Source organism: Leptidea sinapis, chromosome 3 (assembly GCF_905404315.1).
Source record: "Leptidea sinapis chromosome 3, ilLepSina1.1, whole genome shotgun sequence".
Classification (NCBI taxonomy): Eukaryota; Metazoa; Arthropoda; class Insecta; order Lepidoptera; family Pieridae; genus Leptidea; species Leptidea sinapis.
In genome coordinates, this window is record NC_066267.1 from 18328034 (window position 1) to 18388981 (window position 60948).

Genomic DNA, 60948 nt, shown 5'->3' on the forward strand with positions numbered 1-60948 from the left:
GCGCCGAGTTTTGCTGGAAGGACCATTCTTGGTAATTGAACATGGTGTTGTTAAGGGGGTTCACTACCTTCTTAAGAACGATATCTTGTGGCCATGTTTTGATACCCCAGCAAACCATCACTGAAGTCGGATAGTGACCGCGTTGCGCTCTGTCGACTGATTGGGATGCTTTCTTAAAGCTTTGAGAATGCTCGTATTAATGAATACGGTCATTTTGTTTGTTAAAATGTTGCTCTATTGTAAAAAAATCTCATCCGTAAAGAAAATTTTTTTGTGACCTGCCTTTGCGCTTCAGTAGTTGTTTCGATTATACCACCCTATTCTTTTTTATATTATCAGTTAAGAAATAACCAGTACGTCTCGTATAGGCTGCAAGTCCTGAGTAATCTATCAAAATACGCGACATGGTTCTAGATGCTATCTTCATCTCCCAAGATAAAATCTTTTGCTTTCGGACAGGATTTCTTCTGCCTTACTGCTTTGACCACCTTTATCGTACCAACACTACGTGGACGGCCAGATCTTTTTCTGTCACAAACAGAGGAGGTCTTTAAGGCATTTGGCTCCATACCCTCTTTGTGTAATGCAATCACGACGTTTCGATTCTCTGTATCACCCCACTCCACTTTAATGTCGTAAAATATTGTATTGGCGCCAAAATGAGAAAACTCAATGAACAATCATATAAAAGTGACAGATTAGAAGTGAGAGAGTCACGCTGCCGTCTTTTGACGTCGGCACAATTGGGCCAGACTCGTCCGGGCTAATTACCACACTCGCACAGAATACCGGCGTGAAGTAGCGGCCAAGTGCCGCTATGTTTCGCATAGGTAAGTTTCGTGGACCGGAAGCCATTCCCCCCCCCTCCACTCGAATATGACAGCGGAACTGAAAATGATTTTTTTACCCCAGGAGGGTACCGGCTCTACCAGAGTCGGAGAATCTCTCCCCGAGCAGTCTTGCTCGGGCTGCCCGTCGTATTCTGGGGAGGGCACAGAACCGCGCATAACCGAGGACAAACGAGGCAGAAACACCACGGCACCCCGCTCCACGTGGACTTTTGCAATATCAGGGGAATTCATTCCAATTTAAACGCCGTCCACCACCACCTTGAGAAGGCGCAGCCGGCCTTGTGTTTCCTTACGGAGACGCAGATATCTCGACCTAGCGATACGTCATATTTAATGTACCCCGGATACAAAATTAAGCATAATTTTTGGCCTCATGCTGGGGTATGTGTATATGTTAGGGAGGATATCTGCTGTCGCCGTCTCGGCAATTTTGAGGGTAGGGACCTGTCCACTCTCTGGCTCCGCGTAGATTTAGAGGACCTCATCCGCATCTATGCGTGTGTCTACAGGTCCCATAGTGGTAACGCAGAAACCGATTATCTCATGGGCTGCGTTCAAGCGGCAATTGACGACGTGCTTGCACGGATCCCCTCCGCTGAAATCGTAGTCTTGGGTGATTTCAACGGGCACAATGCCGAATGGCTTGGATCACGTACCACAGACTAATACCACAGGTAATACAATAAAAATTATTAATTCATTTCTAATGCACATTTGATAGTAAGTGTAAGCACTTTTATCGCATCTGGTATTTAAAGTAGATGATTTTTGTCTTTTACACTACATTATTTAGACAAATATTTAAAAAGTTATGACGATGATGATAATATTATGTTGTAGTCTATGTCTGTGTTGTAATGGCACGGGCACGTAGGCACTCGGACGACAGCGTTGAAGGTTGTATGTGTGCGAATTTTCAAAGCACTAGCGATTTGGTGTTAGCGCACTGTTCGTATGTATTGTATAGTTTTAAAAGGGTATTTTTTTTACTTTATTTTTATAAGGTTACATCGGTAGGTTACTTTACTTTACACTTAACAGTTACTTCCAAAAATTCCGCGACATCTTAAATGTTTGTGGTTGTTAAATAAGGAGTTATGATTTTTATTTTAATTACTTAGGTTGGCATTTGATTTTTAGTGATAATATAATAAGACCACAAAAGCGAAATTTGTTTGTGCTGAATAGTTAATTATAAGGGATTATATCGTTATTGTTTTAATGACAAAGTTTAGTAGTTGTTTTTTTTATATTTATATAAAAAATTACATAGTATTTGGTTTTCTTTTTGATATTTATATAATAAACTTCTTTGTGGTGAATAGTTAAATAAGAATGCGAAAGTTTGTGAGTGTGTGTATATGTTTGTTACGTCTTAACATACTACTGAATGGATTTTAATGAAACCTTATAATAATATAGCTTAATAATTGTACTCTAAAATCCTACTAATATAATTAATAGGAATGTTTGTGAGTGTGTGTGTGAGCTTATTACTTCTTCACGATTAATTAAATCTTATTAATTGATGCTTGCCGTGTAAAGCCCGTAGGAGTTACAAAAATACATATTATAATGTATATCGGCGCAAATACTACAACACCTCGATTATAAAAACGAGAATAATAATATTAATAATTTTACGATAAAATTAAATCATAAATCATCAATTGATTACATTGTGATGTAAAATTATTTTTAAAAAGAATTAATCGAATACACGTGCATGTGCGCCGAGCCCTATAAATACATCATGATACTCGAGGCATTCGTGCTCGGGCTGTCGTACGGTACGGGCCTCTTTGGGTCTTCATAACTTTGCCTGTAGAATATAAGATGGTGGTCTATTCTATTCTTCCTACTGTGGCTTCTGTTACGAAGGTGGTCAAATACTCTTGCAGTTTTCTTTAGATGATCCAATTATGAGTGATCACCAACAAGTTCACAATTGTGACGTCACACCATTAAAAAACAATACGGAGGCAGGAGGGAGGATCTACTGAAACGATTTTAAAAAATTTCTTACCAATAGAAAACCACATTTTTTGTGAGTGTCTTATGGTATACTTTATTAACTAAATAATTAAATTAACTAATAATAATATACTTTATCTATTATACTACTAATATATTATATTAACCCGTGATATTAACTAATTAAAAGACTTTTTCGTGGTCGTGGTTGTCATCTTTAAAAGTAAGTCTGAGGAAAAACTTACAAACACTAAAAATAATTTATATGGCAAAAAACGTTTGCCGGATCAGCTAGTAGTAAATATAATAATATTATTATATTATTATTAATAATAATTTAATTCAGAAAAAATAAATCATTAATAATTGTAAGTAAAATGTCCTAAATTATGTTAGTATAATTATAACTAAACAGGCACATAAATGCCTTAATAATTGGCTCATCATAATGACTAGCAGTGGTTTGCAGAATGATGTTAGGGCTACCCCGCAAACTCTTCAGCAATGACGCGGTTCTTTTGCGTTGGATGGCATGGAAGCCGTCCACCCTCGCATCCGCAAACATTGCCGAAGCACTCCAAAAGCGGGGCAGCCCCATCATCAACCTGAAACTATTGTTATACTGAAAGCGAAAGGCACTAAGCGTTCTTTGAGTATATCTGACCCACAGGCTGCTCGTATAGAAGGTTTGACAATATGCTTTGAAAGGCAAAAAATGACAAAAATCTTTACCTCACTGCTACATCGAGAAAACCTGCGAGCCAGCATATTACTCCTCACCGCCAGTGCCCTGCGTTCCCTCTCAATACCTATTTGGTCTTGGAGGTCTTCGGTGACGTAGTCTCCAAGGTACTTAAAATGGTGAACTTTCTTAAGCTCAACACCGTTCTGCTTTATTGGTGGAATATTACATACCTTTTTACCAGGGAATCTGATGACCCAATAGTTGCTTTTTGGCAATTATATTTGAGCCCATGTTGCATCGCATACCTTTCACAGATAGCTAACTGCCTTCTAATAGAGCCCTCACTTGGACCCAGCAGCACCATGTCATCCGCGTAGCTAATGTTGTTTATACAAACACCATCAACCGAGCAGCCGACATGCTCGCTGTTGAGCCCAACTATGAGCTCGTTGACATACAGATTGAAGAGCATGGGTGAGCTCAACCCCGCCTGCCTCGCCCCGCACTCCAGCCTGTACGCATCGGAGAGGCTGCCAGCCCATCTTACATTGTTGGTCTGGTTAGCGTACCAGTACGGAAAAAGACGCTGCACCTGTGTATGCACGCCAGTTTTTTTGAGTTTTGTCAAATATAAAACTCAGTTTCAGTTCAGAATCAGTCTTTGTGAAAGAAAAACATTTTATGTATCATTAATAATTACTTTTATGAAATTGGCTTATTGTATACCTATACCTTCCCCCAAATTAATAATAAAGCTTTTATCTGCATTTTAATTTATCATCTCTAATTTTTCTGATCATGAGATATACCTTCTACTACTTCCCGATACTGTAAATTTCTGTGTGTGACATAATTTTTCAAATCGATTATATAGTTTTTGAGTAGCAATATATAGAAACATGTAAAAAATCAAATCTGTTCTCTTTATAATATTTATAAGGACCTAAATTATCTTAACATAACTTTAAATACCCTACTATTACACCTACGATATAATTATTACGATCCAAGTAAGCGATTCTAAAATTTAACATCAATTTTCAAAGCCACCTGTAGCATTATATAGGGTGTTTTTGTGGGGCCAGTAAACAATACTTACAAATATAAATTTTATTATTATAAAATCTAGTTTAAAATAAAATTTATTTGATGATATTTATTTATTATAGAAATCGACCTGTTAGCGTAGTGGTTAGTGATGCTGATTTTCGGATCCATATCCATCAAAATGTCCGTTAATTATTTTCCAAGATCATGAGTATCTATTTATTTGTGTTAAATAAATAGTTCTCTGGCAGCTTTTATACCTCAGAAGTGTGAGGTAATTTTGTAGCACTAACAGAAGTGCAATGCTTATTTGGGTCAATAGTACACTCTCTGTTACAAAATATTGTGTGACTATGTATGTTCGGGGTAAGCTCCGCAACTATTTTGATAAAATATTTGTACTGAGGGTGCAGTTTGATCCAATTTGAGAGATAAGATTGTTTTTATTATTTCACAATTAATTTTGTATGAATATTTCTATGCGACAGTATGAGGCATAATTTCATTCCAGGGAAAGGGACGACGCAATATAGTTCCTGATGTGATGATTGAACTTTCTACATAAATATTATTTATATTCTTTTTAAAATTTATATTAAGATCTGTTTAAGTCCGGTAACTGAATTTTGTATTATTGGAAATTTACGTATACCTAAATATTTTTTTTTCATCTGTCAGTATGAAACTTGTCAAATATTTAATAAGTTTGTGGCCTATACCTACACGAACACAACACATAACTTATTTATATTTAATATAATATAATTATAATATAACAATTAGTAATAGTAAGTAGACTACTTATTATTACTAATTATTATTACATTTTATTACACATTAATAACAACAATATTAATATTCACACTTAATTATATATCCAAATCTACTTTACTATATTAATTACTACAGACATACAAACTTACAGTATAATATTTACAATTATGCAACAGAAAATATTAGGTGTTGTGCAGTGGAATTCCACCACCGGCAACGCTGAATATTACACATGCGCAGAACTAATATCGTTCAATGACCCGCGCCCGCACCGGATCAGTAATCTTTAATTGCTGGGTTTTCTTCTTATTTATATATTCATAAGGTTTAACTTCATATTTGTATCAGTGTACTTAATGTGTGTGTGAGTTGATAAATTAGATTAAACTGTTGTTGTGGTAGACTTGAATTAATTAATTTATTCAATCACTACTTCTACCACACACTATACCTCAACTGATTGCCATCCACGACAATATGTCAGTACTTATTTATTTTATTTTTATTACAACCAAACTACAAATCAGAAATATCCCTTACCTCTGACATCAATTAACCTGAAACCAAATTAATGCACATCTTACATCTTACAGCCTACGGGCTTGGGGTTTTAATCGCAAGTTTGCCGTAATAATTTTATAAAATAATAAGGGAACGACCCTATTGTGTCTTTATTATTTATTTTATTCCTATGTTTTTTATTATGAACAAAAGAGGCTTTTAAGCTTTGTGTTATTTTGTTGAGGTTACAGCCTCAGTCAATAAAATATCACAGTATTTATATTATATTTTATTATATTACAAAATACGTAAGAAAACGGTTTAGAATCTTATTTAACAGCTTAATATAACATTACAAATACAGAATCATATTTAAAACATCGTCAGTTTCGTGGCCACACGAATATCCAGCGCGAATTACTGTCGTTCGGATGTCGTGTCCGTCGATCACCATTTAACAGTTTATGAGCGACTATTAAACTTTCGAGTTGACTTTCCACTCTCATAAAATATAACCATAAACTTTTATAGGGGCTGATCAATCAATGTTTTATTGGTACTTTTTTAAAATAGCTGTTCATCTGTTCCATAGTATATTTCATAATATATAAAAAAGTTATGTAATTTCTCGTAATTTTTTTAAATTTTATATCTAGCGCTATATACATGTGAATATTTTAAAATAAATAATTTTACTGGCGTGTCATACAGTAGGAGGCTCCTTTGCACAACATGCCGGCTAGATTATGGGTTCCACAACGGCGCCAATTTCTGCAGTGAAGCAGTAATTTGTAAGCATTGTTGCACAAGGGCGCTGTAGCTAGTGAAATTACTGGGCAAACGAGACTTAACATCTTATGTCTCAAGGAGACGAGCGAAAATGTAGTGCCACTCAGAATTTTATGGTTTTTCAAGAATCCTAAGTGGTACTGCCTTGTAATGGGCAGGGCGTAATCATCAGCTGAACGTGCTGCTCATCTCATTCTTTATTGTCTTAAAAAAATACAATACCGAATCCTATTATGTATAAAAACTAGATATTGTATGGTATCATAAACTAAGAAACAAAACTCACATTCGCATTTGAACAAAACTTTGTTTCCAGAAACTACTGTTAGCTTAAAAGCATATACATCGCCCACTAAGAGACTTACTAACTCGACTCAACCAAGTAGTAGGCATTACAAGTATAAGTTTGTTCCTCGTTTTAACATTATGATTGTCGCAGTTTCTAGCAAATTCCTAAATGTGTTTATGACTATATTGAATATGAATGAAGGTATTGAGATGCAACAGTCAAAATGTTAATTTATTTAAATTTTTCTCTTAAGGCGAGGTTTTCCCAACACTTTAGGCAAAAATCACTCGAACGTATTTATCTATAGCGTTCGACGCGGGCATGACTGAGACACTAGCCGGGCGATGAGGGTCAGCGACCCACCCCGGAAGGACCGCGTAATATTTTATAAAAACGGTTGCACAAGAGTACGAAATGGTGTGACATTTTTGAAATCCAAGATGGCCGCCGCGCAAAATTACGATAACAACATTATGGGTATCGTATCCGAGGTTCTCGAGGGTGCAGAGAACGAATTTGGGATCAGTTTTGAAATCCAAGATGGCCGACGCAAAAAAATTTCAAAATGATCCCAAAATCATTGTCTGCACCCTCGAGAACCTCGGACACGATATCCATGTTGCTGAAAACATAATTTTGAGCGGCGGCCATCTTGGATTTAAAAAATAATCCCAAAATCGTTTTCTGTACCCTCGGGAACCTCGGACACGATATCCATATTGTTGAAATCATAATTTTGCGCGGCGGCCATCTTGGATTTCTAACTTTCCTAAAAAACATACTTACAAAAATCCCGCGTGGCATAATATTCAAAATAATATTACGTAAATTTTATTTTAGTACTTTCCGACTTATATTTACCTATATATATTAACAAATACGCTGTCGCATCATCATTCTTTTTTTAACTATGATTCCCGCTTTGTAGGTACTTGTTTGCTAAAAGCTTACGTGAGCCCGAGAGACATGAACACAGTACCTTCCTTGACAGTGGTTTATAGCTATCATAGTTCTATGATAAAATAAAACAATTCAAATAAAATAGACTATTTTTCAAAAAATAAATCTATCCAGATTTTTTTTCGTAATCGTGTTTTCGAAACTGCGCTAATTTAGATAAAGAAATGAAGATAAACTTGTTAAAAAATTGGAACTGTAGTATTTGTAAAAGTATTTTAAGTAGATTTTCAAAAATGTTACTTTTTAGGACTATAGCGCCTTAATGATTCTTTAGGACCTAGGTTATAAAGAGCGCGCATAGCCCTCTTCTGCAGCATAAAGATGGTATCTATAAGTATAGGTTGCACTGCCCCACACAACAAAATTCTATAAGGGTTCCGCTATTTCCTTTGAGGATCTTTTCTATTTGAGGTACGAATCCTAGAAATGATATATAACAGAATTTGAAATATGGAATTAAACTCTGATTGGAATTTCAAATAATACTTTATTCCAAATGATATTACAGGTAACATAATTATACAATATCTTTACAAAATATTTTAAACACAGGATATACACGGACTAGTAAAAAAAGAAGTACTCCGCGCCGTGATATTAGCAAGTGAAGCACGTTTATGCTTGTGTGTGTGAGGTTACATTATACTTACATTATTATACATTCTTAGATAATAATATATCCACAAATACATTTATATTACTGTTTTACACTTTTTCACAACGCACAACGGCATTTTTTAAATATTTTATTGCGACGCAGACTGATCTGTCACAGACGATGGCAAATCTCATAATGGCGGCCGATCGGCTTGTATTAGTGCAAGTGTATGCGTGGAACTATGTATTTACACGTTTACCGGCTTATTATGGTGCCTCGCTATTATGTAAGGTGACACGGAGTCCTTATTTTTTTACTCTTCCGTGAGGATATATAAACAAAAAATTTATTGAATTAGGCGTTACTTTGCGGAAATCCATAATTATATAAATGATTTAAGTTTTCTTTAGTGTTAATTCCGTCAATATTTGTTTTTAAAACAATTCGACACGAGTTTCGCCTCTACACGAGGCATCCTCAGGACGTGTTGTCTCGCCAAAATCTGGCACGAGACTGATATATAAACAATTTTATGATCATAAAAGTGTAAATGTATTATGTAAAGTGTTACATTTAACATAATACTATATAATTGTTAACATAAAATTAAATACTTTAAATATGTTTTTTATAATTTTTCAGTTCTATGATAACAGAAATTACACAAAACTTAAAGTTGGATTTTTTTTAAATAAACCTTTATACATTTGTACACATACACCAACTTTATATTATGGTAGTGTGTATTGGCTATTTGTTAAGATGCTTGTGTGCGTGGCATCTTGACACTCAATGGCATCTTTAAAATTTTGTAGCATACGCTTCGTGTAATTTTACATTGAAATTAATAAAATACAATATAATTACTGAAAATATGTGGTCCAGGTCTTTCTTATTTCTTGTAGTATTATTACAAAGATTTACTACACAACCCTGTTAATTAACAATGATTTATATAATATTGTATTTTAATGGCAACACTGCGTTGGTTGTAAACACTGTGTCGGTTATGAAGGAAGGTTCATTATGATGTTATACGTTCTCCATGTTGTTGTCTTGTCATTAATAAAAAGCACGTTTTAATGTTCGAAGTTTGTATCTTTAATTATCCCCGTAATCCTTAACAGGGTTATGGGCCCAGTACGGCCATCGGTTTTATAGTGGATTAATAAGTGTTAAAGGACAGAAAATGTCAAAAGAAAAATATCAAATTGTCCCTTTCGCGGGGGAAAATTACAACGCATGGGAGTTTCGATTGAAAAGTATCCTGCGGGATAGTGGAGCAATAGGGGCTCGAAAAAGAGGCTGTCAGTAAATCTAGGATCAAAAGCAATTGCAACTGGAAGCTAAAGCCCAGGCTATTATAATAGCGGCAACCGCCGACAGTCACCTCGAATACTTAAAGGACAGATCTGCTTACCAAATGATTAAAAGCATGGAAGACAGCTTTAAGAAGAAAGGTACACGATCTAAATTATTTATAAGAAGAGAGTTGTCCGATATGAAATTCGACGAACGGAAACCTTTAATGGAACATTTTATTAACATGGAAAAGCTATTTGCTCAACTCGGGGATGCTGGCAGTGAGCTCTCGGAGGAAGAAAAGGTTAACTATTTACTCCTATTCATGCCGAAATTTTATGAAGGCATTATCACGGCTTTGGAAACTGTGGAGGAATTGAAAATGGACTTCTTGAAAAACAGACTGCTTGGGGAAGAGGAAAAACGGAACAGAGGAGCGATCAAATCCCTTCACTCTTCAATCTTCTTGTGTTATGGATGTGGACGCCCCGGACACAAAAAAATCCAGTGTAGGAGCACTCAGCAGGCACGACACAGGACTGGCGACTGGAGACTTCACGGCCGTGAACGTGGCGACTGGAAGTACAACGGAGGCCGAGACGACAGTAAGGCAACTCGTCATCAGACCCAGGGGAGAGGTAGAGGAAAGTCATTTCTTACAGGCACTGAAAATACTGAAGGTAACAACTTTGTAAGTTTTATGTCCTTTAGCCCTGACACCGAACAGCAGAATAAGAATAGTTTTAAATGGGTTGTTGACTCAGGTAGTTCATTCCATCTTGTAAATGACATTAATTTATTCTTTTATTATTTTAAACTGGATAAGCCAATTAAAATTTCAGCTGCCAAAAATGCCGTTGATTTAGAAGCTGTTCTTCGTGTAGTGACAACAAAATGTTATTTAAGTGATTTTAAAGTTGATATTATATTAAATGATGTGTATTATATACCACAATTAAGAAAAATATTACTATCTGTTTCTAAAATGGAAAAGCATGGTTTAAAGATCATCTTCAATAAAGGGGAAGTTAAAGTTTTCTCACAAACCAATGAATTGTTTATGGTTGGGCATAGACTAGGGTCCCTTTATTTTGTAGAATTTAAAGTAATATTTAATGATTGTTATTATGGTACAAAATCAGAAACACCAATGATAATTCAGTAGAAATTTGGCACAAACGATTTTCTCACTTAAGCTATAGTAGTTTGAAAACTTTAGTAAATAAAAATATGTTTGATGGTTTAACTGATTTGAAAGAAAAAAATTTAGTAAATAAGCATTGTGAACCATGCATACTTGCTAAGATTACACGCCTTCCTTTTAATGGGAAAATGTATAAGGCTAGGAAACCCTTAGAACTAGTACATACCGATGTTTGTTCTGTTAGCCCTTCTACGTGGGGCGGGTATACACATTTTGTTACTTTCATAGACGATTTTACCCACTTCACCGCAGTTTACTTATTAAGAGACAAGTCGGAAGTTTTTGAATATTTCAAGACTTATTATAATTATGCTAGTAATCCTTTTGGTCATGGTATATTGAAGTTAAAGTGAGATAATGGTGGTGAGTAAATTTCTAGAAATTTTAAATCCTTTTGTGATGAAAAGGGCATAGTATTGCAGTATACTGCTGCATATAATCCCGAAATGAACGGAGTAGCTGAAAGAATGAATCGTACTATGACTGAAAAGGCGCGTGCATTATTGTTAGATTCACAGCTTCCTAAAGAGATTTGGGGCGAGGCCCTGAGATATGCAGTATATGTCACTAATCGTAGTCCCACTTGCTTCCCTTAATGTTACACCATTTGAAATGTAGGAAGGAAGACGTCCTAATGTGTCTAATTTTAGAATATTTGGGTCATCTGCATATGCCCATATTCCCCAAAAACTCCGAATGAAGTTAGACCGTCGTGGTGTGAAATTGAAAATGGTTGGATATGCTCCGGGGGGATACAGATTATGGGATGCTAATGAAAGGAGGATATGCATAGAACGAAACGTATTGTTTAGGGATGAAACATGTTCAGAGTCCCCTGAAACGATTAATATTGATGTGGAGTCTATCTCGGATAGGAAGGAGTAGGATCGTGGTAGTAATCCTGAGAAAACCAAAACCCCTTTTAATTTCTGATAAAACCCAAACCCATGGTATTGAGAAAATTTTAACTTCTGATAATAATTTAGAATCATTACAACCTGAGGGAAGGGATACAGATAATGTTAATTCTAGGGAGAAAAGAAAGAAAACTAAACCAAAATATTTACAAGATTTTGTCACTGATGATTCAGATTTAGGCACTAATGGCATCATTTTTATCTTGTTCTAATGGTAATGTCCCACAAAAGTATAATGATATAGATTCTTATGACGATAAAGATAGGTGGTATGAAGCGGTAAACGAAGAAATTAAATCTTTAGAGGATAACAAGACTTGGGAAGTTGTAGAAAAATCAAACGATGCTAAGTTAATTGATTGTAGATGGATTTTTACAAAAAAGGCGGGTGATGTATATAAAGCTAGATTAGTCGCAAGGGGGTTTCAACAGGAAGGTAGCTTACTGAAATTTATTCTCCCGTTTTGAAATTACAAACTCTCCGAGTTCTTTTATCATTAGCTGTTCAAAGGAACTATTTAATTCATCGAATGGATGTTAAAGGTGCTTTCCTTCATGGTAGAATTGATGATGTTGTATACTTAAAGCCCCCACCTGGTGTAAATATAAATAAAAATTATGTCTAGAAATTGAAAAATCACTTTACGGTCTTAAAAAATCTTCAAAAACTTGGTACAATAAATTTTATGATTTTATGAAAAGTAAAGGGTTTCAAAGAGCAGAAAGTGATTATTGTTTATATTTTAAAAATGGTATTTACATTTTGTTGTATGTGGATGTTTTATTAATTTTGGGTGAGGACAATCAAGGATAAATAATAATAATAATCTAGGATCTAAAAATTTAAAATATCTGGGTATTAATATTATTCAAGATAGTGACTGTTTATATATTAACCAGAAAGAGTATTTAGAATCTATATTGACAAAATTTTGTATGTCTGAAGCAAATGCTAGTGAATCAGCCATGGAAGTTAATGTTAATTTTGATGATTGTACGGTTGATTACTCTTTAGAGCATAAATGCAGAGCTTGTATAGGCTCTTTAATGCATGCTGTAGTAGGCTCAAGACCTGATTTGTGTGCTTCTGTTTCATATTTAGCAAGACATCAATCTAGGCCATCAGAAATTTTATGGCAATGCTTGAAAAGGGTTTTAAGATATGTTAAGGGTACCATTAATTATAATTTAAAATATAATAAGAATTGTAATTCCGAACCACTAGTTGGATATGCTGATGCAAGTTTTGCTGTAGATAAAGATAGGAAATCTATAACTGGTTATATATTTAAAGTATTTGATAACAGTGTTATTTGGTGTTGCAAAAAGCAGAGCACTGTAGCTTTAAGCACTACTGAGGCAGAGTTATACTCCCTCAATGAAGCCGCTCTGGAGGCTTGTTGGATTAGGAAATTATTAAATGAGTTAGATGTTAGTTGTAATACCAATACTACCATATATGAAGACAATAAAAGTACAATGTTTTCTGTATGTAATCCTGATCAAAAAAGAATGAAACATGTGGACGTAAAATACAACTTTACTAAACATTAAATAGAATGTAAGGAAATTTGTGTTATGTATATACCTACAAAGCAACAAATAGCTGATATTTTTACGAAACCATTAAATAAAACCTCCCATAATTATTTTGTACATAAATTAGGATTGTAATAGAGTTTAGTTTGCATTGTGTATTTTTAGTTTGTTAGTTTTGTTAATACATAAGTAAGAACTAACAATACAATAATTGTATTGTTAGTTCTTACTTATTCATTGTAATGTTTTTGAAATTATTGTATGTTAGTTCTGTTAATATAAATCATTTGGGGGAGGTGTTAATTAACAATGATTTATATAATATTGTATTTTAATGGCAACACTGCGTTGGTTGTAAACACTGTGTCGGTTATGAAGGAAGGTTCATTATGATGTTAAACGTTCTCCATGTTGTTGTTTTGTCATTAATAAAAAGCACGTTTTAATGTTCAAAGTTTGTATCTTTAATTATCCCCGTAATCCTTACCAAACCCGGCATTTAAGTTTCAATTATTCGCAAATTTTAACAGAACATGTGACACGTCCCGTCGGCTCGAGTGCGCCCTCTCGGGCATAGTATTAGTTGCCACACTTTGCGACTACGCCTGCGGTATCTATTTGGAGCGCAGCGGAGACCAATCCTTCTTGATCTAAGGTGGCCATAACTGTTCCAGATTAATCCTTAGATAGTCAACAGGTGCGGCGAAGATAAAATTCTAAATGAAATCAATCAGGATTTAACGAATTTCGCAATAAATTATGGATTCGAATAAATTCAATTCAACACAGACGCCGAAATGGATTCATTCTATATAAATGCAAATCTAAACAATAGCACACTTACTGCAAACTGATGAAACAATAAAAACTTAACACACACTGAGTTTCATTGAACTTTTATTATTTCACGTAAATTTGAAAGGTTTTTTAGGACGTTGAACGGGCGTTCATGATGGGTAAGTCAATACCGCCACCCATACACTACTCCAACAACTAGATTTCTGGACGTTTGGGTGGGTGTACGTGCATTTTAGAACCCAAAATATATGTTATAATGGGTTATGATGTAATGCCAAAGTCATCACATAGCCCAGATGGTTTCGAAACTGAAGTGGCAGTGGGCAGGGCGCAAATCAGACGGACAGATGGCAGTTGGGGCAGTAAAGTCCTCGAATGGTGTACCACATTCCGGAAGACGTAGTGTCTATAGGACCCCCCATAAAATAGACCGACCATCTGGTTGGCTGAAATGGATGATGTATTAAGGTTTTATATCATTTTCTGTATACTTCTTTTGTTGTTGTTTTATGTTTAGTAAGTAGTATATTATGTATTAATTTGCAGAAGTTAGGTTTCCAAATAAATAAATATATATTGTAATTGTTTTAATTACAATCTAGAAGAATATTCATTCAATTTAGATGTGCCCCGGGTTTCTATCTACCATATTATCTGTATTATGATGCCGTATAAATATGATAATATGATTAAAATAGTATTAATTATATAAGTAGTATATAAAATATAATACTATTTGTATAGTAGATTAAAAAAATTAAAAAAAAACGACCTTTTTATTTTTTCCGTTTTCTCTCTCAGACCGCAATTTGTTTACAAAGCGATGTTGCGATTTTATTAACATCAAAATAGATTCTCACGAATTCAACCTTGAAAAATAAATTACCATTCTGATATTATAAGGCGGAGACTCTCTAACATTTGCTATGTTTTCAGGATTGTTCTTGCTCATCCTCATCAGCAGGCTGTATATTGAATCTGGACGAGGCTTGTGCCTTGATTTCCATCGGCTCTTCTACGGATGGGAGACGGTACCCCATGAGTGCACAACCATAGTTACCCAGGCCGGTATCCCAGAATACAATCTAAAATAAAGTCTTGGAATGAATATAATAACAGTAATAAAGAGATGTAAGAGAAAAGAATTAAGAAAAGTATAATTTAAAAGGAATCAAAAAAATCAATTTTTATACTAACATTGGGGCTTATAAGATATGAGGGAAGATCCTTATACATAAGAGGCAATTTCCAATTCCATATTTTTAAATAATCGGTCGACACAGTTCAATAACTGTTGACAGATTTTAGAATCCTGTTCAATAACAGTACAATATATCTGTGATCGTCCGTTAGATGACGTAATTCTTTGGCATTAAAGTCTGTGGTAGAACAACTTTATACATAAGAGGCAATTTCCAATTCCATATTTTTTTTTACTATCGGTTAATGAAGAGGAATCCAAAATCGGTCAACCTCCGTTAGATGACGTAATTCTTTGGCATTGAAGTCTGTGGTAGAACAACTTAATTGTCTATTAAGTTGTTCTACCACAGACTTATTTTATTTATCGTTATTAACTTAACATCGTTATTTTAACAGCATATATTGCTAAAATTCTTCCCTTCGCTGTTATATAAGTTGTTCTCTTCCCCTAGTTTCTGGAACGAAACTCGGCAAGTCATCAGGGACCATCTCCTGAGGATTCCTCGTGTAGAGGAGAAACACGTGTCGAATTGGTTAAAGCATTGTGTCGAATTGAGAAATAACATTCAAAAAAACTAATTGGATAATGGAGTGTCCCATTATCAAAACCAGTGGGAGACTCCTTTGCACAGGATACCGGCTAAGCCAGTGAAGCAGTAATGTGTAAGCATTATTGTGTTTCGGTCTGAAGGGTGCCGTAGCTAGTGAAATTACTGGGCAAATGAGACTTAACATCTTATGTCTCGAGGTGACGAGCGCTATTGTTTTGCCGCTCAGAATGTTTGTGTTTTTCAAAAATCCTGAGCGGCACTGCATTGTAAAGGGCAGGGCGTATCAAATACCGTCAATTGAACTTCCTGCTCTTCTTGTCCCTTAATTTAATAAAAAAATGAATTTCCGCATAAAATAACGCGTAATTCACTCAATTTTCTTTCATCATTAATAGAACATACAATTTCATTAAATGTATAAATGTTAGTACATACCTCATCATCTATCAAGTAACGCACATAATATATCTCATGGAACTTCTGAAAGCCCAATTCTTCGGCTATCTGTTGTCCTCTAGCCGTGAAAAATAGGCCCGTGATCGCTGGCACACTCGCACTTTCGCACAATGCTATCGCCGCTTTTAGCAACTCTTTGGCTAAACCTGAAATTATTAAATATTTTATTTGTGCTGTTTCAATTAAAGACTCAATACTATCGCCGCTTTTAGCAACCCTTTGTCTAAATCTGCGGGCCTAGCATGAACTCTTATTGCGATTCAATTGACAACCTTAAATGAACTGCTTTGCTATTTCGTACCACGACGTGATTAGAGCTATCTAATTTAGGCTGTCATCAACTAGGCGTCAAATCAACTGATTAAATCGCAATAAATGTCAATTGAATGTCAAAAATGATGTCAATTGAATCGCAAACTGATTTAGTTCGTTCAAATATTCGTACCATGAGGTAATATTTCATTTCATACATATACTGGACAGCTTATGTGTCAAAGTGAGTGATTCGAAAAAAGTTGCTACTTCCTTAGAGGAAGGAGAATCGTATTGTTAATAGCTTTTAAAAAATAGTGAAAAAATACAGACAAGGAAAATTTTATTGATAAAAGATGAGATGAGAATACTTTATTGGAATTTTTTGTAAAGCAAAATAGGTACTGAAAATAAATACCAAAATGAAAATACTAAAGACGAGGCAGTAAGGGCCGGGACTATAGCCTGTTTGCAAGAACGATTTAAAAAAATGTACTCTGTGCTCCTGTCATATCAGACATCAATGGAGGTGCGTTCATAACTCGTTATTTTTACGAAAACACCTAAGCAAACATTCACTTTGTAATTCCAAGAACTATATTTAGTTATAATACTATTATTTAATAAGTACAAAAAAGGGCTTAATGGTATATAATATGACGCTATAAAGCGCAATTAAAAAGGTAATTTTTAGTATTTTCTAAGCAAAAAACCGCTAAAATCATATCATTTTAGGTATCGAAACGCAACGCATATGGTTCGACTAAGAGAGACAAAGTTATGCAACGACTGTTTCAAATTTATTTCGTTCATTCTTCATAAGCGGACCAAACGCCATTCAGTAAAAGGCACTTCATGGTACGAATTTTAGTGATTCAGTTTAGGTACCTAGACTGAACTGCATCGGAATCGCATCGCTTGTTAAAAGTTGATGGTAGGCCCGCTGAACTTATTAAATATTTTTTGTACTGTTCAACTAATGGCACAAATGCTATAGGCGCTTTTAGCAACTCTTTGGATACAACTGAAATTATTAAATAATTGGTTTATACTCTTCTGTGTTAACTAAAGTAATCTTGCATAGATTTTTCTCGTGCGTTGTATTTGGGGAATCAGTTGAGTACATTAAAATTAATTAAAATGTGGTATGCTATTAAAATCCGTTAAAATTTTTAATGGAATAGGATGAAAATACGGATCGTCACCTAATGTTAAGTAATCACCTGCGGCCATATTCTCACACGTAAAACCAGAAAAAACACCTGTCGGCTTTAACGTGTATACGCTTGTCTTGAAGTTGCCCAAGACTAACTGCCAAGAATTTCATTCCATGTTCTTATTACGCGTGGACGATGGTTCTAAACGAGCCATCGAGTTCGACATAACCCATACTATTTTTTTTATCTGTATGCTCTGTCTGTTACAACATTTGTCTTAAAATTTTGTAATAAATAAACGTTTCCGACTAACTGACCCTCTCAAACGTTGCGCAAATAACTTTCTCATACGCAGCTCAATGAACTAACACAATAACAATAGCTGCAACTGTCAATCTAAAATGCTGAGATTTTTTGAAGTTATACTTCTTTAGGTGCGTTATGAAAAAATGATGAGAGTGAAATTTTAAGATGCACGCGCATCACTGTAACACAAAAGTAACAGGGGGAAGTTGGTTCCTAAAATTTTTTTGACGTTTGCGACATTTGTTATTTTTTTAGGTTTCTTCGTCCATTATTAGGATAGGCAAAGGCCAGCCCGTACAGCCGTATTCGATATTTGATAATTAATTGTCAAATCGTTGCAGGATTTTTACAATATTGTTCTTTCTACAAACGTAGAATAGCACGAGGAATAAATAGTTTAAAGGAATTTTACGAAGTGTCAGGGACATCTAGTACATGTATATAACTTTTATAATATTCACAAGCGCCCTGCTTGCAATTAGTATCAAAGCAACCTCATGCAACATCAGAAATTAATCCAAATTGGAATTTATTGCATGCTCTTTCCTCTAGGAAATTATTATCACCATATAACAAACATAAACAAATTAGAATTGTTTCAGATTAGATTTTTTAAACTACTTGTAGACAACAAAACAAAAGAGATGTGTAAAGATAACTATAAAAAATTATTCAAGGTATGTAGAATACTACCAATTACCTTAAAAATTAAATATTTACTTGCACTACACCACCGTGGCAATCAAGATCGTAGTCCAACCCTGGTATGTCATGCTCACCAGACAAGGTCTACATCTGATGGTAAATATGAAGTACCTAGAGTTAATAATTACTACGGAGATAGAACATTAAAAAAGAGAATCCCATATATATTAAATAGTTTACCAGCAGATATAAGACACGAACCTAATAAAATAAAGTTTAAAAATATGTTAAAAAAATATCATATTGACAATCTGGACACATTATATTTATATACATTTAAATAATAAGAGTCCTTAGTAATGTTAAATAATATTGTATAAAAATTTTCACCTCCACGTTTATAAATAAATCTCCATAAATATACATCTATTTAAGTTAATAAATGTTATAATTAAGATAGCTCAGATTCCACAGACAAAACATCAAGATGGTTTTGTGGGACCATTATTTTATTTAGTCATTGTAATATCAAAGCTGTAATAAATAAATAAATAAATAAATAAAATAAATAAGTGAGTTGGTCGGTATGGATGTTGTAGTAGAGACAATTGTTATCAACCAAGGATAGAAAATACATACAACCAAGTTGTACTCACCCCTATGTCGGTATCTCGGTTTCAAAGCGAACACATATATCTTTAAGTATCGTCTAACTCCGAGTCTGTCAAACACGTCCACTGGCTTCTCGACTTCGTTGTTGAACGTTGTCACCGTCGAATATAATTTGTTGTAGGCGATCTTCACGCGGCTGAATGTACGAGAATGTGCACCTGAGAATTCAATAAGATTTATATACTAGCAAAAAGATATTACGACTACAACTACAAGATACTACTTAAAAGATTCGGACTAAAAGGCCCCTACCCGGCTTCGCTGTAAAAGCCTTCAGGGCTATTAGCACAGAAGAGGTTTTTAGTCCTAGGTTAGGTTAGTTTTAATTTTTACACCCGAGCCCAACGTATGGGCCCCGTTTCGGGGTCTTCAATGCATAAATGTATTTTCCTCGTCTACAAAAAAAAAACTTCAAAGACGATAGCACTTTGATCAGAATAATTACTAGATGGCTTGCAGAAGATCATAAAGTGCCATATCAAGAAGCTACTTTATAAATACTGGATAGAGCTGACTGGATGCAAACACGTAACAGGAGCTACACAAGGAATAACTGAATGGTTATTTACTAAAATAATAACTTTATTCAATAAAACAATTAATTACAATTCAATTTATAATGTTTGCGAAGCTAAGACTAAATACAGAATACTTATTTTTGTGGAAACTTACTTATTAGCTAATTCTAAAAAATATTGCCATTTTAAAGTAAATTGGTACATCAGCAATATTGTTTCAAGAACGCTGTGAAAGAAAGCCTTTAGGGCTCAGTACAGAGGAGGTTTTTAGTTGATAGGGGGTGTTGACACCCGAGCCCGACATAAGAGTAGCTCCGTTTCGGGGTAATCAATACGTAAATGTATTTTCCTCCTCTGCAAAAATAAAACCAAGCATATTTTTGACCCGCTTGTGGTATCTGTGGTATTTATTACAACAGAGTATGGGCTGCGGTGGCCCGTTTGCCTCTTCCATATTTCATACACCACTCTTTTAAATATAGGTGTCACCGACAGCCAGACTGCATAGAGGCAGAAGAGATGTCCGCACACATTTGTCTGGAGAGCGGAGTGTAGCCACATACCGGGCCAAACACCTGGGGTCACCGAGAACATAAGAGGTTTGATTAATAACCTTGAGGAGTTGATAAGAGTCTAATTCCACCACTAGCTAGCCTTTGATACCTATACCTAAAGGCTCCGGTCGTGCCACATCTCTACTGATTCACAGTCACACTCTGTCATTTCTCTAGCCAAAACCGCGCCACGCCACATTTTGCCGCTTGCTCTGTGTTGTAAATATAATATTTAGCTTTCCGTGTTATTAATTGATGAATATAGAATACAAATATATTTATTTAGCATAGGGATTGAAAAGAATATAACACACAGCTAAATTACAGCTAAATTGTTAGTAAACGTCATGAAGCTACATCAGTTCGTAAAGGGCTTTTGCAAGGAGAGAAAAACTGATAAAAAACTCCCAGCACATATTTTTAATCATAAAATAACAAATTGTATTCCGGCCGTATATCGGCCGTTCCCAATATTCAGTCTATCTCTTACTTGAGATAAAAATCGTATCTGTCCCAATAAACTTATCGACGGTAACTCACCTTATCCGTACACGCTGTCTGTCAATGGGACGACGTATAGCTTACCAACGATAGAAGTTTCTATGGAAATTGCAATTCACGCGTCCCAATATAAGGCGAAAATAATGACTTATCGGGTATATTGGGACAGCCTCAGATTATTGACAGCTAATTACTGACAGTAGAAGATAGTAATTTATTGTATCTCTATCTGTAGATAGTATATTGGGAACGGCCGTAAGCCTCTTCCATATAATACTTTACAATTAGAGGTGGTCTGCGCAGAACCAGACGAGAACCACGCAACACTATTTTCTACATAATCAGCTATACTAATGCATACTTTCTTTTTCAAAGAAGCTTTAATATATTTCTTAAATTTGTGCTCAATGAGTCCTAGTATATTGTCTGCTATTTTATTGTAAAATTTAATACCAAGACCTATGACGGAGTCCTTACCCCTAGCACAGCACGTACAGTTTATTCTTTCTTTTTGAATTGAATTAACTCAAATCACAATTTTTCTTTTTTCTATCAGATATTATATTTAGTATGTAGTTTTAGTTATTTATTTAAAAATAGTAATTAACTATTAATTTTCTTTGGTGTGTTTGTAATCATTATTTTTTTTTCTCGGAAATAAGCAACCGGTGGGAGGCTCCTTTGCACAGGATGCCGACTAGATTATGGGTACCACATCGGCGCTTACTTCTGCCGTGAAGCAGTAATGTGTAAACATTACTGTGATTCGGTCTGAAGGACGCCGTAGCTAGTGAAATTACTGGGCAAATGAGACTTATCATCTTCTATCTCAAGGTGACGAGTGCAATTGTAGTGCCACTCAGAATTTTTGGTTTTTCAAGGATCTGAGCGGCACTGCATTGTAATGGGCAGGGCGTATCAATTATCATCAGCTGAACGTCCTGCTCGTCTCGTCCTTTATTTTCATAAAAAAAAGATTGTTATACCTGTATAAAAATAAATTAAGTACCCACATATTTACTATACAAGTTGTATGACAAATAAGGCAGCGAGGTAATTATGAATTATTCTACCTATTTCTGATTTTGTTCATTAATAAAATATATATAGAAATTAAAAATAGAAAGACGTAGTAAGCCTAAGTTAAATAATTTATCTTCTTAATTGATTATGTACAGGATCTCGTTTTAGATTGGAAGCTAATGGTCAGGGAGCGTACATGTCATGCCGATGACAGTCGTTTGACGCCAAGGTACATACAGGCTGGAAAAAAACGAATTGTTGGTTTTCATTACTATCTCTTCATTTAATTATGCGTGTTATTTAGAGATAAATTTATTAGTTATAATATAACTAACGCATTTTGTTTACATCCCATTAAATACTTATTTTTTATATTTCAGAAACTATTATGTTAGAATCAAACGTTGCTAGACTATCTGTCACTACGTTTTTTGAAACATCCTGTGTGTTTATATTAATACGTCATTATGACGAAACGGGCATGAAATGTACGCTCCCTGCTAATGGTACATTAATCAATTAACTCTGTTCTTGTATAAGAGCACAAGTGGTGACGAATGACTTATTTATTTATTTACAATTAGGTACCTTCAAAAAAAGCGCGTACACCTTCCTTAAAGGCCGGCAACGCTCTTGTGATTCCTCTGGTGTTGCAAGAGAATGTGGGCGGCGGTGATCACTTAACACCAGGTGACCCGTACGCTCGTTTGTCCTCCTATTCCATAAAAAAAAAAAAAAAACATGATTAAACTATCGTCCAATACCAAGTACAGGATACTTTATGTGATCCTGAGATCCTATTAAAATTGTACACAGCATTCATAAAATACAGTAAGAAACGAAAAGTGGACACAACAGATATTACATAAAATGCGATTTACCTAAGTTTAACATAAAATTATGGAACGTAAGATAATTTAATAGAGAAATTAGAAGACAATTCAATTAAGACGTTTTTTATAATATTTTTAAACAAATGTATATCTCTAAGGAAAATATCTATATCAACACACACTTTATTTAATTCTCTACAAATTCTTATAATGGGGTTGGTGTGCGATATATTATTATTTGAGGAATCGACCCAAAATAGACATGGAATACGTACAGATCGCGTTGGCACTTCAAAGTTATGATAATTAAATGACGTAAATTGATCAATTGTACTTATATAGTGTACAAGGAGTTAGTAATTTAAACGCACTTAATAAAATTGAAATATCTGTATTTTACAGTTCCCACTAATAATTATAATAATAACTGTCTCAATACAATTTGGGCAGCGTTACCTCTTAGAATTCACAATATGTAGTGGCTACTCCAACTTAGCGCTCTGGTTTATATAGTGCACGACCGTCTACCGTGATGATGCTACCACTGCCGTAGTGCCAACTAACTTACACGAATCAAGTTAGCTAAAGATCAAAATATTATATGCTATCATACGAGTAAATATTTCTCATCATAGTGATTGTTATATTAAAAAGTATTTATATATTAGCAGTAGTTAAATAAATGTTATTATTGATTGGGATATCTTATGGCAGTTCATGACGTTGGTAGCGCTTGTTAACATATCAAGCTGACAATAGTGTAGTATAAGAGCTCTGAGAGAGAGCATATGGATGGCTATCAGCTCAATGCATTTGACCGCATTTAAGCGCGGGGTGCTCGATGCATAGACTTAGATATACCAACGTATAGACAACCTAACATCCCGACAATGCCGGAGCAATTTAGTTTGTAAATGAGTGCTTTAGTAGTCTAGTAACATTCAAAATACTAAAGAGTTAATGTCAAGCCTGGCTGATTGTTTTGTTGATTACGACTTGATTGAGTTGTTACGACTTGTTAATAAAAATCGGTTACAATAAAATAATGGTGTCTAATATATCTATAATAAGTGGTTTCTTATAAATCAAGGGCATGACTCCTTTCACAACTTCTCTCTAAGTCTTGTAGTTTCCGACTTGGCCATCACCGCCCTTCTCAAAAAACCACCCTGTATACTTGAAGCGCAATATATGAATAATTCAGTCATACGTCAGCGTTACAAGTTTAGATAAAAAGCAAAAATTCTGAAAACAGGCCTTAATTAAAAATAATTTACATTTTTATACTGTTTAGTTAGCTCAGTTCACCTTTCAATGTTACGAATACAATTACAGCTTATAACCCAGTATTCAATAATTTTTCAGATTTCTGATATTTTTGGTTGTTTGATCCGCCACGAAGCCTATTTCATTCACCCTTCTCAAACCATATTATACTATTGATTACGTCTAACGGTATTCGACCCCAAAACCCCTGGATCAGTTCGACAAATAATACCTGTGCATAAGTTGTTATATACCTAAATCTAAAGACTAAATACTCAGAAAAATTATCGTTTGTTTAAATATGCTGAAAAAGAATAAATTGTGTCGAATCCCACCTTATGTTTGAATCAACGAACGATATACATAAATACAGCATCGCCGTAATATAGTCACGACAGGGACTCGGAATCCAATTTACCTACTCAAATATGGGCCCCAAGCATAAGCGGTAGTGGGAATTTATTTTAAATACAATAATTTATGATAAATATATAACATTTAATTTTAAATATACGATTTTTACATTACTATTATAACACAAGGTGTCGCAAAACTAGTGACACAATAGAAATTTGCTACAAAAAAATGGGAAAGTTATATTTACCACTTCTCGAATTCATTTGTGCTCATTCAAAGGCATCTTGAATTACTTGTTGCACTGAAAACAACTGGTTGAATTGAGTAGATTGCCTGATTTAATAGTTTACCAGTGGGAGGTTTCTGTAGACAGGATGCTGGCTAGTTGAATACCACAGTGCTGCCTTTTTCTCAAGCAGAAGTGTGCGAGCACTATTTTTATTTCGGCTTAAAATATAATGGAAACCATAGCTAGTAACACTACTGAGCATGTCTTATATTTGACCGGAACACCACAGTGGCGCAACCAGTCCAGCTTCCAATAAAATGTATACAGCTCTATAGAGTGCTGGTGTCTGTTTGGTTGCGGAACCGGAGTTGCGGATTTGGAGGCGCGACTAGCTCGAACGCGTCATGACAGTGTCGTGTCTGTCTGAATGGTGTCGTGGTGAAATATAGCCTTTAAGGTGAAGAACGCAATTGTGATGCCATTCATAATTTTGTGGATTTCAGGAATCCTGAGCGTACATATCTCTTACATCAAACGGTGAACTTCTTGGACTGACTCGTTTTGTTTTCTTATTAAAACGCAGACTTCTTCAAGCACTTTCTTTGGGGCTTTTTCTCGTTTTAACAAACCACAGATCTTGTAAGTCCTGAAAGAAAACATTAAAAAAGAAATCGCGAACGGTTTTCAGATCAGCCAGTTGTTTTGCAAGAAAAAATTCAAAAAGCCCGTAAAACGAGCTCAATTTTGCATAAAGTTTAACTTGACCGATATAGCTTTTTATCTTAATGTCTCAAATTTCATATCTTTGAATTAACTTTTCGTGAAAATGGAACTTTCATTTCGTTAATTTCATTTAACCAATAGAAAGCCATTTCACATTAGTTTTGCGCCACCTGTTTAATTATGACTTTTATCCAGAGGGGATCCCTAAGATTATGAATTTCACAAAGATCTCCCTGGTGTCGTCTACTTGAATTAACAATTTCCCACAATATCTCTTATTTTTCTCTTGGCCCGGCCCTTATTCAGTAATTGTAATAAGTGTCACTTAATTGCATCGATTTGGATTCATATAAACGAATACTGACTTCAGATGATTTCACAAAGTGGCTGTGTGAGGAAAAACTTTGTACGCTAAAGTAAACTCTATGGTAATGTTTCCCAACAATTTCATCCGCATTTGCTGTTCAAATCTATGTAGTAAATTTTTTTTTCACCTAGCACCCAGCTGCAGGCGCAGCTAGATTACAGTGATAGTTCTTTGCCTAGCGGCCGGGTATATGCGACACTCAACTTTACGCGCTACCGAAGTGTTGTAGGGATTTTATTCTTCTTTTTATATTCCATTACTCCTAAACTATGTATCCAAACAACATGTTATAAATTATATGAAAAAAGCTACATAGAATCATCTTAAATAGTATAAATTTCGGTCGTACGGGTTGCCTAAAAGTTTAGACTCTTAAAAGCCGGAAATAATGCATCTCTTAAGCTCTGGTATTGCGAATATTTATGGGCTATCGGTTTTCACTCTCCATCAGGTAAAGCACTAGTCCGTTTGCCCCCTTTAATTTAAGTAGACAACATAGAAGCAATATAATTGAAAATAAAAAATCGCTTGGTCGTATAACTTGCAACACTACTTAAATCCTTACGCTGAATCCGAATTCTTTTACGGAAACTGTAAAAATTTAGGCTCAAGAAATCCACTGCCTAATGTTACGGGCCACGGCAAGCGGCACAAACCCGCCCGATTTTATTTGAATCGATACGATATCGATAGATAGTCAAATAGATTCGGAATCGTTCCGTGACAAGGGATGGGATTTTGATCGTATTTCTCCGCGGTTTTGCGTTGCTTCAGTGGGAATCGATTTGGGATGATATTCGTTGTTGATAAACAGGGATAGGATTGTGTCGTTGAATATTTGAGCGGAAAAATAAACTAGTAACCTGTTTGAATCCAATGAGGGATTCATTTATATCTTTGTCCATGTTTTGTGGGGATTTTTAGTTTTGTTTGCCTTGATCTCTTGAGAATTTCAAATATTTCTTCTGTTTTCTTAATAACGCTATGACTAATTTTTGTTTTCTTGAATTATGTTTATCTTATTATGTTGTGTAAAATTAAAAGTCGTAGAAATTCTGAGTGACCTATTATCTCGACAATTTCTGCTAACGCTAATAAGGCGACACATCACTTGTGGATCGTATCGGACCTATTTTGACCACTATTTAAGGATGACATAAGGAAGTAGTTCCCTTGACGAATAATTCAGCACAAGTTTGGATATTTCTGTGTAGATATGTTAGTCAATACATAACATCATATTAAAGTATATCCAGGATATCTACTTCTGCTCTCTAGGCTGTTTGGAATTGCGCTCTCCAGAATCATTCTGCGAGACCCGCATTTCACAGTCGCATTGCGAAATTTAAATGAACATCTCACATATATTTGACTTGTTTGCTTGCTTGCTCACTTCTTGGATGTTTGTGGTAGTTGGTGTCTATACTATGAATTACCACATTCCAGTTAAGCTACAGATTGTTCAAAATTAGTTTAAAACATTTATGTTTATACAAGAAGAAAGTTTAAATATCTTAAATTTAAGTCAGGCCTGTATTGCAATGTCTTCCCTGCCAGGATAGAGGATTCACGGAATAAATAAATAAATTGAGCTAATGATGGTTTGGTGAACAGAATATGTGTTCACGAACATAAAAATAAGATTTATATTTTGTTTGCGATTGAATAACCCAAAAATAATGTCAAATATGTAAAAAAAAAACATTTACGAGATAATTAATATATGGGATAATCATATGCTACTCAAAACCGAAAAGCTGAGAAAAGAAGACATTTTCTTAACTTACTTTTTTAACTAAGGTTACTGAAAAAATATATAGAAAGAACTTGGTATTCAATTAAATCTGATTTCTTTTACCACCGCACCACTATCCGAGTAATTAATTATCGTGCAAGGTTTTTGTTACAGAATTGGCTTACTTTTCCGCATTTTTCTATCTGTTGGGTCACCTTCTTTTGCAACACCAGAGGAATCACAGGAGCGTTGCCGGCCTTTAAGGAAAGGTGTACGCGCTAAGATTTCTTGGCATAGATATTCATTATTACTTATAATGTAACAGTTGGTTTCCCTATATTAACAAATAAGATATATAGTGAAAATATTACATACATTTATACAGTCATATGTGACTCGAAAGCGTTCTAACTGGGACTTTTGACAGTGAATAATATTTGCTTTTAGTGCAAGTGACAATATTTCTTTTTCTATTTTTTTACTTAAACAAATATTTACAGTCACTATTTATATAATTAAATAACCACAAAACCCTTTGAGGTCTTAAATTTCAATTACTCAAAACTACTTAATTATGTTTTAGTATGTATCTTCGAAGATCGCAATTTCGCTAATTACTTTGAGACACAATATGTTAAAAATTAGTTACAAAAATAAAAATAAAACTATAATGATTGCACATTACTGATTGACGGCAGATATAAGTGCCGTTGTAGTTACCTATCTAGCCGCTATTTTTTTCTTTACTAGTGTTGTGAGATCTAGTTCTACACCATAATTAATGCAAATAATTTGTTATTTTAAAGCGATAACCCTCACTTCTGGGATTAATACAATTTAACTTTGATTTGACTTTTAATTTGACCAGCCCAGCTCCTTCCACAAGTTCAGAACATTCCTGGGGTGTTCGTAGACTTCCTGGAGCGGCCTCGTATTGGTAAAGGTTTTTGCCCATTTGTTGTAAATGTCGTAAGTGACCGTTTCGTTTTCGGTCAGACAGCTTCTGCACTTAGGACTGTCCGTTACGCCGATTGTGAAAATGTGTTTGTTTAGTGATGTGTGACCCGTTAGGGTGCCCACCATAATACGGATGTCATGTCTGTTGAGGCTGATAAGTCTACGTGTCAGTTTGGGCGACAGTGCAAGTATCGCTTCTTTCGACTGTCTACAGCTTGAGACATTCATCGGGTGTTGTGTAGGTTGTTGGTGAGAGAGCGTATCCATGAGCGTATTTGGCTAAAGGGCAGTGGCAGAAGTGGCAATGGACCAGCCACTTGGGTTGCCGATGCCCGCCTTGCCAATTCATCCGCTGCATCATTACCCAACAAACCGCTATGTCCTTTAATCCATTGCAGAGTTACCCGGTTATAAGACAACCTGAGAGTTGAATAACAAATATCAAGATTTACGAACCATACGTCACTCGAACGGTTAGCTCAGTTGGAAGAGCCGGACGGAACCCGAGAGGTTGTAATACTTTTTCTTACGGAATTCTAAAAAGCACTCACTCTTCTCCTGTATCCTCATGATAAGCAGTCCAACTAACTTATCCGTACCCTCCTTAACAACTGCTATAGACATTTTGTCTTTCATCCATATCCTCGCCTGGTGGATAAACTCATCGGTTCCTTCTTTGTCATCGACAATCTTCACCGATCGATATGTTATCTGCAACATAATGTAATGGAGAGAAACGTGTTAAATACCTGTTACACGATTCCCTTCTAATAGCCTAAACACATGACCGGATTTGGTATGGCTGGACCATCGGACGGTCCGGTGGGCGTCTCACTCATTAGTCCGGCGTCGTACTCGGTACGGTCCAGACGGTAATAATAATAATTTTCTGCGATGGACGATGCGACATACCATCGAATATTGTCCGCTACCGGACCGCGTCCAATGATTTGGCCGGTCTAAATCTGACCTGTCTTATAATGCCTACTACACGGCTAAGTCGAGTGGGGTTATGTATATGCTCTTACAACAAGATCCCAGAAAATGTTCAAAACAAAAATATTACGTTATTCAAAGGAATTGTTAAGAAACGTTTGTGTGGTATAGGTTACTATAACATAAATGACTTTCTTAATGTTACCACAGAGCTACTGCCCTCAGGCTATTAAATAATAAGTTTAATTGTACAATATTACTTTGTAAACATATTTTTGATGAAAAAAAAAGCCCGCCGAGTTTGTCGCGCCCATTCTTCTCAGGTCTGAGGCATTCGTTTTGGAATGGGTGGTAGATTTTGACTCTCAATAAGTGATATCACATCCTATTTTTAATAAAAATATTTGAATTTGAATTTGAATTTGACCATGTGTTTAGGCGTATCAAATAAGAAATAGTAAAAGTGATAAAGCCTCATACGAAAACAACGACGAGAGTAAAATCTCGGGAAAAACGCGTCTTGCTGAGACGTACCAAAATGGTCTAATGCCGCCAATCCCCGTGCAGTAAAATTCTGAAACATTGCTAAGACTATTTGCGAGATATGTGAAATGTTTATTTAGAGGAATTGATTCTCTTTTAAATGTATAAAATATAGTTAGTAGAAATCAGCAATGAATCAATAATTGTACAAATAGCGTAAAGTTAATACTTCAAAAGCCGTGTTAAAATGTAAATATAACTCTTCGGAGACTATTTGTGTTTTTAACTTCATAGGCCATCAGGCTGATTACCGTGTTGAAATTTATTAATCAAACATTAAGCACTCTTCAATCTTCAACCCGAAAGAAGAACAAGTAATGTTGTTTCCAGGGAAGTTCAAAAAAAAGGCCTTCAATTCTTTTTCTTCCATGCCATCAGATTACCAATTGCAATTTAAATATAGCAACTATTTCTGGTTTAGAAATTATGCTACTCGATAATCTAATTATAATAATAAAGCCAGAATCAAACTTTGAAAACAGCCGGTGTACATCTCAGAATTTATTTATTTCACGACCAGTTGTACGTGGAGGCTTACGAGGGCTGCACTAAAAGTATCGGGAATGAAATATTTCCACTGTTCCTGTCATATTAAAATCTTTTTAATTAAAAACTCCTTGGTTTTAAAAATCGAATAACATTTATTTATTTAAAAAAATTCTCGGTCTTGCCACAAGGTCTTTTCAAATTTGTTTAGTCGTTGAGAAAATGGAATTGACTCGAGAAAAATCTAGAGCGACTTTCGAAGTGGTTTAACACAAAAACAGTGTGTTGTCGGGATGATTTCTGCATTTGGTGATGAAGTCCCATCCAAAACCACAATTTATCGCTGGTTTGCTGAATTTCAACGTGGATGTGTCAAGCTCAGTGATGGTCCCCGTCCAGGTCATCCAAAAACTGCAGTCACCAAAGAAAACGTTGGTGCTGTGCGTAAGCTGATTGAGGAAGATCGACATGTGACATACCGCGAAATTCAGGCAACTTCAGAAATTTCCATGAGTCAAATACAAATAATCTTGCATGAACAATTAAGTGTAAAAAAATTGTTTTCCCGATGGATACCGCATTTGCTCTGTGAAGAGCAAAAAGCGGCTCGCATTATTTGGTGCGTCAGAACTCTCGAAAGATTCCACGCAGGATCCTCAAATGCTGTATACAACATCGTTTCAGGTGACGAATACTGGATATACTCGTACGAACCCGAAACAAAAAAACAGTCACGTGTTTGGGTGTTCAAAAATGAGTTAAAGCCAACAAAAATTGTTCGTTCACGGAGTGTTGCAAAAAAAATGGTGTCCACGTTTGTCTCCAAAACCGGCCATGTTGCGACTATTCCTCTTGAGGGACAAAGAACGGTTAATGCAGAATGGTATGCTAGCATTTGTTTGCCACAGGTCGTTTCTGAACTCCGTAAAGAGAACTGCCACCGCCGCATCATCCTCCATCACGACAATGCGACTTCTCACACCGCGCACAGAACAAAAGAGTTTTTAGAGCAAGAAAACATAGAATTATTAGACCATCCGCCGTACAGCCCCGACCTAAGCCCTAATAATTTCTATACTTTCCCTAAAATAAAGAATAAATTGCATGGTCAGAGATTTTCATCACCTGAAGAAGCTGTGGACGCCTACAAAACGGCCATTTTGGAGACCCCAAGTTCCGATTGGAATGGTTGCTTCAATGATTGGTTCCATCGTATGGAAAAATGTGTCAAATTTCACGGAGAATACTTCGAAAAGCAATAAATACATTTTTAAATAGTAATGTTGTGTCACTTCCTTGATTCCCGAAATTTTCAGTGCATTCGTATAACAATATGTAAATTGAAATTTTGTTTACGGGGAAGTTTGGAAAAAATAGAACTGTCAGCACTTTATTCCAAAGAAAAATGTAAATTGCGACCTCGCTAGGTATGAACTATGAAGAGCGGTTTTTACTAGCGGTAGGACTTTTGTCAATAAGTTTGATTGCCCTTCCAGCAGGAAAATAATCTCATAGGAAATCAGAAATTATGCGCGGAGGAAGTCGCGGACAACTGCTCTTATATCGCAATAGAACAACGATCTTTTCATTCAGTTGCCTTCTGCGAAATTCTTCGTAAAAACGTACTAAATTAGCTAACGCCAAATCTGCATCAATTTTGGCTTTAATTTAGTATACACATCACTTTAAATGACGCGTCAAAACGTAGCATAAAAGAAGATGTTCATTTATCATTAAATACATGGCAGTTTCACTTTCACGAGACTTCTGAATACTTAAATAGCCCGAGGTTGCGTTCGCTTGAGTTTACACATAAATGCCGTACGATCAGGTGTTTGGACTCGCGTCTACGCCTTTAGGGTATAGACTACTTACGTTGTGGGAACAAAAATAAATAAATGCTTTTACAATTTATGTACTTATTTTTGAATTCATTCAAGTCATTTGACTAACCAGTTTATAACATTAGCATGTTTATTTATTAATACGGCTTTACTCACGATTTATCGGCGTGCATACCGACTACTATCGGACCATTCGGGGGTCCTTCATCAGGGTGAGTGTAGTGGGTTCGCGATAACGTCCCGTGTCTTAATCGCGGGGAAAACGTGATAAAAGCCGTATTAATAAATTAGTTAATATCGTCTCACAAAAGGTTTAATAAATTAATTACATTAGCATGCATGGAATATATAAATATTTTGTGTTATTTAAAATAATGTAAATATTTATACAAGTGACACTGAGTTTTCTTTTTTTATGACAATAAGGGATGAGATGAGCAGAACGTACAGCTGATAGTAATTGATACGCCCTGCTCATTACCTTTATTATTCTTGAAAAACCCAAAAATTCTTAGCGGCACTACAATTGCACTCGTCACCTTGAGACATAAGATGTTAAGTCTCATTTACAATCAGTAGTTTCACTGGCTACGGCGCCCTGCAGACTAGTCACGGCAGAAATAGGCGCCGTTATGGTACCCATAATCTAGCCGGTATCCTGTGCAAAGGAGCCTCACAGTGGTCCTTTTTGAATGTACATGAAATTTACAAAAAACGCGTGTAATTTGTAGCTGTATTTTTATATGAAGTTACGACACCTGACAACCTCAGTCTCCCTGAAAATGTGACCCTGCAAAGGTTATTAAATGTCAATGTAATTGATAAATAATAATGAAAAGATAACTAAGCTAAAACGTAACATTAAAATAAGGGTTTTTATTCCTTTAAAAAAATTTTAGCAAAAAAACACCCACTTCAAAAACACTATTCCAAAACAATAGATATAATGTGCACTAAAAAGTATAAAAATAATTGCGTATTTTTATACAATCTAATTAATTAATCTAATTCTAGTTGCGATTATTGTTATTTTTGGAATCTATGGTTAATAATGGCTAATTTATGGTTTTCTCATGGATTCCACTGTCAGATCTGGACCAAATTGCAATTAGACACGGGAAGCACCAGCTTTCAATTAAAAAAAGAATTATCAAAATTGGTTCCGCTAGTCGAATGTTTTGAAGTAACAAACATAAAAAAAAAACATACCGACGAATTGAGAACCTCCTCCCTTTTTGAAGTCGGTTAAAAAGTATTTTATTTAATTAAATGCGTAACACTCGCGGTTTTCAAAGAAAAAACTATAATTCATATTGTGTGGTGTTTGTTTTTTGCTTGGTGGTAACGCCAATTGTCCAAATAACACACAACCTTTTCCTTAACCTCTTACACCTTTATCCTAGCAACTTAGCCGGTACAAGTTAAGAATAAACCGCGAGCCGCGACATCTATGGTCGTATGGCGTAACACACATTCCGTCAAGTAACCGCACGCGAAGGTTGAGCTCCCTCAACATTTAAGTATAAATCCAGGAAATCCTCGTATTCCTGTTGATTTGTCGCCGTGAGATCGTAGTGATTTCTTCGTTAAGTGTCCCGCGATATATATATTGTGGTTCGCCAGCACACTCAGGCGAATATAGAAGAACCCAGGATCTTGCAGAAGAGGTGAGTACCGGCTATTCCCTTTACTTCAATGATTCCTGTTCTGTTCACCTGAGTACAGCTTTTATTAATACAGTCCACTTTAAATTCCCTGGCGCAACCATATTAGTGGTCCTTCGAGCCGGATTTGAGGCTTTTAGAATTTTATAGTATAGGTTATGTACCTACCGCATTAAATAATACCGCGTTACAGCTGGTTATCGGCAATTAGTGAATTAAATAAGTTTATTTGATCAAATATCTATTGATTTCTTTAAAAGTCGCAACTGTGTTGTTAACATGTTTGCAGTAGTATATTTAAATTCCCGCTGTGTTAATTAGTAGCACGTAACCCTGCATAATATTATGTAGTTTATTGTTAATCTAATTAAATAGTAATTACATAAATTGATATTAAATAATACCTAGTTGCTATTTGCATACACATGGCACAAAATTATAATCCGCCCGCGTAAGAGAGTCAAGACCAAACAATGATTAAAAGCGACATACTTAATTTCGTCGCATTCTCATTATTAGAACTACCTTCAAATTTGATTTGTATTATTTGACATTATAAACAATGCCACCTAAGAAAGATTTTCGTATATCTTCGGATTCCGAAGGCGAGATGGATTCGGAATTGGTCATGCTACAAGCTGAACGCGAAGCTAGCTTTCAAATAGTACAAAATATATATGATTTATCACAGAAAAGTATTAATATTGATACCACCGCTAGGGAAAGATTCCTAGATGAATCCGCGAATATTGACGAACTTCGTAATGAGTTTAAACAACTATTAAAGAAATATAACGCCCGCTTATTATATTTAACGCCATCCGCAAAGCCTGACTATAGTAGTCTAGTAGCATTTGAATCTTTATATAGTCGCGTTAAAAGACTACAGACTCAATACATAGTGCAACCGAGCGTCGCGTCGGGTTCTAATGATAAAATGAACGTTATACGTACGTCTAGACCTAAGTTAGCGCCTATAGAATTACCTACCTTCTCAGGTGATATTCGCGACTTTCCTTTGTTTTATGATAGTTTCAAGGCTACCGTGCATGACAATCCGTTGTTATCAGATACTGAAAGGCTATATTACTTGTTAGGAAAACTGTCATCAAAGGTACTTAGTGTGATCTCCAGTATTTCTCCGAGCGCTGAGAATTATAACTTAATCTTGAAAACCCTAACAGACAAGTACGACGACAAGCGGTTGCTCGTCTCTGTTTATTTAAATCAAATGTTAGGATTTAAAGCAATACAATCAGGTTCCGCGTTTAACTTTAATTCATTTAATGATAATTTTGTAAGTGCAGTGCGCGCCTTACAAAACTTAAAGTTAGAAAATCTCAGTGATTTAATATTAGTAGATATTGCATGTCAAAGGCTAGATTTTGAGACGGTGCGTGCATTCGAGACCCAGTGTGGATCCGAGATGCCTAGCTTTGATAGGTTGGTCGAATTTATACAGTCCCGCGTTAAAGTGTTGGAACGTTCGCAAGGTACTACGGCGACTGTTAGTACTTCGCGAAGTAATAACCGCCGTTCTAATAACACCTCCCCGACTTATCAAACGTATCTCAATACTGCTCTAATACTTCCCGTAAATGTTTGTGTAAGAACATTACTCATGAACATTTATTTAAATGTCAGGAGTTCAATAAAATGTCTTCTCAGGAGCGATTTAAATTCATAAAAGAAAACCGGGCTTGTATAAACTGCTTAAGTCATAGCCACCGCGTTAGTAATTGTTCTTCTCGTACATCATGTCGCGTTTGTAAATCAAACCATCATACAATGCTACATTTTACCAGAGAAATATCACCATCACAGCCATCACCGCGACATTCGGACACCCGTGGTGACGAGCATATCGCCGTGCGTAACAACGTTGCACTATGTGCGAGAAATCATACATCACGCGCTCAGAATACGAACACCGCTGTATTATTACCAACCGCTCAAGTTATTGTTTACGATATTAATAATAAGCCGCAAGTCATTTGAATACTTTTAGACTCCGGATTGCAATGTCAGTTCATCACGCAGGAATGTTGCAATCGCCTAGGATATCAACCGCTAAGAACCGAACGTATTATTGTGAAAGGGTTCGGTGGCGAACAAAAAATAATTAAAAATAATTAACAATTCGCTTATTAATTTAAGGTTTTATTCCCGCTTTGACAACAACATTTATTTTGATTTTTCACCGCTCGTTGTTGATCAGATTACCGATCTCTTACCTACCGCTGCGATAGACCAGTCCTCGTTATCACGCTTATCGCAATTACCGAATCCTTCGTACTCCGAAGGACTCGTCAGCCAGCGATAATAAAATTGACGCTTTAATAGGTGCTTCTATATACCCGCATTTATTTCTCTCTGAAATAATATCCGCACCCCGTGGCTCACCAGGACCTTCCGCGTTCCGCACGTTGTTAGGGTACGTGTTAATGGGTTCCGTACCTACAATATCTACATAATATCATTCACAACATGTTCTGACTTGTTGTGCTGCTCAAGAGCCTGTCGCTATTGACTCCTTAGTCAAGCGATTCTGGGAGCTTGAAGATTCTCCCTCCACGCCGCCCATTCAACACCCAGAAGATGTTGAATGCGAAATATTTTATAAAGAAACCACAACCCGCGATCCCTGTAGAGGGAGATACATAGTTGCCCTTCCGTTCAAAGGGGATGTGTATACACTTGGTGACTCTTTCGATATCGCACGTAGGCGCTTTCTGTGTCTCGAAAGAAAATTAGAAGCATCGCCGAAATTAAGATTGGCTTATGATGATGTTATACGAGAGTATATCGCGAGAAATTACATCGCACCCGCGCCGCGCTATGATACTCACGATCCGATTTACGTTATTCCGCATTTTGGTGTAGTGCGTGAAGACAAAATATCCACTCGTTTGCGTATTGTTTTGGACGCCTCCACCCCTACTACTGGAATTAAGATATCGCTTAATGGTATACTGCATACAGGGCCGAACTTGCAAGGCGACTTACTAAAAATTATTTTGAATTTTCGTTCTCATGCCATTGCTATGACGACAGACTGCCGCCAACAGTTCTTGCAGGTAGGTATGCGCGAATCTGACCGCCGCTATCAATGTTTTTTATACCGCTTTCATCCTGACGAACCGCTGCAGTTATACTGTTTTCAAAGAGTTTATTTCGGCTTAGCGTCGTTCCCGTACCATGCGTTGCGTACAGTAAGGCAACTCATAGAATACGACGGAGAAAAATACCCGCTCGCGAGTGCTATCGCGCTTTCATCTCAATATATGGATGATCACGCATTCTCGGTTCCCACTGAACAAGAAGCAGTCGCTACTGCACGTCAACTTATTGACTTGTTCAAGGGCGCACAATGGGATCTCGTCAAATGGAATAGTAACAGTCAAACTGTTTTAAAACATATTCCTGACACTCATAAAATTCCCTTTGATGTTGAATTTGACAAATCCATGCAACACAAAATATTAGGCATGCATTGGCATAACGTTGAGGATTATTTTAAAGTTACCACTCCCGCCGCAGATGAGAAGTGTACTAAGCGCTCCATCTTGTCTTCAGTTGCCCGCCCATGGAATATAATGGGTTTCGTTGCTCCCACCATTGTATACGCCAAGTTATTGATAAAAGAACTTTGGCAGCTCGGGCTCCAATGGGATGATGAATAGCCTTCTTATATTACAAAACAGTGGAAACAATTCTGTTTAGAGTTGCCGTTTCTTAATGACTTCGCGTATCGCGACACATTGGTGTATTTATTGGTTGTAAAGTTACACTCTTAGGACTTTCTGACGCTAGTGAAAGGGCTTATGGGTCGGTGATCTACGCTCATGTTAATGCGTCATCTCGCAACACTGTTCGATTAGTAGGTGCTAAATCTAAAGTCAGCCCGACAAAACCCGTCACAATTGCACGTTTAGAACTATGTGCTATGGTTTTAATGGCACTCAAGTCACTCCGCGCTGTCCTCGACAGTTATTCCAATTATGGTCCGATTGATGTATACGCCTTTACCGACTCTAAGGTAGCGTTATATTGTACTAAAAGCTCACCGCATAAGGGGCAAACATTTGTTGCCAACAGCATTGTTCAGATTACGGAAAACATTCCGGCTGACAACTTCTATCATGTCTCAGGTATCGACAATCCTGCTGATGTCCTTTCGCGTGGTATTTTGCCGAGGAAGTTAGTCACGCATCCTCTATGGCTCCATGGACCACCATGGGCTTCGTCAAATACGTATGAATGGCCGCTTAAAGATTTAGAGGGACAAATTATTAGTAACGTACCTGAACAAAAGCTTTTAACGCATATGGTGTCTTCACCAATAAAGTATTGCGTGCTATATGATTTAGCGCTTCGTATTTTATCGTGGCCTAAGTTACTTCGCATTGTTTCTTACGTTTATAGATTTATAAATGTAAAATCACGCCGCAGCGCTATTACAGCGTCTGTAGACCGCCGCAGAACTGACTCAGTATCTGCCAGTGAAATGAACTCCGCTCAAATAAAATACTCTGCGTTCTGCAAAGCAAATATTTTGCAGTAGAATATAATAACATAAAAATAATAAACCATGTTCACAAGCTTTTAATCGACTGAGGCCCTTCATTGCCAACGGTTTAATCCTTGTAGGTGGTCGACTATCCAATTCCACTTTAGATTATGCTCATAAGCATCCCGTTATTTTACCGCGCAGTGATCATATAGTAAGTATGATTATCGACCATTATCACGTAAAAAATTTACACGCCGTATCAGAACTACTGATGTCCCTCTTGCGCCAAGAGTTCTGGATCTTGTCCGCACGCCGCATTGTGAGACAACGCGTCCACATGTGCAATCCTTGCTTTCGCTTAAAACCGCGCCCTAATTACCAGCTAATGGCAGACTTACCCGATTGTCGTACACGCCAAGTTATTAAGGCATTGTGTGCGTCCAGACTGCGAGCCTAGCGCGGTTGCGACGACGGGTGCGAATTATCAAACACAAGAAACGCGCCTTTGTGTCCATAGTGCAGTGACTTACGCGGAAGCCTAGCGCGATGGGCTCGAGCGAGACAGCGCGCGTTGTTTTCAAACGTTCGTGCCCGCGCTTTCTGCGTTTTTTTATTTAGTTAATAATAAATAATTAATAAGTTAACAATCAATAAATAATTATAAGTTAATAATAAAATAATTAATAAGATTAGGAAACCTAAAGTGACTAACCCCACTTCAGTGAACCAATTGCAAGAACCACCGTCACCCTTAACGATGTTGACAGATGAAATCCGTCTGCTTAGGGCTGATATTGGTGCAATGAAAAATGAGTTTGATGTGGCTATATTGGCACTGAGACGCTGTGAAAATAAAGTCGAAGAATTGGCTAGCACTATTGTTAAAAATGAGAAACGTCTTAAGGTAGCAGAAGATAAAGCAACTAAGGTTGAGGACTTGTGTATGCAAAATGAAGTACTCCAAGGGCAAATAAATTCCTTATACCAAACAATGATGGCAAACGAACTAGAAATTTGTGGGATACCTGAATCGCCCAATGAAAACCCGCATCATTTGCTCCTGACTATGGCTGCATTAGTAGGATCTAAGCTGACGGATATCGATCTCGATCATGTCGTTCGAGCTGGGCCCCGAGTTCCCACCTCCAGCAAACCACCCAGGCCTTTGGTGGTGCGATTTCTACGCCGTGAAACCCGTGACCAATTCTATAAATCAGCTAAGTCAAGACGATTATCGACCGCGGATGTTGGTGTTACTGGTTCACCCAAAAATATATATGTGAATGAGCGATTGACAAAAGCCAACCGAATCTTATTTCGTGAATGCAGAAAACGCTTTAAGGATGCTGGATTTAAATATTGTTGGACAAAAGGAGGCTCTATTTTGGTTAAGAAGATTGAAGGTAATGGCAAAGGCTCCGAAGTCATTAATATTAAAAAAGTCGAAGATATTGATCGCGTTCTCGGTTCTCAGAATTTGCTTCCAGACCAACAGCAACAAACTACACAGTAAGCAGTGTATTTCCCTGACATCATTGAATAAGTTCTTCGTGATCTCTTTATGTACTTTTGATTTGCATAGTTTATTTTTGGCTTTTTATTTTGTTAATTACTTTTTCAATACAAACTATACACGAAACACACCCACAACATATAACACAACACAAAACACTCACGCTACCTTCCAAACACCAACTGTTTTATCACATTTAAATATTCACTTCACCTGTTATATCTCTCATAAATACTTAACCGAACTAGTAAATTTAAGTAAATTACATATTATATATTATACTACATCTGGACTATCTTGGCAAACGTTCAGTATGGATATTTTTCAAAATCTTATGATTGATAACCATGACAATGGCTAATTCGGAAATTCTTAGAGAACTCGATACGCCCGATGACTTTTGCCATATTGCACATAGTCCTGACTGTTGTAGAACTCTTGTTAACACTAAATTTGATATTAAAATTCTGACCTTTAATATCAGAAGTATCCAACGTAATTTCGATAGCTTTTTGGTGACCCTGTCTAGATTTAGTATGCTCTTTGACGTTATAGTATTGACCGAATGCTGGATACATGAGGACTCTACCATACCCCAAATAGAGGGATACAATTTTTTTAGAACTAATAAATACATAAATAGAGCAGGAGGCGTAGTTGCTTATGTAAATGAACGTTGGTCACCGCAAGTTGATGAGCCCGTTTTTGAAGATGCAAATTGCTTAAAAATTACTTTAAAAAATCAACTTGTCGTACTAGCCCTATATCGATCGCCGTCATTTATAAATACATCGCCTTTTCTAGATTCTCTAGCTACAGTAATCCAAGATATTAAAGATGCTCGTTGTGTAATTGTTGCTGGGGATATTAATATTAATATTTGCTCTAATGATGATAGTCAAATGGCTACTTGCGCGAAATATCTGTGTTTGTTAGCAGAGCTAAACCTTCACCCTATCGTAAATAAACCTACACGAATTAATTCGTGCCTAGATCACATTCACGTAACTTCTAAGTACCACTCGGAGTCAGTTATTTACAAATCAGATATTACAGATCATGATATTGTAATTGCCGGAATAGTAACTAAAGATACCAAACAACATAAAACTTGCAGACTCACAAAGAATTATAATCTAGAGAAGAATTAAGACAGGCTGACTGGACAGAAGTCTATAATAGCATTGATATAAACAAAGCAGTATCTGTTTTTGATACTATTCTAACAAACATTATAAGCAAACATTTAGAAGAGAAACGAATAAGTCGATCCAGAATTACTTTCAAGCCTTGGATGACGCCTGGTCTAATTAGGTGTGCTAGGCACAAAGATCGCTTACATTTACACTTACGAAAGAATCCCAACAATAACACGGTCAAACTCATTTACACACGTTACCGAAATTTTTACTATGATCTTTTGCGAAAACTAAAACACAAACATGAGTCATTTGAATTGGAAAAAAACAAACACGACCCTAAAAAGCTCTGGAAGAGTATAAGAACAATTTCCCACACCAAGAAAATAAATCAAGTACCACTAGAACTCACCAATATTAAAGATACTGTAACGGAATCTCTAGATTATTTCAATGAATATTTTGCAGGCATAGGTAAAACTCTTGCAAACAAGATACTCACAGCATGCAATGAAACAGAAGTTTCACTCGCTAGTAAGATAATACTCGAAAACACTGATGAACGAGAAATTGAATCCTTGATAAGTAACGCTAATCTTGACAGTGCTCCTGGACTGGATGGAATATCAAACCGCCTTTTGAATATTAGCAAAAAATATATTACTCCCCCCCTGACGAGCATATGTAATCTAAGTTTATCTCAAGGCATTTTTCCTACTGCCTGGAAAATGGCTGCAATTGTTCCTATTCATAAGTCGGGTAACAAATTGAATCCTACGAACTATAGACCGATTTCTTTATTAGGATCATTCTCAAAAATTTTGGAAACACTAGTACACAAGCGATTGATAAGTTTTCTTGACGCACATAAAATAATATCTGACAGACAATTCGGGTTTCGCACTAAAAAATCAACGGAAAACGCTGTAGACTTAGTAACAAAAATTATTTCTTCCAAACTAGATAAGCAGCAAGCATGTATCGGTGTATTTTTAGACCTCGCGAAGGCTTTTGATACGGTCTGTATTCCTATACTTTTACGAAAACTTGAGCTCCTAGGTATTCGAGGTAATTGCCTGAACTGGTTCAAAAGCTATTTAATGTGCCGAACTCAGTGTGTTATAGTGGATCATAAGAAAAGCAATCCAAGTACAATAGATTTTGGCGTCCCCCAAGGAAGTATATTAGGCCCCACGTTATTCCTTTTGTATATAAATGACATCAAAACTAAAGTATCCAGCTCTGACGTCATCTGTTATGCCGATGATACAGCTCTTTTATTTTACGGGAAAAACTGGGATACTGCACTACACACAGCGGAACAAGGAATGAGGAATATTGCAACTTGGCTACAAAATAATCTTCTCACTTTAAATCTCACTAAAACACAGTACATCTATTTCCATAAAACGAAAACTTCATCCCCTTCCCACATTTTCCTTATAAAAGAACTCAGAACATGCAATTGATCACATATTAAATTTCGGAGTAATTTTATTATAGTTTTATTATAATATAATAGAGGGAGGCGATGGTTGGCCCATGCGTCATGCTCGTGAACGGGCTCTACTTGCGGTGGCAGGATGATCCTGTAGCCGGAAACTCTGCTTCATGGTTTTAAAATTAAAAATTGTATTTTTTATAATTGCTTATAAAATGGTCACTAAATTCCTTTATTTATTTACGGTGCGTGTGGGTTGATGCATCTACTGTACCATGGCCGAGTATTATTGTTGATACAGTAGTAGTCGGCCATGACTGTACTCAATAACTCTTGTTTTTACTTATTAATTAACATTTTTTTGAGTATTTGTAGTTTGAGAACAAGTAGTTTTTTTAGTTGAATAACTTTTGTATTCATTTACATTTACTTTTTTGACTTACTCGTCCAAGGCGTTGACTATTTGACGTTTGAGTGTGGCTGTTGCATTATTTTACATATTATATTGTAATTGAAATGATTTTTAAATCGATGGAAGTGTAAATCTTGATATAAAAGAGTGGCAATGACTTTCTTGTTCCTTCTTCTCATTAGCTCAACCCTTTAAGAAGTAGTGGTAGATTCAATAAGAAAAATATTTTTTTGACGTTCATAAGTGTCATTTCCGTGATCTATATGAATAAAGTGATTTTGATTTGATTTGATGTTTATATATTAACTAGCTGACCCAGCAAACGTTGTATCGCCGATATTAAAATCGCGATACAAAAGTAACTGTTGATCGTAGATGGGTGAAAATTTGAAGTTGTATGTATTTTTAATGCTGACTCATAATCAAACAAATTTAAAAAAAAAATATCAAAAAAAAATAAAAAAATAAATAAAAAAAAAACGTGTGGACCACCCTTAACATTTAGAGGTATGAAAAATATATGTTGGCCGATTCTCAGACCTACTCAATATGCTCACAAAATTTCATGAGAATCGGTCAAGCCGTTTCGGAGGAGTACGGGAACGAACATTGTGACACGAGAATTTTATATATAAGATTATATTTATATAATAATTATTATAATATTCATTATGAAAATCATATCTGATAAAAGTTTAATAGAACACCATTTTTTTTTTATTTTCAAACAGCAATAACTTTTAAATGAATGAACCTATTTTCACGTGGTTGGCGGTATTCGCAGTTTTTTGAGCCTCATAAAGAACTTTTGAGTTTCAATTAATCAAACTCGGAATTTCTAAGTAATTTCGAAAAAACACTTTTTTGGTTTTCTTTCGTCGACGATAACTCACGAACAAATCAACCGTTCTTACCGGCTTGGTGGCGATCGACGTGGGTTTTGATGTTAAGAGCTGATTAATTTTTGGAATCGATTAGTAAAGCCGTTTAGGAGCCCAAAAAAACACATATAAAAAAGATTCGTAAACTTTTTTTATTTGAGATTTCTAAAAATCTACTGGCCCGAATTGTATTGAAAATCTAAGTTTGGTCAAGCCCTTTCGCCAATGGCGCCAACCGCCATGAAATCGGTCGAGCCGTTCAAAAGTTATAAAAGGTACACGCACACATACATACAGACGTACGGACACAATCACGGAAACAGCCAGGGAGGCTTCCTAGGACCTTAAAACGTCGAGATCTGAAAAGCGGGGGGTAAAACCAACAACTTCCCCCATTCTTAGCGGAAAGTTAAAAATCAATTACCTCTTAAAACTAAAAATATTAAGTTATATTGCGTACCTTGCAATATTTTATACTGGGATATAATACGCCTACGCAAAATAGGCGCGCTGAAGTCGGCTGTAGTATTAGTTGCGGATAGTAAACCGTGATAACCAATAATACTGGGGTATATATGATCGGTTTTGAACAAAAGAAGCCCTTAAAAACTCAAGAATAATCTTGTTTTAAATAAACCCGAATCATTGTGCATTATTCATGACAAAGAACTCAATAGGAATGAAACCGAGCTCTTTATAAGAAAAGGTTTAATTAAATTCAATAGAGTTAATCCCGCTATAAAATTTAAATGGTTTTAATATAATACCCTGGAATCTTGAGGTTGGTAAGAGACTTCGGTGTTAGATTATTAAATATTTAAGAGAAGAGTAGGCAATTTTCACTGAGTAATATATATATATTATATATATAGACAGATACATAATATATTTTTTATATAGACGAGGACAAACAAGCATACGTCACCTTATGTTAAAATCGCATAGAAACATAGTTTTTTTTATGGAATACGAGGACAAACGAGCGTACGGGTCACCTGGTGTTAAGTGATTACCGCCGCACACATTCAAAATCAATTATTATTATTAAGTGCATTATGAAATTCATTTATGTTATAGTAACCACACATATTCATTCTCTTGCAACACCAGAGGAATGAAAGAAGCGTTGCCGGCCTTTAAACATAATGTCGTAGCTTTACCATGTAGTGCAGCCCTAATACGTATATATATAATATAATATATTTCTGAAGTGATTGAGTTACAAATATCAAAACATATAAACCCTGAGTGGGTATTATTATTTATAATATCAGCCTTAATTTAAATTATATAAAGTAAAGGCAAACTAATTCATTTTGAAAATTTGTCGAATCAAAAATCAAATAATTAGTGTCTGTCTTATTTGTAAGCCCGTTATCTAAACATAAAAACAGGATTCAATTTTGGATCAGATCTATAAAATTTCGACCAACAATAACAGAGAGTCCGGGAAACCTGTTGTTCCAAGAGCTGCCTGCAGTGGGCCAGCTTTTATTATTAAATTCAAAAGTAAAAGTCAATTAAGCAAATCAACAGATAATCCACTCGCGTTCTACATTTAATTGAATATCAGCTTGCTATGTTCTGAGAACTGTTACGATTAAACTCGTTAGAATAAATAAGAATTTATTAAAAGTAATATTTTTCTTTAGGCGCGACTACGAGGTAACTGGACGACAATGCAACGGCTCCGGTAGTCCGGCAAGATGGCGTCACGTTTCTGTACCAGCCGGTTTATGGTTTCTTCGTCTCCATTATTAGGACAGGTAAAGGGCTCGAGCCCATACAGCCATATTCGATAATATTCAACTACAACGTCAAATCGATATGTGTTATTTAATAATCTAACCTTCAATTTCTTAATTTGAATTATTTTATTTAATGACTGAAAATTTTAACGTGCACTTGCACGTATTAATAAATTATAAAAAGAATATAAAATGAAAATAATAATCAGTTAAATGAAATGCGGAACCCAGGAGCATTTTACGGAATATTTTGTTTCATCAATAAATAAGAATAAAAGACAACATCAAGAACCTGATAATGACGTGACCTGTAAAAAGTGTAAGTGTTTATTTTCTAATGAATGAATTTTAATATATTTTTTATAAATCAACGGACAATCGAGTGATCACCCGAAGATTAGTGTACACCGTCACCCCTACTTGGAATGCACAGGAATAACACTTTTTCATTCACACTTTGGCATTTATCTTCCACCACCTGTTAGCAAGACAACAATTGAAGCATTTATTGAAAATGTCAATATGGTTCTAGATTCCCTTCCCGAATCGTATGAAGACTCCACCTTAATACTAGGCGATTTAAATTTGAAATCAATCACGTGGTTTTCTGAAGACGGTAGCACAAATATTGTCAACAATGGAAACTCTGCCATTAATAGGTTATTTATTGATTTTCTCCAAGTGAGTGGTTTCACTCAATATAATGGTGTGCTAAACTTTAAGGGCAATTCTCTCGACCTCGTATTGGACAATGAACATACAGTAACAGTAACTGAATGCGTATCTCCATTGCGGGATGTAGACCCATATCACCCTCCGCTTCATATTAATATCCGTACTAGCTTACCAAAATACAACAGTTTCATGAAATCTCGATACAGATACAATTTCTTCAAATCTAACTTTACAAATATTATAAATAACCTCAACCAAGTGAATTGGCTTGAAGAACTGAACAAATGCAAGAATGTGTTGATATAATGATTGAAAAATTTTATATAATTCTAGAATCTGTAATTGATAAGCACGTGCCTAAAACCAAATCACGCAGCTGTAAATATCCTGTTTGGTTTCCACCTAATCTCATACGCCTGCTTAGGCTGAAAAATAAATGTCACAAAAGATTAAAAAAATACAATAACCCAATGGATAGAATTGAATTCCAATATTTAAGAAAAGATTGTGACCACTTAATAACTACCTCGTACAATAATTACATTTGCTCAATCGAACAAAAAATAGCTAATAATCCCAAATACTTCTGGACTCATATTAAGAACTTGCGTAGGAGCACTAATAACTATCCCTCCACAATGAATTTAGGTACAATTACAGCCTCTAACACTCAAAATATCACTGATCTTTTTGCATCTCATTTTTCTTCCGTCTACGACAATAGCTCAAATTTAAATAATAGAATAACCCTAACTAACAGTGAACCTAAGACATATGTTGGAAATATATATCTTACTGCTGGTGACGTCTCTAAAAAACTAAAAAGACTTGATTGTTCCAAAGGTAGCGGTCTGGACAATATCCCTCCACTCTTCTTTAATAGATGTTCTGAAGTTCTCTCGGTTCCGCTAGCAATCATTTATAATTACTCCTTGAGCACCGGTACTTTTCCAGACAAATGGAAAGAAGCAAAAGTTGTGCCTATATTTAAAAAAGGGTCCAATAACTCCGTGTCTAATTATCGACCAATTTCAATTTTAAGCGTAGCGTCAAAAGTTTTCGAAGCCTAGTAGATGAGCATATCACTACAGCTATTAAAAACAACTTTACTCCTCATCAACATGGTTTTATAAAAGGTAAATCAACGAATACTAATTTATTTAGCTTCACCAATGAAGTAATTAATACACTAGACAACAATCAGCAGGCAGATGCAATATACACAGACTTCTCAAAGGCTTTTGATAAAGTTAACCACAACTTGCTACTAACACATTTTAAGAATTTTGGGATAACAGATACCCTGTTAAACTGGTGTGAAACTTATCTTTGTAAGCGACCCAACACTGTTGTTATTAATGGATTTAGTTCAAAACCTTACCTTGCAACATCTGGAGTTCCTCAGGGATCAGTGCTCGGACCGTTATTTTTCAATGTCTTTATTAACAGCATAAGTAACATATTTCAATTTTCAAAAGTATATTTATTTGGCGATGATCTCAAACTATTACGAGTGATTAGAAACCCTGCAGATGCTCAGCTACTACAAAGTGATATCGATCATTTAATTCAGTGGTGCATAATCAACAACATGCAGCTCAATGCAACCAAATGCTTTCATATATCATTCACGCGCAAGATCAATCCAATAATTAGTCAATACAGTATCCTAAATGAAAGAATCACTAAAGTCCATAGCATACGCGATTTGGGAGTAACACTTGATTCTAAACTTAATTTTATTGAGCATGTTGACAACATCCTTGCATCAGCCTCTAAGTCTCTAGGATTTGTAATGAGAAACGCCAAAGGTTTTAGAAAAATATCCACAATAAGAGTCCTTTTTAATAGCTTTGTGAGATCTAAGTTGGAATACTGTTCCCAAGTATGGTGCCCTGACTATAATATCCACAGTGACAATTGAAAGGCTTCAAAAGTAAATAATCCGCTACCTCACCTACCGTACGCCTGACGTACGAGACATGATCTCGTATAACGATCGTTTGCGTCATTTTCAAACCCTTTCATTAAAATCCCGCCGTTTATACTTAGATATGACTTTTCTGTACAAAATAATAAACAGTAAAATTGAGTGTCCTGCTCTATTGAGTTTGTTTGACATCAATATTCCCCATCGACCTCCTCGTAAGGCAACTGCATTGTTTAAAATCCCACTCCGCAGAACGAGGCTTGGAGCCAATTCAACTTTAGTAAGGCTTTCGCGGTCATACAATTATCTATCTTCAAGGATTGAGGGTTTAGACATTAACCATAATTCTGAAAATGAATTTAGGCGTAGGCTTTGTAATTTTTTAAATAATAATTTAATTCAAATGTGTTCTTTAAGTGTACTTTTCTTTTTATTTGTGTAGAAATAGTTGTAGAATATGTTTTAGATTTATATAATACGTTATTAGTATCTAGCCGACAATTAACGTCAAAAAGTATGTGTTTTTTTATTTACTAATTTAATTTAAATATGTTCTTATATATTTTTCTTCTTATATGTGTAGAAGTAAATGTAAAATATTTGTTAGATTTATATAATTTGTTATTATTTTATAGCCGACAAACAATCGTCATAAAATTATGTTTCATGCATGTCCGATTGCCTGTAAGTAGAATCGCAATTATCATTTTTTTAAGTATGTTGTAATTATAGTGGAATGTATGTTGTAGTTTCTGTAGGTAATCTTAAATAAATAAATAAATAAATAAATAAATAAATAAATAAATAAATAAATAAATAAATAAATAAATAAATAAATAAATAAATAAATAAATAAATAAATAAATAAATAAATAAATAAATAAATAAATAAATAAATAAATAAATAAATAAATAAATAAATAAATAAATAAATAAATAAATAAATAAATAAATAAATAAATAAATAAATAAATAAATAAATAAATAAATAAATAAATAAATAAATAAATAAATAAATAAATAAATAAATAAATAAATAAATAAATAAATAAATAAATAAATAAATAAATAAATAAATAAATAAATAAATAAATAAATAAATAAATAAATAAATAAATAAATAAATAAATAAATAAATAAATAAATAAATAAATAAATAAATAAATAAATAAATAAATAAATAAATAAATAAATAAATAAATAAATAAATAAATAAATAAATAAATAAATAAATAAATAAATAAATAAATAAATAAATAAATAAATAAATAAATAAATAAATAAATAAATAAATTAATAAATAAATAAATAAACACGACCATAGCTGGATAATAATAACCGCATTGTACCCGGAATCACCAAACAAGTAAGTTTATTCCACAGGTTTACATTGAAGATAATAATAATAATTGTTTCTCACAATAAAATACAAAAACTTACAACATAAGTGTAGGGGTCTTCTTTTAAGCATGAAAAGTAGAAGTTGGCCCCGCTCTTCCATAGCAAAACATATGATAATATATTTAAGAAATATACCTGAACAGAAATATTGTTTACTCAGAAAAAGGGCAGTATTTACAATAATAAGATTAACTTAATAAAAGTCACAACATAACAAAATAATGTAATAGTAATGGGTATCTAAACTTTGTGCGCTGTGTGTGTTTGAGTGTGTGTGTGTGTGTGTGTGTGTGTGTGTGTGTGTGTATATATGTGTGTGTGTATGAATGTATGTGTAATTTTGTGTGTGTTAGTATACTACAACACCATATTTAATGATTTACTTAGGTACTATAAGTTCGTTATGGTTCCTTAAACACGCCTTATGGACGGAACATTACACGTCGAGATTATGAGAGTATCTGGTGTAGGATAAAATTTGGCGACAGTGATAGGTCAAGATGCTCTTCGGAACTCTCCTCTTGATAAATAGAATTGAAGACATAGTGGATCGCGACTCTTGCAACCCCAAGCGAATTTATCCGTTCACATAGCCCTATCTCTGACAATTCTGCACTGCAGGAAATAGCTCGAGCTGATCCTGAATTGGACCAGACCTTGCGGATCTTCGTATTATTTCTTATTCAGCATTTAGATTTTAAGATCCAATATTTCAACACACTGCCTGATCCGGAGCACCGTGCCGATCATGCGCCTAACACGGCCCCTTTTCATAGGCTGTCGCCGCGTGTGGCACTATAGGTCAGCAGAGTGGGACGAGATGCGGTGCTTTTTTGCATCCTACCCATGGAGGCAGATCTGTTTATCGCTGGGAGATCCATATGCCGCTGCTGACGCTGTTGCTGATGTGGTACTGCAAGGTATGGAACTCTTCATTCCATGCTCCTCTGTGCCTATCGGTGGCAGGTCCCAACCATGGTTTGACGCTCTTGCAAAATGGCCTCTCGCCGAAAACAGGAGTGCTATCAGGCTTGGGTCAATGCGGTGGTATCTAAGGATGTGAATTCCAGCGAACTTAAAAAACACTTCAATCATGCCTCCAGGTCCTTCAAAAGAGTTATTGCTGACGCGAAGTCGAAGCACATTGGCAAAATTGGCAAGAGACTTGCACGCCTTCCTTGCAGCCATTTCGCCACTGCACAGGGATGATGACTCGCTGGCCCATGACGCGAAAGAGAAAGCTGATCTCCTGGGCTCCCTCTTCGCGTCCAACTCGACTCTGGATGACCAAGGTGCACCACCACCGCATATTCCGTGGTCCGAGTCATACATGCCGGAGGTACAAATCCGGCATGGCGCCGTGCTTAAAGCGCTTCTCACCTTGGACATTCACAAATCGAGCGGGCCCGATGGCATTCCCCCGATAGTGCTGCGGACATGTACTCCGAAACTGGCGCCGGTCCTTACCCGTCTTTTCCGGCTCTCCTACTCATCAGGCGTAGTCCCGAAATTATGGAAGGCGGCTTTAGTGAACCCGATCCCTAAGAAAGGTGTACGCTCAGATCCGTCCAACTATCGCCCCATTGCCATTAACTCAATTTTCTCCAAAGTAATGGAGTCGATCATCAACTGCTAGCTCTTGGGATACCTAGAGGGGTACCAGCTGATCAGCGACTGCCAGTACGGTTTCCGTCAGGGTCGCTCAGCTGGTGATCTTCTTGCATACCTCACCCATAAATGGGCGCAAACGGTTGAGTCGAAGGGAGAGGCGTTGGCGGTGAGTTTGGACATAGCGAAAGCCTTCGATCGGGTGTGGCATAAAGCGCTTATAGCGTGCAAATGGGTCACTAGCTTTTTAGCTGATCGGAGCATCAAGGTTGTTATCAACGGTGCATGCTCCGACTTAAAACCCATAAACGCTGGTGTCCCGCAAGGCTGCGTGCTATCCCCTACGCTGTTTCTTCTGCATATCAGCAATATTCATTGCTATGCAGACGACAGCACAGGGTATGCTTCCTACACCGGCCGTGCAAACATGTCCCGGGATAGCGTCGACGAGAACCGGAACAAACTTGTGTCTGAAATCGAGACTATGCCTTGCAAAGTCTCGGAATGGGGCCGACTAAATTTAGTCCAATTCAACCCCAAGAAGACACAAGTTTGTGCGGTCACCACTAAAAAGTCTCCCTTTGTCGTATCCCCTCGATTCGAGATCATTCCTCTAACTGCCACAGCCTGTATTGGCATACTTGGCGTCGATATATCGAGCGACGTTCAGTTCCGTGGTCACTTGGAAGAGAAGGCCAAACTAGCCTCAAAAAAGCTTGGTGTACTCAGTAAGGCGAGACAGTACTTCACTAAAAGCCACCGCCTGCAACTTTATAAGGCGCAAATTCGGCCCCACATGGAGTACTGTTCTCACCTCTGGGCGGGTGCTGCCCAGTACCAGCTTCTTCCATTTGACCGCATACAACGAAGAGCGGCTCGAATCATCGACGATCAAGTCATCTCTGATCGGCTTGATTCTCTAGCATTGCGTAGAGATGTGGGTTCTCTCTGCATCTTCTACCGCATTTATCACGGGGAGTGCTCAGAGGAGCTGTTCGGGTTGATTCCAGCGGCCGAATTCCACCACCGGACATTACGTGCAAAGTACCATTCGCATCACGTAGACGTCTGGCATTCCACAACCGCGCATTTTGTTCGAAACTTCTTGCCTCGCACAGCCACTTTGTGGAATCAACTACCGGCAGCGGTCTTCCCGTACAGATACGAATTAGGGAACTTCAAGAAAAAAGCATACTTGGGAGTATGCTTTTTTAAGGTGGGCCTTAAAGGCCGGCAACGCATTTCTTGACACACCTGTCGTTGCGGATGTCCATGGGCGGTTGCCTCACCTATCCCCATCCCGTGAGCCTCTTGCCCGTTTGCCCCCTCTCATATAAAAAAAAATCAGTCCTCCTGAAAACGTCCTCTTGCAAAGGTCTGCCCTGTACTTTCCCCGGGGCGTAAAAGAATAGGGGAGTCCCAGGCCCATGGGTGTCGTAAGAGGCAACTAAGGGCTTTTTAGAAGTGGGAGAGTCACGCTGCCGTCTTATGACGTCAGCACAATCGGGCCAGACTCGTCCGGGTTAATTACCACACTCGCACAGAATACCGGCGTGAAGTAGCGGCCTGGTGCCGCTATGTTTCGCATAGGTTAGTGTCGAGGACCGGAGGCCATCCCTCCCCCCCCCCCAACAAAATATGAGAGCGGTCCATAAAATGATATTACCCCAGGAGGGTACCGGCTCTACCAGAGCCGGAGAATCCCTCCCCGAGCTCTCTCGCTCGGGCTGCCCTTCGTCTTCTGGGGTGGGCACAGAACCGCGCATGACCGAGGACAAACGAGGCAGTAACACCACGGCACCCCGCTCCACGCTCAACGTGGACTTTTGCAATATCAGGGGAATTCACTCCAATTTAAACGCCGTCCACCACCACCTTGAGACGGTACAGCCGGCCTTGTGTTTCCTTACGGAGACGCAGATATCTCGACCTAGCGATACGCCATATTTAACGTACCCCGGGTACAAAATTGAGCAAAATTTTTTGCCTCATGCCGGGGTATGTGTGTACGTTAGGGAGGATATCTGCTGTCGCCGTCTCGGCAATTTTGAGGGTAGGGACCTGTCTACTCTCTGGCTCCGCGTAGATTTAGACGACCGCGTCCGTATCTATGCGTGTGTCTACAGGTCCCATAGTGGTAACGCAGAAGCCGATCATCTCATGGGCTGCGTTCAAGCGGCAATTGACGACGTGCTTGCACAGATCCCCTCCGCTGAAATCGTAGTCTAAGGTGATTTCAACGGGCACAATGCCGAATGGCTTGGATCACGTACCACAGACTACGCAGGGCGATCTGTGCATAATTTTGCATTGGCGTATGGTCTGTCCCAATTGGTTGAGTCGCCAACGCGGCTCCCGGATGTGGATAGCCACATGCCGTCCTTATTAGATCTTCTGCTGACTACACATCCCGATAGTTACCAGGTCTTTGTCGACGCCCCTCTCGGAACGTCCGACCATTGCCTGGTCAGGAGTGTAGTGCCTATCCGACGCCAACGTCGCAGACCACCAGCGACCCGCCGCGTTTGGCACTACAAGTCAGCAGATTGGGATAGGATGCGTTCCTTTTTTGCATCCTACCCTTGGGGCAAGGTTTGTTTCCCTTCGGATGATCCTAGTGCCTGCGCCATTGCAGTAGCCGATGTGATACTGCAGGGCATGGATATTTTTATACGAAGCTCTGTAGTACCGATCGGTGGCAGATCACAGCCCTAGTTCGATGCGTCAGTTAAAGCAGCATTTGACTGCAAAAAACAGGCGTATCGAACTTGGGTTGCGGCGCTGGGCACAAAGGATCCGAACTGCAAAGATCTTAAGAGGAAATATAACCGTGCCTCCAGATTTTTTAAGCGGCAAATCGCCCGTGCGAAGTCTAAGCACGTCGTCAAAATCGGCGAGCAGCTTCCCAGTTACCCGACCGGAACACGCAAGTTCTGGTCGTTGTCGAAAGCTGCTCTCGGTAACTTCAACCAGCCGTCCATGCCGCCGTTGCACATGAGGAATGACACCCTGGCCCATACGGCAAAAGAGAAAGCCGAACTCCTGTGCGCTCTTTTCGCCTCCAACTCGACTCTTGACGACAACGGTAAAATACCGCCGACCATCCGGTGGTATCAGAGCTCTATGCCTGAAGTACAGTTCAGACAGAAAACTGTTAGGCGAGCTCTGTTTTCGTTGGACGTCAGGAAGTCGAGCGGGCCGGATGGCATTTCTCCAATCGTGCTTAGAACGTGTGCCCCTGAGTTGACGCCGGTGCTAACGCGTTTATTCCGGCACTCTTATTCCAAAGGCGTAGTCCAAAAAAAAGGAGACAGTTCGGATCCGGCGAACTACAGGCCTATTGCTATCACCTCCCTGCTCTCCAAAATCATGGAGAGCATAATTAGCCGCCAGCTTTTAGTATACCTAGAGGGTCACCAGTTGATCAACGACCGACAGTACGGATTTCGCCATGGACGGTCGGCAGGTGATCTTCTGGTATACCTAACATATAGATGGGCGGCGGCTATTGAAAGCAAGGGGGAAGGCCTGGCAGTTAGCCTGGATATAGCGATGGCCTTTGATCGTGTATGGCACAAGGCGCTCCTCTCAAACTTCCATCATTTGGGCTTCCCGAGAGTTTGTGCAAGTGGACCTCCAGCTTCCTCACTGGGCGTAGCATACAGGTCGTTGTCGACGGATATTGCTCGAACCCGAAGCCCGTGAACGCTGGAGTGCCCCAAGGCTGTGTGCTATCTCCTACGCTGTTTCTTCTGCATATCAATGATATGTTGGACACCTCCAACATGCATTGCTATGCAGATGACAGCATTGGTGATGCCGTATACACGGGCCATGCAGGTCTCTCTCGTGAAATCGTCGACCAGTGCCGGGAGAAACTTGTGTCTTCTATCGAGTCCACTCTCGAGAAGGTCGCGGAATGGGGTAAATTGAACCATGTCCAATTTAACCCCCAGAAGACTCAAGTTTCCGCGTTTACCACTAAAAAAATATATTTTATATATAGATTACGATAGAGCACGGCAATACTTCAAGCCGGCCCACATTCTAGCGCTCTACAAAGCGCAGGTCCGGCCACACATGGAGTATTGTTGTCATCTCTGGTCTGGTGCACCCCAGTATCTGCTCGATCCATTTGACCGCGTGCAACGTAGAGCAGCTCGAATTGTCAGGGACTCAGTGCTCTGTGAACCGCTGGATCACTTGGCGTTGCGTAGAGACGTCGCTTCATTGTGTGTCTTCTACCGCATTTATCACGGGGAGTGTTCCGAAGAGCTGTTTAACCTGATTCCTGCCGCCGAATTTCACCTTCACACGACACGCCACAAGTTAGGATATCATCCCCACCATCTGGATGTGTGGCGGTCCTCCACAGTGCGGTTTTCAATGGTGGAATGAGCTTCCTTGTGCGGTGTTTCCGGGACGATACGACATGGGTACCTTCAAAAAAATCGCGTACACCTTCCTTAAAGGCCGGCAACGCTCTTGTGATTCCTCTGGTGTTGCAAGAGAATGTGGGCGGCGGTGATCACTTAACGCCAGGTGACCCGTACGCTCGTTTGTCCTCCTATTCCATAAAAAAAAAGGTCACGCAACATAGGGTTAAATAAATACTAATAAAAAAAGTTACAATTACACATCAACCTTATGTAAAAATATTTTCAATTTTACGTGTTTAAATTCTGTTAAGAGTATTTTATTTAATTAAAACTAATTTAAATAAAGTAAATGTGTAACACTGTTAATCAAAGAAAATATTTGTATAGGCAATGAAAAGCATTCGGTGTTTTGACTGTTGTTTAATAATATATTTTTATATGTCGAATAAATTTATTTTTGGTTAGGTAGAGGTTAGTAGTAAGCCTTGTAGAGGCGTGGAATGCGACTCGTTTGACGATATTGAGAGATGTCAAGTGACAATGCTGTACGGAAACATGGGAGTATGGCGGGCGCGACATATTGGGGCTCTTAGCTTGACAAATATCAATTAGTTCGGAACTATCAATGTTGCCGTGACAGATGTCGTATAGTAAGAACACATCGGATAGTATCCTTCTATCTTTAAGAGTTACTAACTTATTATTTCTACACAAGTTTAAGTAGTCTTTGTCTTTAAACGTGTTGATGTACAATTTTTCCTTGTATGCGGAAATTGATTATGAATCTTCAGATTATACAAAGGTTTTTCTAAATTCATATAGTACAGAAAAGGCATAACAAGTTTATAATTCATACAGATAATGTTGTAGTGTCTACTATTTTACTTAAAATAAGAGCATTAAATTCACATACTTCTTCGGTAAGATAATGCGTCTTCAGGAACTTGACGGCTTCTTCATATCTTCTGTCCTGCAGATCCTCAAACCTGAGTCCACACTGCACCCGGCCCCATATAGAGGGCGCTTTTATGCGGGCTTCCAGCGCTTTCATCCTCTCCACTTCTTCTTCAACGCTTTTCGCCATCTTTTATGCTAAAAGGAACAAAAAATGTTTTATATTATTATTATATATGCTATCAGCAATTCTCCATACTGATTAGCATGCTTCTCATAAGGATGGAGACCACAAGAATCCAAAAAGAAGAGTCCCCTAACCCTTTGTAAAATATAACTCAACACAATTGTTTCATCCGCTTTAAGTAATTAGACAGCCATCTTTGCTGAGCCTATGTGGTGGCAGAAGAAAGAGGTAACTATGTCACATCATAGATATAGATAGAACGATGCATGAGAATGAGAATAATACAACTAATAACTATTGAAATAGAAATGGTGAAAATCGAATTCCAATTAATTATCCTATAGAGGTGATTCAAGCACTTCTTATTTAGTGTACATAAGTCGTCATGACCAGACAATAACTTCTGCTTGGGTATCACGGTAGATAAAGCTTCAGTGGGGTCCATATATTGCCCAACTAGCAGATAGACTCAGCTCTGCGGTATGCCACCGTTAGTAAGATTAGAGAGAACACGAATGTTGCAGCCGTAGTGTTCTTCAATTATTTTCACAGCATGATACATCATGATATAACTTACGGTATTTTACTGTGGGGTCATGCTGCTGATTCATAGTCATAGAAATAAGGGATTACTTGTAACTTATTCTAGAAGGCTACATAAGATCCATAATAGCTTTAAAAGTATACAATTTTATAATAAAGTCCCAGCCACTGTTCAGGCATTATCTATAAATAACTTTAAATATTTTATAAAAATAAATGTCGTCTCTTTGTCGTAAATCCTACTACTCCAGAGCTGAATATCTAAGTAATCGGACAGCCTGGCAATAAGATTGACAGTACAATATATATTTTATTTAAAAAAAGAGGACAATAAAAGAATGCTGGGAGAGTTTCTTGCTCCGCTTATTCTCTCTCAGAGCGCAATTTGTTTCCGATTTTGTTTCCGTAGTAGTATTAGAAATGACAACAAAAATAATTAAAAAGTTCAAAAGAAAATTTGAGAAAATAAATGCGTTTTATGCCTTTTATTGCGGTATTAAAACAATAAGAAATAGGAAAAATTGTTTGTCGCTATCAAAGGTCAAAGACATGATCACTTCGCAAATTACGAGTAACGCGTTGTGCGCGCTATAAGCAAATTGATCTGCTACTTTGTGATTATATTGATAAAATCTCATTGTATTTATTAATAACACGTGCCCCCAATTATTTATCATCCAAAGATAGTTATATCTTAAGTTAAAGTCCCTGACCCAATTCACGACTTGTATAAAGTTCGTAACAGACCAAGCTGATCCAGGGTACAGAAAATTACAAGACAGTACCGGATCCTTTAGTTATATCGATATATTAACATTTCAGATAACATCTTGAACATGTTACGGAACAATAACAAATATATTGTAGTTTAAATAAAATAGTATTTAAAAAAAAACTAAACAACACGCTTTTTAGTTTGGTTGACTTACAACAGCGTGTTTTTTTTAATTGTTTTTTGGTATTCAAAAATTGGCTAATATTAAAAAGATCAATTAAAGATAATGATTGAAATTTAAAATTGATATCAATTCCTGCGCTATAGATGATTGACGTAAATTAACAAAAATCTTATTTTTCAAATTGAAAAACCGAATAGTTTTATCAAATTAATGTATTGTCATTGGTCCTCGATAAATCTACTAAGTTTGAGTGAAATCGCGTTACAAACAAACATGCATACAGGTGAAACTAATAAAAACTGTGTAAAAACTTTACTATTGGGAACGTCATCGAGATGGTGAGGATGATATGCAAGCTAGTGGCGTGTCGTGTGAAGGTGGTATTTGGCGGCAGAAGATACATACTGAAGTCACCTCTCAACGCAACGCCGGTGATCTAGCTGTTCACAAGGCAATAAATTCTTTTTTCTCATCTCGATGAAAAGCTCTCTCCCTAAGCTAGTCCCTGGTACGAGGGAGAAAAGTGGCCGATTTTCTCCCGGCAAGATGAATTTTGTCCCTCTTACCAGGGACTGAAAGCGAGCTCGTCATCTAGGTGGGAAACAAAATCGTATACGCACCATTTTTCACATCATGTAATGCGAGCCCATCATACGTGTCCAGTAACTTTTTCTATCCCACCTAACCATTGGGATTTGGGAGGCTCCTTTAGACAGGGTGCCGTAGTTAGTGAAATTACTGGGCAAATACATCTCATGTCTCAAGGTGACGAGCGCAGCTGTAGTGCCGCTCAGAATTTTGGGTCTTTCAAATCTACCGAGCGGCACTGCATTGTAATGCAGTTGCGCTCGTACCAATCGTATCAATCGTATCGTCAGCTGAATGTCCCGCTTATTTCCATAAAAAAGAATCCCAAAAGTACCTAACACGCCTAAAGAAGTTTTCTTTTAAAAAATTATTACAAAAATTCTTAAACTTTTCTTTCTTCTTTTCTTCAAAATTACATGACAATTTCTAACGTTTATTTAAAAGTAAAAGCAATCAAGCTAGGTAGACTATCTATCGAGACCGAACGGTATGGTCACAGAAAAAAAACTCTCAGAATTTTTCTTTGCTATAATCTTAGATAATTTATACGTCTAGGTATAGTATGACAGATAAAAACAGGCCAGGAATATTAATTTAGTGTGCGTGACAAGCTACGTTTTACACTCGCGATTTGCATGACACTTCGTGTTAGTGTGCGTGAATTGTTCAAAATAGAGGTTAATTCTAAACTCAATTTTTTCCGACATTTACACAGCTGTCAAAAGTCTATGTAGACGCATAAATAATCTGAGGCTATATGTCCCGGTGTTTGTTACCAAACTCCTCCGAAACGGCTAAACCAATTTGTTTGAAAATTTGTGTGTATATCGGGTAGGTTTGAGAATAGGCCAAAATCTATTTTTCATACCCCTAAATAATAAGGGTGACCCCTACATATTTTTTTTTGACAATTTTTTTTATTTTTATTTAACAACTTCCAATTACTACATACAACTTCAAATTTTTACCTGTCTACGATCAACACCTATTTTTTATCGCTATTTTAATATTATTCCATTCCATCCACAGGTACGCAATAGAGTTGCAAGATGGCAATCGAATATAATAATTATTGTAGTACGATAAATTTTATGTACGATATATTTGGTAGGTCTGAGAATCGGTCGTCATCTATATTTTATACCTCAAAAATGTTAAGTATTGAATTTTTTTTATTACTTTTATGGCAATACAACGCTTGCTGGGTCAGCTAGTAAATTTATATAAGCCTCTAAGTCGTCTCCTTTACAAAACGCGGCTCTTTATTCAATGACCAATCTTTCGACCGAACTACAACATATATTACAAGCAAGATTGGAGAATCATACCTTTCCTCAACCCTTATCCCTTCGAAGCATAAGATGTCAGAATCATATCCAATGTCGATAATTATTGAAACTAAATTGAATTTCCCTGTGTCGAAATTTGTTTAATATTCGGTTACTGTTTACAGATTTTGACTTTTTAATTGATCTGACATTTTAAAATGGCAATTCTATCTTTTTTTTTCTTAATCGCCTACCGAAATGGCTAAGTTTTAAACAATGTTTTTGTGTCTAATTTTTACAATGTCACATTGCATCGAAAAAGAAGATATTATTAAATACCTAGCATACCCATAATAAATACGTAAAGTAGACGAATCTAAGCATTTGAAATAAATGAATATTTAACAAATTAGAATATTTTAGAAATATAATCTTATACATGAATAATATTTTTTAATTCAAATACTACTACCAATAACAACAAAATATGTTTTTTTTTGTTTTACGATATTTTGTACGAAATAAAAGGCCTGTTTATTTTATTTTTATTAATTTATTCATTTATCGACTGTAGTTCAGGTACTTTACAGGAACTGGCTTTCAGCATGAGAAAACATTTTATTGACTTACTTCTGCTCCTCAGAAGTATTCTCCGATACAATGCACTCCTCACATGACTCTGAGTTGATCGATCTAAAATAAAATCATTCCGAATATATCAAAATCCATTTAAATGACTCATTTTTATGCAAACTTGGGTTCACTAAAAATAACAACGCCAAAATTGTTTGGACAAAAAATGAACGAATAGATCTTAAGTCAGTTTCAGTTTTTCTGTATGTTTGGATTTGCTCATATTGTCCCAGTTAAGAAAAAACACACTGTACGTGTATTAACCACTGATAAATTAACAAAGATCGTAT

General features: G+C 36.6%; 1 protein-coding gene across 1 annotated transcript; it reads right to left on the reverse strand.

The window, feature by feature from the left end:
* Positions 1-14478: 14478 nt before the first annotated feature.
* Positions 14479-60191, reverse strand: LOC126979007 (uncharacterized). The gene is made up of 7 exons (XM_050828149.1): positions 60086-60191; positions 56560-56738; positions 29085-29244; positions 19455-19628; positions 16418-16584; positions 15115-15313; positions 14479-14674 (listed from the first exon to the last, which is right to left on the reverse strand). The coding sequence occupies exons 2-6, from the start codon at positions 56728-56730 to the stop codon at positions 15161-15163; spliced, it is 825 nt and encodes a 274-aa protein (XP_050684106.1). The 5' UTR covers positions 56731-56738; positions 60086-60191; the 3' UTR covers positions 14479-14674; positions 15115-15160.
* Positions 60192-60948: the final 757 nt, after the last annotated feature.

Excerpts from the sequence above, each read along its gene's own strand:
- LOC126979007 (XM_050828149.1), bottom strand. The coding sequence starts at position 56,730 with ATGGCGAAAAGCGTTGAAGAAGAAGTGGAGAGGATGAAAGCGCTGGAA. Across the intron at positions 16,585-19,454 it reads ACCGAGATACCGACATAGGG|GTTTAGCCAAAGAGTTGCTA; the intron begins GTGAGTACAACT and ends TAATAATTTCAG. Across the intron at positions 15,314-16,417 it reads GTTACTTGATAGATGATGAG|ATTGTATTCTGGGATACCGG; the intron begins GTATGTACTAAC and ends ACTTTATTTTAG.